At 32.5% G+C, this 72089-nt stretch overlaps 7 protein-coding genes across 7 annotated transcripts; all 7 read left to right on the top strand.

The window, feature by feature from the left end:
* Positions 1-26827: 26827 nt before the first annotated feature.
* Positions 26828-29131, top strand: LOC146537005 (uncharacterized). Its single transcript, XM_085189653.1, has one exon. It carries the CDS (start codon positions 26828-26830, stop codon positions 29129-29131), a length of 2304 nt encoding a protein of 767 aa, XP_085045779.1.
* Positions 29132-30985: 1854 nt separating this feature from the next.
* On the top strand, positions 30986-33691 carry LOC146537004 (zinc carboxypeptidase-like). Its single transcript, XM_085189337.1, has 6 exons — positions 30986-31320; positions 31527-31932; positions 32017-32137; positions 32327-32547; positions 32912-32996; positions 33381-33691. Exons 1-6 carry the CDS (start codon positions 31034-31036, stop codon positions 33644-33646), a joined length of 1386 nt encoding a protein of 461 aa, XP_085045463.1. The 5' UTR covers positions 30986-31033; the 3' UTR covers positions 33647-33691.
* A 1246-nt stretch (positions 33692-34937) lies between these two features.
* On the top strand, positions 34938-37348 carry LOC146537003 (zinc carboxypeptidase-like). Its single transcript, XM_085189335.1, has 6 exons — positions 34938-35229; positions 35542-35953; positions 36084-36195; positions 36504-36724; positions 36859-36943; positions 37071-37348. Exons 1-6 carry the CDS (start codon positions 34952-34954, stop codon positions 37331-37333), a joined length of 1371 nt encoding a protein of 456 aa, XP_085045461.1. The 5' UTR covers positions 34938-34951; the 3' UTR covers positions 37334-37348.
* A 384-nt stretch (positions 37349-37732) lies between these two features.
* LOC146537002 (zinc carboxypeptidase-like) lies at positions 37733-41592 on the top strand. Its single transcript, XM_085189336.1, has 7 exons — positions 37733-37918; positions 38028-38150; positions 38185-38464; positions 39166-39277; positions 39868-40088; positions 40205-40289; positions 41321-41592. Exons 1-7 carry the CDS (start codon positions 37830-37832, stop codon positions 41581-41583), a joined length of 1173 nt encoding a protein of 390 aa, XP_085045462.1. The 5' UTR covers positions 37733-37829; the 3' UTR covers positions 41584-41592.
* A 3099-nt stretch (positions 41593-44691) lies between these two features.
* LOC146537001 (zinc carboxypeptidase-like) lies at positions 44692-47703 on the top strand. The gene is made up of 6 exons (XM_085189391.1): positions 44692-45020; positions 45125-45536; positions 45651-45765; positions 46065-46285; positions 47077-47161; positions 47330-47703. Exons 1-6 carry the CDS (start codon positions 44740-44742, stop codon positions 47596-47598), a joined length of 1383 nt encoding a protein of 460 aa, XP_085045517.1. The 5' UTR covers positions 44692-44739; the 3' UTR covers positions 47599-47703.
* A 199-nt stretch (positions 47704-47902) lies between these two features.
* On the top strand, positions 47903-50561 carry LOC146537000 (zinc carboxypeptidase-like). Its single transcript, XM_085189390.1, has 6 exons — positions 47903-48392; positions 48476-48887; positions 48986-49103; positions 49215-49435; positions 50025-50109; positions 50277-50561. Exons 1-6 carry the CDS (start codon positions 48112-48114, stop codon positions 50543-50545), a joined length of 1386 nt encoding a protein of 461 aa, XP_085045516.1. The 5' UTR covers positions 47903-48111; the 3' UTR covers positions 50546-50561.
* Positions 50562-51133: 572 nt separating this feature from the next.
* Positions 51134-54213, top strand: LOC146536999 (zinc carboxypeptidase-like). The gene is made up of 6 exons (XM_085189392.1): positions 51134-51467; positions 51970-52381; positions 52704-52815; positions 53120-53340; positions 53492-53576; positions 53930-54213. The coding sequence occupies exons 1-6, from the start codon at positions 51184-51186 to the stop codon at positions 54193-54195; spliced, it is 1380 nt and encodes a 459-aa protein (XP_085045518.1). The 5' UTR covers positions 51134-51183; the 3' UTR covers positions 54196-54213.
* Positions 54214-72089: the final 17876 nt, after the last annotated feature.

Genomic DNA, 72089 nt, shown 5'->3' with positions numbered 1-72089 from the left:
GAGAATACGGTTCTTCTGAACGATCGCTTTTACGTCATACATATAAAATAGTTTATTTTATATTAATAGTTTTTTATTTGTTCTATAACAAAAAACTTTTCTCGTAACCTATTCGGGAGTCAAATATTACTAACAATAGTTCTATATCCTTGTATATCATGCTTTTTACCCGACTACGCGACGTTTTTTTTTTAATATATTGAATTTTATTATTCCAATTATTTGTTTTTAGTCATTCTTAAGTCATCATCATCATCATCAGCCTGTTCTCGTCCACTGCTGGACATAGGCCTCTCCATTCTTAAGTAATATATGATAACTGTTAAGATGAAAAGAGAGGCCACGTGGTGCAGTGGCTCTCCGACTGATGGACTGATGATGGTAAACACGAAGGCTGTGGCTGTGATGTCCTCGAATTATTCTAATTATTTTCATTTTATCGCCTTAGTGAAAAGATAAAGGTAAATTGAATCACTGTCTATTAGTGAAAACCACATTAAAATTTATTCCATAGTTTTAAATGTTGAACGTTCATTGATAGAAAGTGACTCTTTTAAACTTAGTAAAGACTATACTAAACTCCATGGGGTAAAGTAAAAATGTATCATAAATTATTTTTACGATACAATATAAAACATATTTTTTTACGAAATTAAAAAAATAAACAAGAAAAAATCTATGTAAAATTTTCAATTTTTTTTAAAACAGTAATAGTACTGATTATTACTATTTTAATATAAATATACCGTAAATGCATCTGTATTGAGGTAAAATGTAAATTCAAGACATATTTTAAAACAAATATCTTTGATAGCTCTATAAGCTCCAATAGATTAACGAAATTATGAAGTCGTTTAATGATTTATGTTCGAACAATATATAAGTTGAAAGCGATTTTGTAGTTTTTAATGTAACTAGAATATAAACGTGAAAACATCTTTATTTCTCTTTTTTTTTAATAGTTAAAATACTCTATTACAATATACTTTGAATGAATTACCATTACCAACTGGGTCCAATTATATTTTCACACTATCCTGAACTTCATTAAACAAAAATATATACAAGTCGGTCCAGCCATTTTAGAATAATCATATTAGTGTTATATAACTCGTAGATAGCTTTATGCTAAGAACACTTATCTTTTCTGAAAATAAATAAAGAGAACAGAGTGCCAGGCTTAAACAAATTAATCCAAAATCGCTTCCTCTTGTAACTCAAATACCTTACTCTATAAAGGCACGTGATAATTTTGTATCTGGTATACACGAATATACGATTATCCAAGGATTTAAGCTCGGTGTCGGGCGTAATCTGAAAATATGAGAATGAAGGCTTAATTGACCACGAAATAGGGACAATGGCTATAAATACGAGACGATTATATGAGATTCTGTATATAAATTATTATTTTAATATAGCTTGTTTGATATATTAAATCTTGTTTTTTTTATCTTATAGAGAGAGAGAGAGATAGAGGTGTTTAGTGTTTAGACACTCTATTTTTTTCTATTGGATCTTGCTGTGCCTTTATCCAGTAAAGAAGATCGACGATGTCATGAAGTAATTTTAAAGTATGTTACTGAACTGTTGTGTTCGAAATCTTTTTTTTTATTTTTTTTATTTGAATTTTTATATTAAACACTACACAATAAAAGTGGCAATGAGTTATTTATAATAATTAATGATAATAATTTCATATATTACGAACTAAAATAAAAAAAAAAAATATTTTAGTTTTTTTGTCGTCCTTTTTATTGTCTCTAATTACAATTAAGACCAGTTTCGATTTAATAAAATAAACACAACATAAAAAATTCTCCACCATCCAACCATCAGGTCCATACAACTTCTATAACCCCATAAAGTATACCATAAATTCTTTTATTATCCCCAAACATAATACTTCAATTAAAATTTCCCTGCAGTGATTAATATCGTTATCTAATTTGGATCTAAGTCGATATTTCACATTTGTAATTAGCAGCTACGTTTTATTGAACTGGTTATATACGGGTTTAGTTTTAATTTTGTTTGGCCCATAGATAAGAAATGAATGAATGGATATGTTCAAAATATATTATTTTTTTATTATCTTTATTCATTTCTTGAATTTAAGCGCGTAGAGTTTTGCCACTCGACACCTAATGGCTTCAGAATTCGGTAGAAAGTGGAGTGTCTTAACACTAGGTTCCCTTTGCAAACCCTGTTGTGTGCGGGATACAGCGTGAAGCTGATCTCTTGAATGCGCGACGCTTGTGAAAAATCTAGGAATATAAAAAAATATACCAATAACAAAGCCCCAAAATATGGATTTCATCCATAAAAATTGGGTGTGCAAGGAAGCATGTATCAACGGTGCTGCAATTACGTTAGGAAAAAAAACCTTACAACAAATTCACAGAATATTAAGAATAATATGTAAAACAGAAATAAAGGAACCAAGCAAATAAATTTAACTAGAAAAACAATTAAATTAAACAATTAAAATTATACGCCTTAGTAAATCTTAGTGCACATCCATTCGGTGCAGCAAACGCCGCCTATTCCGTGTCACACCCAAATATGCAAAGTAATAGCTATATAAATCAAGTGACAGACGAAATGGCTAATAAAAGAGGGTAGTACTTATAGAAGACCTGCTTTCTGTACGAGATGCTATTAAACATTTTTATTATTGGCTCTAATGATCTAGTTTTATAATTCAAGATGCAGTTACGTCATACAAACGAATGATGTGTCCAAAATAGTAAATTGAGAACGGTTTTAATAAAAATATATCTTTACTTTGTATCTATTAGGTATACCAGATTAGGTATACCAGAGTAGATAGAGCAGAGAAGAACTCGTGTTAAGACCTTCTGTTGCTGTTTTCACTCAATTTTCGACGACATTATGTATGGTATATTGAGTGGAGAAACTCAACGCCATTTTTTGTTTTGTCAGGGCAGAAGGATCCAGCATGGAGCTAAAAAAAGGCAGAAGGAACCTGGGAACTTCATATTTAAACACTACGTTCCCACTGAGATATTTCCTTTCTCTACTTTTCGCCGACTATTAGAGCCTTTGCGTGTTGAGCATTATTCCTTAGTACCAAAGCGATACACATAAACTAATTCATTCTTTCGAGTGGGAATCGATCCCATAACGAATACGTTTACAACCACAGCCACTGTACCACAATGACCTATTATTATACAATTTAATCATTCATAATATCAACAATAATTCATACGAAAACAATAAATATTAAATGTAATTTTAATCAAAGTTAAATTTTAAATTTTACATTAAAATTTTAAAAGCGAATTATTATTAAAAGCTACATGTCATATGTCGCTTCGCATTTTATACACAATCAATGTCGGTTGTATCATTAAAATTTTATGTTTCGTCGAGATTTATTTACGTTAGTACTACAAGTTTTATTTTATTTTCTGATATAAGTACTTGTTAACGTTAACGTTAGCGAGTGTAGTTTAGAATGGTTATGATACTTTTGTTTGCAGTATCTAGTACTAGTTACAAGTAAGTTATAATGGAGCTAAAAAAAATATATTAATAGATAAAGTTTGTCGTTTACTAGAAAAACCCGTCATCCTTTATTTTTTTTAGCTTCAGGCGGTATTTGCATATAGCTGGGTAGTGTATAGATACTCCTCATTTTCCTGTCAATGTTCAAGATGTAAAATAAGAGACAAAAGTCTCCCATTAAATCCCTCAAGTCTGATTTGCACCCATAATTGCTGTGTGGTCGCGTATCAGAGTTTGGGGACAGCTTTCATTTAAATTATAGTATTTGTATTTGAAAAATAAACATTGATTGATTCATGACTTTTAATCTTTATGTTATATGTTTTTTTTTAGAATCACGCTGCACACAATGGGATAGTCAAAGGGAACCTGGGAACCTAGTGTTAAGACCTCTTTCCTATTAAGACATTTCTGTTCCCCATTCTCCTTGATAAATCCTTAACTAATCTATAGTTTCACTGTAAAAGTTAAAATTAGAAACTTATAGTAAGAAACAAGTCTATTTAGAGTGAAAAAAGATAACATTTTTAAACTGTAATTGATTTTTTTACGATCTTTTTTATGGACTTAGCTTTGATCTTCAAAATATTTATTTTAAATTTGATTAATGTAGCTTACGGAATACCGTAAATATAGATAGTAATATAGATAGTATCGTAAAAACTAAATACTACCGTTTTATAAACATTAAAATTTTAGTCAAATTTAATATATACTCGTATATATTTTAGCTAAAATCAAAAATCAGCTTCACGCTGTATCCTGCACACAGCAGAGTAGGCAAAGGGAACTTAGTGCCAAAACACTCCGTTCTCCACTTTTCGCCTAATTTTCAATATAACGCATTGCTTGGTGGAATTCAAGACCACGCTTTGTCGCGTGAAAATGAAAATAATTAATTTCCCCAAACGGAAATAGAATCCGCAACCATCGTTTATATAATAACACCAAAATACAGCGCCAATACAAAATTAAAACATACAAACAGTTTTACCATTCAAACCTACAAAACAAAACAATCACAGGAAAGACACCGCCCACACAATCTTAAATTAACATGTCAAAATTTTATTAATACCATCCATATAATTATGTATTAGAATAGACACCACAATTGTTGGGTAGAGTTAGTGAATAGATAGAATGTAAGCGAGTGGGAGTGATTAGTTGCTTTAGATTACAGCTTTGCTTTGAGATGCTACTGTGCGAGGATAGCCTGTTAATTTATCTATTTATAGTATGAATGCTACAGGTTTCACGCTCTTTCCCGCTTTTTATTATTATTTGTTTGAGCTTCTCGCTGTATCCCGCACAGGCAGGGTGAGCCTAGTGTAAAGAACACTCTGTTCTTCACTTTCCACCGAATTAAGGAGGTATTCCTGTTGAACGGCAGAACTATTGAGTTCTGCCTCTCTTTGCCTCGATTTATTTCATTTCCTCGAGTGGGAATCGAACCCACAACCAGTCGCGTTTACAGTTACACCTAGTGCCACGACTCTCTTTTTATAAAAACTTGGCTTCGCTTTTAAGTATTAGATTTAATTAGCTTTATAATTAATCTTAAAGGCATAAATATTAATAATAAATTGATATCGAAGCCATCGTGAAGGAACTACATATTGTCTAACTGTCGTAATGTTTGTTAGTTAGGGAGGCGAAGCAGCAAACTGTGGAGTCACTCGAGCGTCATGGAGACCTATTGGGTTGCGAAGCTTAGATGATAACAAGAAAAAAATGTCATATAAAAAATTTCGTTTCACCGGTGGGTTGAGGGGTTATAGATTTTCAAAAATGTAAAAAAAACTGTTCCATGGACATACTCGAGCGCGTCAGATATTGATATCATCAATTGCCTACGTCTTCTTAAGCATGAAAATATGTTAATCTGACAGTTTCCGTGGTGGAGGTGGTCGTACGTAAGAGTTAAAAATGGCAAAAAAAAAATATTATCGAGCGCGTCAGATTTTCTAAGGGGGTGTTAAGTGAACCTAAAAAAAAGCTCTTATGTAATAATCTGACGATTTGGATGTGACGCAAGCTCGTAATCGTTGTTTGAAAATGCAAAAAAAAATCGTCATCTTGAAATACTCGAGCGCGTCAGATTAAGATATATATGGTTCATCTTCATGCCCTAGACGTGATATCTCAAAATCAGACGATTATCTGAAGGGACTTGCTTAATCTGACAATTATTAATATTTTTTTAAACCAATACAAGAAACAAGTCAGCTTTACGTTGTATCCCGCACACAGCAGGGTAGGCAGAGGGAACCTAAGGTTAAGACACTCTGTTCCCCACTTTCTGCCAAATTTTGAAGGCATTGAGTGTTGAGTAGCAGCACTTAACGTCACTGTTTTGCCTCGACACCAGAGCGAAGAAATGGAAATATAAATTTTAATAAATATTTCATCTCCTGGAATGGATATTGAACCCACAACCAGTCTGTTTTACTGTCACACTTTGTGCCACTGCGCCACGACTGGCCTCAATTTTTTTATTCATAGAACGCAATCAATAGAAAAGCTCAAGAAATAGAATGTAACTAAAAGAATGTATGTTTGAAATAGAATACTTGTATTTATTAAAAAAAAGTACAAAAAAAAATTTTTTTTTCAAGTATTTTTTTTAATTTATCATCTTCATTGATGAGTTAGGGACCAATAAATAAAAAAAGAGTGCGATAGGAATAGAAATACGGTGAGAGGAATATATGCAATTCTTAGGTATATTAAACTTTATCAGGGTCATAATCAGAAAAAGTGCACATTTTGTGTCTTTTCTTGTCCCGCTACTTTGAATGCGTTTTAAAAATACAATTTTAAAGATAATTTAAATATTTTGCCATTTAAGATAAATTTACTTATTAACTTAAAGATTTTTGTAATATTTTAAATGTATTAAGGCTTTTAATAGTATTTTTTGTTAGTTGCAAAAAACCTTTCAAAATGCTTCCATACAATTTTTCGTGTCCCATTCACCACTTTACTTTTTAAAAATTGATTTGTTACGAATATTTATGGTTTTATTTGATTTCAGGTATGTTTATATTACTTTACTTTATGCATAATATTAAATAGAACTACTTTTATTGATACATTATTTAATAAATAATATATATTAATTAACTAAATTTGTCCCAAAATATTGTCTTTTTGTTACTCAGGGCTAGTAACGTACAATTAAAATATGAACGCAATTATTTTGGATGGTATTTAATATTAGTTTTTATTGTGGCACCATTATTCTAAAAGTCAATGCTGTCGTAGCTACAACAAGTAGTGTTCTCGCTGCAGTTGAGGGGTTCAAATGTTTTAAAGGGAATGCGTAAAATTACATCTCAGGGTTATAAACGGCTTTTATTTTGGTAAGTATTCTATAATTTCGTTTTCTTGTTTATGTTATTTGCTTCTTTTTACAAAATCTCAAAAAAGAACGTCAGTGCTTGCACATGCAACACGTGGCTTATGAGCAAATATTTAAAAAGGTTAGAATTTCTCAGACTTCATTCTCAATTTCGTTATATTTCGTTACGTAACGAAACTGAGAAAATATGAAGCCTAGTTCACAAATACGGTACCAATGTTTTCTTATATATGTTTATAATAAAATTTTATCGAACCGGTGCTTGTATATGGAAGATATGTATATAAGAAAAAAAAAATGCTGGCATATGAAAAAAACTATTAGTGACTTTCATAACGTAAAGTAACCAAAAATAATGATTTTTAAGTTTTTTTGCTTGTTTGCTTGTTTGTCTATGTGTTTGTGCACGCTAATCTCAGAAGCAGCTGAACCGATTTAGTTAAAATTTATTTTTATTCTTTCTGAAATTAGTTGTGATTTTGTGATTATTATTTTTTGATATATATTTTTGTATTTTCAGTAAGCGTAAGCTCCTATGTCAAATGCTGAAACAAATGCTTTTTTTTTTTTAGATATAGAGAACGTCTTAAAAAGACCAATTCTATTAAATATGAAGATATGCGGAATAAACACTTACAAAGAATTAAACTTAATTCCAATGATAACGACTCAAATTTTGATATATTTTAAAGTGAATTTAATTTTATCATTAACTTTGTGATCTCTAACTAGAAATATAAGTTTATTACGTTACGAACTAGCATTATTATATTGTTAATATTCTCACTTTGTTATGTTTTCTTCTTACATTTATAATCTGTTAATTCAACGATTGAACCTTTAAAATTTTGATCTGTGTCTCATTAAATAAAAAAAAACAATAGTTTTATTCATATAATATCGTTATTTTGTTGTGTATAATGCCTTATGTCATCAGTTTCGTAACAAACTTTATCAGTGTTGTTACTTATCAGTTACGTTACGAATTCGAAAATGTCCACTTTTCTGATTATGACCCATCAATCAATTTCTATTACTTCGGTTTGTGGAATTTGTCAGATTATATGTTTTTCGTAATCCTTGAATGATTCCCTTCAAAATAAAAAAAAAATTAGCCGCGCTCGAGAATGTCCAGATAACGTTTTTTTTTTACAACTTTGGAGCCCTCTCCCTCCTTTGCGTCACTCTCAAATTGTCAGATTAGTGGAATATACACGATTTAGCATGTAACTAACTTACCCTACCTTAATCTGACGCGCTCGAGAATGTCCGATGATCAATTTTTTTTTACTAATCTGATCCTTTATCCTAGACGCGCGGCCATACATAGTAAGCTCATATTTGGTGGAAGTACGTAACCGAGTACAAGGAATCCCCAGTATCTTAATCTGATGCGCTCGAATGACTCCACAAAGTCCCCTCTTCGCCGCCCCTACTAGTAGGTTGAATTTCTACTGGGAAGAATAAATTATTTTCATTTTAAAATCGCAAATGTTTAAATTTGACGGAAAGTGAGGACCGAAATCTCTAAGCACTAGTTATTCTCTTCCTAGCACTCTGTACGCGGGTTACAACGGGAAGTTAAAAATTACATTTATTAACCCACGAGCCAGTCCATTTACATAATTAATAGTATAGTTAGATTTCTTTCAAAGCCTTTTTTGCAATGTAAAACTTTAAAATTAATGAGTAAACGGAAAAGCCATTCCGCCTCGGTGTTAAAATGTAAGTAAATTTTAAAAACGACAGTTCCAACTTTGTTAGTGTGGGGCAACTTTGCTCGTAATTTTAATCTTCATGAATTATAATTTGTTACTTTTAAATGGATATTGCAGTTCGACTTTAACTATTCTGTCAATTTTTTCATTTAAATTTTAGGGGTTTTTTTTTAACTAAAATAATAATATAGAAAAAAATTTGTTCACTTTTTTAAATGTAGCTACCTGCAAATTATATGAGAACTAGACTAGTTTAATACTAGACTCTGCTTACCTCTTTCGAAGCGTGTAACTAAAAAAATATTCTTATATCTATCATAATATGGTTTTTTTTTTAATTCTCCACATCTTCTATACATTCTCCATAAATAAAAAGCTTAAAATACAATTAATATCTTAAAGAAAATAAAATTTTAACCATTTCTAATACCTTAAAACGGAATACAATACAAATAAATAATAGTTGATAGAGGACAATAAAGTGAATGGAACGGTAGTGGAGCGGAAGTTGCATCGGGCTTGCATTCTTTGCTCAAAGCTTATTGCTGTAATTAACTGCTTAGAAGTAAAACGTTTAATACTCGTATATTATGGCGCAGGAGTTCAAGAACTGTAAGCGTGACAGGTAGTGGGTACGATTCCCAGTCGAGGTAATTAAATATTTATTATTTTAATTTTTTTGCTTGTTAATTCCAGAATCCAGCGGAAAGTGGGAGACAGAAGTGCCTTAATAGGAACGATATGTCTTAATAGGTTCCCAGGTTCCCTCTGCATACTCAAGATACAACTTGAAGCTATAAAAAAAGAAAAGTAAGGTAATGTATCACCTTAATTTGAAATTTAATATGTGATTCGGTATTCCAAACACTAAATCTAGAAAGGTTGAATTTTCGAAATTCAGATTTTCCCTCTTCTACGTTTATTTCATTATTATTGTAAAATAAACTTTAAAAGATTACAGGTAAGGTATGAGTTGGCACATCAAAGACTCTCCAAGGCGGTGGAATCGGCGCAAATTCGATATATGACTGAAATAGGTTTCTCTTTACAACTCCATTTTGATTTTACAAATGTAAACACTGTTAGAAAGTAATGTCTTATGAATGTGTTTTGAAGCTATAGCAGGTATTTGAATTTAATTTAAAGTTTTATTTTATCGTTTACTTATATTTTTTATGATTCTTGTATTTTCCGTTAAGCGTGTTAAGAGGAAAACGGATTGTGTGTACCTAACACGCTTAACGGAAATGATGAATTTCGCTAATTAATGCCAAAAATCATTAATTAGCGAAATTCATCAATTTTTATCACCCAATAAGGTTACATTAGGGGATATTAGGGAGAGATTATGTATGGAAAATAATTTAAAAGAACACACAATCATGTTCAAAGTTAGACGCCTTCTTTGCGTCACGTCGAGTTCAGATGAGATAAGATGATGATTTAAATTGGTAAGGCTCTAATTTCAGGAAATAATGTTGGAATTGAAAATATTTTTTTGTGTTCTTTTTTACAGCTTTACGCTGTATCCCTCTTTAGCAGGGTAGGCAGATGGAACCAAGTGATAAGACACTTTGTTTTCCACTTTCAGTGCGGTGCGGTGTATTGAAAATGTCAGAGCATTTCAACTACACTAGACACTTGCGCATAAAGTGTCACGATAAATTTTCTGATTAAAGACACTCGTGTTCATACAGAGACACTGGATGTATATACTGAGTTCATCATGTTAATGTCGTAATCTGTTCGTACCTTGAAGTATTAGTTAGAGTAGTAAACGGGCGAAGCCGCAGGGGAAAGTCGTCCACATATAATTTAAAAAGCGTTCATCTCGACCAAGGCAAAGTAGTAGAATCAAATTTCCTGCGAACCCCAGAAGCGTATAAATAACTTAAACCTCTGAATTTTACATCCGTTTGAATATGCCCAACAAGATTTTTCCATATTTCCCAACTTGAATTTTTTATACCGTACTTACTGGAACACGTGAATGAGGAATAAGATTTTGCTTGTCTAGTCTCATCCCTTAGGCCTAATGTTAAAGTGCTGTTCTCAAAATAAAAATACACTAAATAATAAAAGCTAAAAGATAGCGTTTGAACATTTAAAACCATTTAGCTTGGGTTCGTTTTATTAACGTGACATCGATTGAGAGCGGGTTGCTGGTATTTTAAACGTGTTCTCACTTTTTAGACTAATAACTTTTATTATGCATCCCATAATGATTCCTCCAAGAAAATATTAAATTTCTTTTAACAGCCAATGTCTCTTTAAAAGTTAAATTTTATTTATGAAACTCTTAGCTTATTGACAGACAAAGGAAAGCCGAAAACTTGTCATGTACCCTATAAGAGGTGAGTATAGGATAAGAGTAACTGGATCTCTTTTTGACATGCATTCTCCTATTGTGTAATATAATCTCTTTTTTTCCGTACAACCTCCTTTGTGTGTTCTCCATACAACGTGACATTGGCGAAGTGATTATTGCTCAACTGGCACGCTCGAAGCCCCATAAATAAAGAACCGAACCGAACCGTAGGATAAGAGAGAAGACTTTCCTAAATTCCAACATCTACGCTATACATGCAGACAATTAGTTATAAATAAAATAATTTAATCACGTTGTCTCCTTTAATATTAGTTGAAAACTTCCATTCGTATTTTCTCATCAGAATTTACATTCAAAAGCAGTAGAAGGGATTTGTTTTCTAATACGCAACGTTTTAAACTATTTATATGTTATTAAATATGTTTTGTGGACAATTTATTCTGAACATCTGTGGCTTGTCTCTGCACAATCAGTGATGTGACATCTGAAATATAACAAATATCGATAATATATAAAGGCATTTATTTTTATCACTTTCACGCTATGTCTCGCTTTGACGTATATAGCCACATAGGCATAGGCAGTGGCCACCAATTGCGTGTCATTTAGCGGATCTTAACGCCACTGTTTACCTTATTACCAGGGTGAGGAAATATTCCATTCCACACAATTGTCACACATACGATTGCCTAAATCTTACTTTCTAAATAAATATGAAATTAATTTGAATTTTATTAATATTTCACATTGGTATAAGCTATGCATAACTTAACCCTTAACTGCTCGCACGAAGAAAATCACTTAACTGCTCGCACGGGGTCCGTGGTGACCCCAATTTGTATGGATAAAATTTGATGATTCCTTTTTTTTAATGAAACAAGCGAATAGTAATTATGAAAGTACTTTATTTAATCTATAAGACATAAAAACCACAACTTAAAATAAAATCTTCTAAGGCATAAAAATAACTAAAATATAAACTTCTACAATAAGGAACATTTTTGGCACAACATGAGATCATGCATTAAAATTTCATGAATATTTAGGAACTATGGCAATCATCGTTATTGCAGTTTTAGCAGTAAACAATGAAGTGCTCATTACACAAAAACTGTTTGCCTTAACTGCATTTTGTGGATACTTGTCGGTCACTCTTTTTCATGCACCGCACCGCCCACGCCCACGCCCAGCACCGCCCACGTTTAGTGGTAGGTGGAGCAGGTGGAGTTTCCAAACCATGTACTTCCAATAGCCGCGTGGTTCGACGTTTTTGATGACTTTCAACAAGTTCCGTTGCAAGTTGTCGCAAGAATGTTTGATAACTGAGGAATAAAAAAAGACCTATGTAAATAACATATTTGTACGAAAAATACAAAAAAAAAAATTCTAAACCAGTAAAACGTTAGAAATTATCATTCACTATAATATTTCATTCAAAGTTATATCAATATCTAATTAAAAACAATAGAATATAAAAAGCTTACCTTTCTCAAAAAAGTTACGTAAGTGCTCGCACGGGGTCACGGCTCAAGAGAGCAGAGGCTTAGCCTTCACCTGCAGCTGCCTAAACGGTACTAATGTATGTTCTTTAGCGCATATTAAGAGGCTAGCGGGCGCGCGGGGAGGTTCCAACCGTTGCAAGTGCATTTTTTCGATATGCGAAAGTGCTTTGACCCCATGCGAGCAGTTAAGGGTTAATAAGATAAAATATTAAAATATTTTGGTGTAACCTACAAAGTCAACCAAAACCCATTCCAGTTAAACTTCATATGGACATAAAAACTAAAGCACTCATGAGTCATGATTACTTCACAACCGTATATCAATTACATAAGATATTTTACAGCGCAATAAAGCACCAGCTCAAGGGAAATTTGAAGTAACTTTACTGCCCTATTCGAAGTTCGTTGCATTTAAAGCTTGTCTACTATGTAAGGAATTATTTGAATTTTCCATGGAAAAGTAATAATTGGAAAAGTGTGAGTGGAAAAGTGAGTTTTTATGATGCCTGTTTCTTTGTTTTATTGTAATGAGTGTTTTTGGATAGTTGGCTAGGTAATTTTTTTAGAGATAAATAAATGATTACTTTTATAAAAAGATCTGAGAACAATGTAATATTAATGGTATTTACATTAATATTTTACATTATTATTGAGGTCCGATTCCCAATCGAGAAAATTGAATATTTAATAATTTTATTTCCTCGCTCTAGTAACGAGGCAAAGCTTCGTGTTAAGTTTCGCCACACAATTTGCAATCCCTCCGGAATTTGGCGGAAAGTGGAGAACGAAGTATGTTAATACTAGATTTCCTCTGCTTACCCTGCTGTGTGCAAAATATAGCGTGAAACTGACTTTTTTTAATAAAATAAAAGAAATAAGGAAAAAATAGCAACTAAAAAAAGAAAAGACATAAATGTAACTAGTTCACAGCAATTCAAAAGAACTGCGATGTGAACTTTTAAAAAGATAAATGTATATTAATCATGATAAGATTATCTTTCGCTCAAGAGTAAACAACTGTACTTTAGCTTGAAAAGCTTGAAAGATACTTGCTATTTTTTTGTTTACATTTTTTTCGAATGTCGGTAAGTATGTACTAATTGAGACATCGTCTTTTTATGAAAAAGAGACAATATGTTGCGAAACGAAATAAATAATAAATAAATAGCTTAGTCAAAAAAAGACAAACTAGTATGAATTCAATTCCCTTATCAGAGGAACGTTTGTTATCTTCGGCAACATAATTTTCCAAAAATGATTGAGTAGAGAGCGAAATATAAAATTAATAAGTTAAATATTTTTGAATTATTTTTTCACAGCTTGTCACGGGTTCAAATCTCGCTACGTTCACATGTTTTTACGCTTTCTAAGACAAAAAATTAAAATGGTCGATTGATTTCTATCGATACATCACAGCGCCAGGCCTACCTTCATCGTCTGTGGTTTACGACGCTACGTGAGCTGTGCCGACAATACTCGCGTACACACGCCGCCGCCGGTGCCTTCATATCTTTACCGGTAAAATATTTATATTTCATCTATGAAATCTCTTAGTATTACAATTTTTTTTAAATGCATAAACATTTAAAGTAGGATTAAATAATATAATACAAATTCAAATTCAAAATATTCTTTATTCAAATAGGCAATTATTATAAGCATTTTTGAATCGTCGAATGAACATATGAACAAAAAGCTACCACCGGTTCGGAAGGCAGTTCTGCTGAGAAGAGCCGGCAAGAAACTCAACAGTTGCTCTTTTCAAAATCAATGGTACAATCTATTACATTAGTTGGCAGCTGTCCTGCCTGACATTCAATAGACATTAATTCCATACATGCTTATCCTCTAAATATTCTTGAACAATGTAATAAAATAGGTTATTACTAGCTAAATACCTTCCAGATTACATTTAGGATATATCTGACTTTTAGACTTATCGCTTATTATTATTAAGACGTTCCCATTAAGGCACTTCCGTTCACCACTTTTCCCCCAATTCTGCAGAATTGCATGGTGAGTGGCAGAACTCAAAGCTGCGCTTTACCTTGTTGCTAGAGCTAGGAAAATATTCCTCGAGTGAGAATCCACCTCATAATCAAAGGCATTGTCACTCGACTGGCCTCAAATAATTATTTAATATTTATTTAATGTCACTAACATAATAATTAAACATATATTACTCATATATTTAATGATACATTTGGTATCGTAGCACGGCCGATACGAATATTACCCCCAAGAAATTGAAATTTTCATTTGCAAATGCCTAAAACCTTGTATAAACAGAGAGGTGGAGATAGGATTCGTCCTATCGGGCCTACAGTGATTTCGTCTAGAATGAATTCAATGTTCGTTAGAAATAAAAAAGACAGGAGACTTTTTCAGAAAAAACTGCCTCCGAAAATGAACATTCCCTTTGGAAACCGTACGAGATAACCAATTTCGACTGAATCGTTGAAATATTTGAATCTCGTGTTTTTCATTGTCTTGTCGTTTTGTCACCTTGCCTATAATTTAAACCGGACAGAAGACCGGAGGGATTGTTCGCTTCGTTCTTTAAAACTTTGGTATTTTTCACACGTCTGTAACAAAAAATTACAATATTTTCTGGATACTTATCTGGTTTTGATGAAATTCGGACCGGCGCTTAAGTTAACATATACACATTTAAATCAGAAGCAGAGGGAACCTACTGTTAAGACAATCCGTTTCCCACTTTCAGCCGAATTCCGGGGGGATTGTCTGTTGAGTGGCGGAAGATAACGCCGCGCTTTGCCTCGGCACCAGAGCAAACAAATTAAAATATAAATTTAAATAAATATTTTATTTTCTCGAGTGGGGGTCGATCTGTCACACACTTGCCCATGCGTTACTACTGGCATCAACTTGAAATATAAGCACAACATTTTAATCAAAAAGGATCTTCTAAAAATGACTTTACCTAAAATCTAGTACACGCGCTTGAGATACTAAATAGATCATCATATTTAAATATATTAAATACTACACCAATTATTTTTAATATTTTTAAAGTATTCTGGGAATACATAATATTATACACTAAGGAAAGAAAAATAATTTAGAAAATGTTTAAAAAAATATTATCAACGTAAATAAATTGTAACATTCGTATAAAAATTTTGACGTAACTTTAGAACAACGTATTGCTTGGTGTAAAAGCCCTTGAGTGGTTTCCAAACTGATGAGTGACTTCGGGTTCAACTACATTCAAATTTTAATGCACAAGGGCAGAGCACAAGTATGTAACTGTGAACACAACACTCGAGGAAATTAAATATTCTTTATTTTTATTTCCTAGCTTTGGTAATAAGGCAAGAGCACATATTGATCTACGCCACTTAAAACATAAGGCACACACATAAGTTGTGGTTTCAGAGGAAACCTGCTACATGAGGGATACAGCGTGAAAGTAAAAGATAAAAAAAAACAATATTTTACATCACATACACACGTCTAATTGATAATATATATTTTTTGGAATCACATAAAAATTTTAACTTAAATTAAACTAACATTTTTAACACATTATAAAGGAGCTGAGGATCAAGTGTAGTGGCGTTGGAGAAGGCCTATGTCCAGCAGTGCACAAAAGATGGCTGGTGATGATGATGATGATGATAAAGAATAAGCGTGAAGAACATATAATGGAGATATAAAAAGACCACCAAGCGCGGCACTTAACTTTTAATATTATAGTTTTTGTATAAAATGATAGAATCATTATTAACTTAGTAGTTTTGAAGATGTGAGATATCACGACGTTATCTTAGATTGGAAGATTATTATTTTAAACACCTTACGATATGAGGCCACTAGAACTATGTTGTTATTTATAAATAAATAAAAAAGATTATAAAAATATATATTTTATGATTTTTTATTATAAAAAGTTTGATTGATAGAAAAACGAGATTGGTTTTTTAAATATATATAGTTGCGTTTTTTTAATATTGAATTTTAACTTAAAATTGTGAATGAATCTGAATCTACCTATCCTTGGTGTATGAAAAACAATAGTATGAAATACTAGAATGGACTTGTTTTATATGTTTATAATTTCGTTTTATTTTAAGTTATAACAATATTGTTATTGTAAATAAAAAAAAAAAACAAAATAATTCTTTATATTAAACAAATATAATTGTGGAAATTGGGGGTTCGACTCCCTCTCGAGGAAATGAAATATTCAAGATTTTTGTTTTCTCGCTCTGGTAACGAGATAAATTCAGAATTCACTGAAAAGTGGAACACAGAGAAAAAAAAATAACGCGTAATTAAAACAATATTAAATTAAATTTAAATAACGAAGTGTCCAAACACTAAAATTTTCCATCGACCCCACTTAACACGAACAAAAAAAAAACAAATAAAATATAAAAAAATAAAAAATAAAATAAACATTAAATACAAATCGTTTATTCCACAGCCTAAACAACTACCTACTTGATAGATGCGTACAGTAATCTAACACGAGCAGAGATAGCGGCGCGTCACACTAAATTAGAAATGCAATTGTCGGCCACAAGAGTGACAGACAGACGGACGGATCATCCGGGCTGCTGCCTCCATATCTTTTGATTATCAAAATTTAGTTTTTTTTTGTATTAGATTCAGATTTGAGTGTATTATAGTGCAGTGAGAAAGCTTCTGATTGTTAAAGCAGTGGATGTGTGTTCGATCCTTGCTTGGTGAAAAGATTATATTTAAATTACTAGCGACTCAAAACGGCTTCGCCCGTTTAAGCTTATTGTTATATCAATTATACAAAGACTAATCTTAGTGTAATTTTGGTTTTAATTTAGTTGTAAGTGTGGCCCACGCGAATATACGTAACGTAGCAATAAATAAATCGAATTTAAAATTAATTCTTTTATCCAAAAAATAATGAGGGGGCCTCATTATTTTTTGGGGCCCACCCACACCTAAATCCGGCCCTGTGCGGGATACCGCGTGAAACTAATAAAAAATACGATTCATATTTATTAAGCTTCAAACGCTTTTATTAGTAAATAAGGTTTATTAAATGAAATAAATATTTGACGTAGTCTGTGCACGAACCTAACATAATGCGAAAAGGTTGTTAGCAATAAATAGAAAAGGTATATTATTGGGTTGATATTTACAACTGGTGTGTACTTGCGTGTGTTTATTATTTCTTCATGCCTTGAATAAATAAATTGGGATATTTTAACCGACTTCGCTAAAGGAGGTTATCACCACCACTGTAAATTTCTAAATTGTATGATGGTCATTAGATATTAATGCTGTTAATTAAAGGAAGTGTAATACAGCAACTTTCTTTTTATGTTTTTTTTTAGTTTCAAACTATATCCTACACAAAACAGAGTAGGAAAAACCTGGGAAATTAGTGTTAAAACACTCTGTTCTCATTAAGGCACACTAAAATATGAGCATTTATGCATCGATCTTGCTGCATTTTTAAATATTTGTAAGTATATATATACAAAATTAGTGAATACGTCCGCAAAGTAAAATTTTATTTAACCTACAATTCTAAAATTGATAAGAAAGCCTAGTTGGGGAAGTACGACTCGCACTTGACCGGTTTTTACTGTAAATTCTACTTCGTGTCAAATATCATAACCGTAGTTCCACGGAAGTAAGTTTTGATTACGTGGCTTATTTTATACAAAATGTACCATGGGAATAGAACCCGCAACCCAGACTTCGTTCCCCATTGATATTACACATTTTACTTAAAAAATATCTTACAAACTGTATGTATATAAACTTATTCAGTTTTACAAAATAAAGAAGAAGACAGTATTTTGCAAGATTCTATACAATTTACAGTCAAAAAGTTTGAAAGCCGCTAGAGCCTTTAAGCAATAGGCGATCTAATGCAGATAAAGTTGAGGTAAACGGCAATAACTTGGAAGCGAAGCTATCGACAGCTCTAGTTTATACGACATACGAGTATAAAGTGTAACAATAAAAATAAACCAATGTAAAACTGCAAAATACTCGCAGGAAAGAAGCTATATGGGAGGATGGTGTGCCTTTTTGTGTAAACTGGGTAAGATTCTAAAGTTGAATAGTGTGTTCGGTTCGGTGCTTGGTTGTTACATTTTTTTGGAATTATTAATGATTTTTTTAATAGTAACGCAATGTGGGAATTAAACAAATTAGTAACAATCTTGCTATAACATTTACTCGTAGGTAACAGTATAAATAGAATATATGTACATATGTGTTTATTATTTTTCTTTTTTCTTATAGCTTACGCAGAGGGAACATAGTATTGAGACACTCCGTTCCTTACTTACCGCCTAATTTAAGAGACATCGCGGTTTTGTTACCAGAGCGAAGGAATGAAAATAATTCAATTTCTCGAGTAAGAGGTAATCGAATCCACAACCTTCACGTTTACAGCCAGACGATATCCCACAGAAATCTCTCTATATAATAATAATTAACATATAACTATTTCGTCATATAACACCACTTTTATAACCCTAAGTTATTACAAACAGCCATTTCATGCGAATATGAGTTCTGAATGCAAGTGCAAAGGAAATGAACGTATCTGATACTGATCTGATGGAGCCTCGACTTCCGGTCGGTTCGCGCCTTTATGGCTTCCAATTTTAAACCCGCGTCACTCGAACGGTCTTTCCGGTGACGCCATTTTTAAAATGGCGTCTGCTGTATGCAGTTTTGAATTTGATATTTCTTTAATATTTTATATTATTATAAAGTTTTGGGTGATCGAAATTTGAGAAGTGTTATAAGTTTATATTAAGGAGATATTTTTTCACTTTTTGCTTACAAGACAATACGATTATGACTAAGAAAAAGAGAGATATGGAGAGAGAATACGTAGATAGTAATGTTATAAAGAAAATAATTAAAAAAGCGAAATCAAACAAAGGATATTTTGTAATTACACACACTGTCTCTAGAAACATAAAGATGGAAAGACTATGGTGTTTTTTAAATTTTAAATTTAGCTGGGTAGGTGGAAAGAGCTAGTGCTAAGACCACCCCACCACTTTCCGCCTAAATTTAAGCATTGCTTGTTGATAGGCGGAACTCTACGCCGCGAGACTACTGGTGAGGGAGAAAACCGCGGCGTTTAGCCTTGCTATTTGCGGGATGCAGCGTGAACATAAAAAATACAATTTATACCTAATTAAAAATAACGGCAGAACACTAAAGATAGCTTTATAAAACATTGTTTTAGTATTGATATCATTTTCTTTTGTGAAAAATCCTTGTCTCTTACTACAATGGCACAGTCAAAGCGAAATATTGGAAATTATAATTGAATTTCTTAGTGCCTTCACATTGTTAAAGAAACAGAAATAGACAATATGTATAGTACTTATATACGTTTTAAATTTACTTTTAGTTTAATAACATTTGTACTGAAGCTAGGAGTTTTATAGAAAATATATGTCGTATATAGATTAAATTCAGCTTCACGCTGTATCCCGCTCACAGCGGGGTAGGTAAGTGGAGAACGGAGTGTTTTAACATTACGTTTACTCTACCTACCCTTCTTTGTATAGGATATAGAGTGAAGCTGATTTGATCTTCAATTACTCTAAGAGTGAAGAAGACGTTATGCTCTCATAACCACATTATCTCAGTCTACTTCGAACATACTCAAAAAATAAAATATTACTAGCAATACTAAACATGAACAAAAGAACTCGACGAGAAGCTATACCCGAGTTTATTATAAAGTAGACCCCGACGCTGGCAAAACTAAAGGAAGTATTGGAAACAGTAATGAAAATTTCATTCTTTGACTTATTGCCCGCTCTATTACAGAAACGACATGAAAGAAACTTTCTTTACTTCTTTTTAAACTTATTTTCCATTGAAATTAAGAGCACTTACATACTTACATATGAATAAAAGTAATATTGTTATTTTAAATAGCATTGATTTTATAATTTACTTTTTCTAGAAGGTAGACAGACGGTGAAGGTATGGTTAAGTATAATATATATCTACTAAAGCAACGGTTATTTTGCATATACAGATAAGGCAGAGACATCCTAGTGTTGAATCACTCCCTTCCACAGTTTCCGCCAAATTTTCAGCTTTGCGTCTTGAGAGGCGGAACTCAACGCCGCGCTTAGGACGTACCTACCGACTTAGTACTATATAAATCGAAAACCAAGAACCCCTTATCTAAATAACTTAACAATCATCAATATTAATATAATAAACAAGTAAACCAATATCGTAGACTGATAAAATCGTTTCAAAAAACGAGCACCGCCACGCCAGCCCCAACACAGAACAATACACTGCTCGCCGTGATTTACGCCGCTCGCGCTCGCCCGTTGAAATTCGCGTCGATAACGCTTTTGTTTCACCGTCTACCTTCTTATCGGTCCGTAGGGATGCCCCTATATTCATATTGATATTTTAAATTTTATAAAGCTACTAGCGGCCCGCCCGCGGCTTCGCCTGCGTAAACTACGTTATTATTAATTTCTGTCTCCATGAGTACCTACGTCCTATAAGTGACGTCCATGCAAAATTTGAGACTCCTAGCATTTGTAGTAACGAAGTTTCATACAAACTTTCAACCCCAAAAACAACCCCTTGGAAGTCGAATATTGCAAATTCCAGTCTTAGCGAGCACCTACGTCCTATAAGTAACTCCTATGCAAAATTTGAGATTCGTAGCACATGTAGTTTCTGAGATTTCGTGATGAGTGAGTGACCTTCGATTTTATATATACAGATAAAAATGTATCCTGCATGAAGCAGGGTAGACAGAGTGAACCAGGGGTAAGACAGTTCGTTCTTTAGTTTCAATATTTTTCAAGGCTTTGCGTGTTGGGAGGTGGAATTCAACGCCGCGCTTTGGCTGACACCAGAGCGAAGAAATTAAAATGTAAATTTAAATAAATATATCTAATATTGAATTTAATTTGAAGTTGCTGTAAAATATTTTTAATTGTTGTTATTAAAAACAATAATTAATAGTACATTTAATAAACTCCACACATAAAGATTATAGAATTTAAAAATAATAGGTTTAGTTTTACGCTTTTTCTCATTAACAGGATAAACAAAGAGGTCTTATTGTACACTTAACTTCGCGCTTGATACCTACCTATTTCACGCGATGGTTGTGTATTCGACTCCCACTCAGATAAAATTATTAAATCGAATAAAATATTTCATCTTCACTAAACCCTAAAAATAATATACAATTATTTAGTTCACACAAAGATTATATTTACAAAAAAAAAAACATTCGATACAATAAAATCTAAACAACACTATCTCGATGCTAATTCTTTTACTTTTTATTACTATCGATATAAAAAAACACGGGTACATCACTATTCAAAAACAAAATGCCCATACTCGTTATATCGTAGATTTGCTGTACAGGTATTGTAGAAACGCGTTCTACACTAACGTTATTTATTAGTTTTAGGTCTTCTAATCTTTGATCTATAAAGCTCTTATGAAGTAAAAACATTTGTAATATATTGTATAAATCGTAATAATATGCCATCATGGTCCAGTAGAACAGTACCTGACTAACAATGGTTGTGGGTTCGATTCCCATTTGAAGAAACGAACTATTTTCATTACTTCCCTGTGGTAACAAACAGAGCAGCTGTGATTTCCACCTCTCAACATGTAATATCTTAAAAAAACGAAAATGCACAACGAGAGTTTCTTAACACTAAATATTCTTTATCTATCCTGCTATTTGCGGGATTTAGCGTGAAGCTAAAAAGCGTGACGTAGGTTTGATACTCTTGGAAATAGCCGATTTGACAAGATAAGCTGCCGCGTTTGATTGTGCCATACATGCACCTGCATGCAGTGTCTGTATAGTGGGCTAATATGGAGAAAAAGGTTAAGTTGTGATTTCAATTATATCTACGACAGTTTGAGATTTAAAATGGATAATCCCATTTTCCCCATTTCCTTAAGACATTACGTTCCCGTTCCCGTTACTAATATAAAGGATTGAGTGACGGAACTCAAGGACTTTTTTTCTCCATTTGCCTCGTTACCTAAACGAAGCCTATATATTGATATTACATAACTATCACCTCTTGGCTAACTAGAATGTTATTATAAGCATTTTTATAAATTACATTTGAATTCCGTATAAAACAAGAGACTAAGATTTTTTTCTTTTTTTAAACATTCTTATTAGGAAGAACTGAAGGCAATGTTATATGGCTCGAGGCACACTACATTGCCAATAAGCCGCCTGATCTCTTGCCTATACGAGATATTGCACTTTTTTATTAATATAACAAGAAGCAATGCTTCTTGATAGTTTGGTCGCTATAATAAAGAAAAATATATTTAAAAGAAACAATGTATTCTTTGGTCTATAAAAACACTTAAATAATTTTTACATAATAGAAAGAAAGATAAAATATAAACTTACGGTAATAATCATCGCAGACAAATTTGCATGGATTTTAAGACTTAAATCATATTTACTCCAGTTTCCAGAAGATATTGGACAAAATTATCTCCTAGTCACTCTCTACTCTTCCAAACCAAATTTTAACTTTCTACATCCAGTAGAGTTGCAATTGTTGAATGTTGAAATTGTTCATTTAAATAAATTAAAAAATATATAACAAAACGAGAATAAACACGTTCCTTTCATATCTCCAACACTAATAGCTACAATAAGATGCTACGCAATCATCATTTAGCTAACTGGGCTATTTGCAAATTCTTTCATTTATTATACAAACGTTCTTTTTACTCTCTCTCTGAGATTTTTTAAAGAAAACATTTTTTAAATTGTATAATACAAACTTGTAAAGATTAGGGTTAAATTAAAGATATTCTTGTGCAATTTATATGATTTTTTTTTATATTTGCAATCGAACTCATCTTAGTTTAAAATTAAAATAAAAAACTGTCCCTTGATTTGTTAGATTAAATAAAAATTGAATAAAAATTCTTAAGTAAAAATATCCTAGTTAGTAGATTTTTTCATATTTTTTGATTTATGCAAAAACCCGTTTACAGGTGAAAGGCTCCTCCAGCCATCCATTAAGTTGGAAACAATTAGCTACCTTAGATCTAATTAGCTTGCATGAATTTGGGGGCATTGATCACCATGTCTGCCTGGGTCAAATGGCGGGAGGTCACTGGCGTTGATTGTGACTGCAGAGTATCGCCCAACCTTAAGGGGCTGATATACCAGAGCATCATCCGACCGATTTTTTATAAGCTATCGGATGTTGGCCAGCGCTTTCTCAGCACTCTCAGGAGCTTCATGTCACAGAAATAACGGTGTTGATATGCGGTGTAACGCTGACTAACCACCTACGCAACATTTTCATTCGAAGGAGTCTTGCACTTCGTGGTGTAGGGGATAGGCTCCAAGTCTGAATCCACCTGAAATGATATGGGTACAGTGCACGCTAGCTTTGGAACTATTTTGGATGGGAGTGCTTTGCTATATCTTTCCCTGGAGTCAGAACGGCCGGCTGCCTGAGCAATTTCTCTGCGCAAAGAAATAACTAAGACTATATGACACATTCTACGTGCCCGAATCTCTGATGACAAGGTTACATCAAAATATTTACTGTGATGTATACAACCTACATATATCTACCTTCTCCATATATGGACTATCTAATACAAAAATATTTTTGCAATTCGAACCAGCAGTTTTTAATATTAGCTCGTTCATCAAAAATTCCCCCACTAAAATCAAAACCTAGGACCACCACGTGCAGTTGAAAATACGAGTACTGCAACTGTGCCACATGCCCCGTGGTCATTCAAACACATAAATATTTATATAATAATTAAAATATTATGACTAATTTACTTCAACAAAATCTGACAGTGGTCTACTGATTAAATTAATGACGCAGCAACCAAAATTAATTCGCTATTTTAACACCCAATTTGTCAAATAAATATAGTGTATTGAATATTTAAATAAATTATGCAATAATTTATTTTCATTATTTATAAATGAAGCTGTCATGGGCATTGCGGAATAGTGGTAAGTAGTGTGTGGCTAAAAAAATTGAGTTAATATACTCAATTTTTTTAGCTACAAATAGTTAGTTAAAATTAAATAAAAAAATAAAAAAATATATATATGAAACATTTATCTATATATATAAAAGATAGAGAGATCTACGCGCCGACCACCGCCGCGTGAGGTCGTGTGCTGGACCGCGCCGCCGCGCCGCTATTGTAGTGACGACAAATACTTACTTTTATTATGATATACACGAGAAAGTAATTTTACAGTTGTACAAAAATATGAGTAACTTTTACACAGTCGTGGTAGTTGAGTAAACATTGAAGTGCCGACCGCCGCAGTTCGTGTGAAAATTACATACTTCGAAGTGATAAGTGTTAAATGCGGGTATTACTAGAAATTTTTGCGACCATATGTTTTCACTTATTCTTGTACCTTGGACTTTTGATTATTATAATACGCAAGAATGAACTCCACGAACCAAAAATGTTCCAGCTGCACAAAAAAAATATTAAAAAAAGAATTTCTGAAATGCATAACATGTAAGGAAGTATATGATTTGGAATGTGCGAATGTTAGCCAAAAAAATTTTGGCTTAATGGATCATAAAGAACAATGGAAGTGTCCAGACTGCTCAAATAGAGGGCTTAAAGTAGGAAACATAAGTACGCCGACATTTACTACAGAAAGTAGGAATGTAACTCATCGAGCAAGAACTACTCGGGTAAATAGCCCAAGTACAAGCCAGAAGGACCCTGACCATAACATGATGGAAGAGTTAAAATTTTATATGGCAAACTTAATTCGAAACAGCATGGACAGCGTCACAGAGGCCATAAATGGTCTCACAAACACCATACGGGATCAGAATATTCGTATCGAGCAATTAGAGGCAAGAGTTTGTTTACTCGAAAATAAAAAGGAGCAATCGTGTGATATCACTGCTCTCGAAAGTATCATAGAACAACTTAAAGGAGATATTTCTGATCGGGATCAGCGTATGTTATCTAATGACGTCGAAGTAGCAGGATGCCCGGAAACGCCCGCGGAGAACTGTGTTCACCTCATCCTCTCCGTTGCAAAAAAAATAGGCGTAGATCTAGATGAAAAAGATATTGTTAGTGCTCATCGGGCTGGTCCGGAGAGGTCGACCAGTGCAAATTCAGCAAACAGCGGCGGGCGCGCGCGGCCACGCCCTCTAGTCGTGTGTCTCGCTCGCAGAGCTCTGCGCGATGCAATGCTGCGCGCAGCTCGCGTGAGACGCAATCTTACGACGGAGGGCCTAAACCTACCTGGACAGACAAACTCCATATATGTTAACGAACGGCTTACAAAACACAATCGGCTCATATTTTATAAAGCGCGCTCTTTGGCTCGCGAGCATCAATACAAATATGTGTGGACTAGAGATGGAAAGATTTTTGTATGTCAGGCTCAGGGGAAGTTAAGACATCGCTTGCGCACAGAAGAGGATATTCTTAGGGTTTTTGATAAAAATTGTGTTGGATCATAAACTTAGCCAAAATTATTTAATTGTTATATGTTTAAACTTTTTTATTCATTATGTTTACATGTTTAAGTTAATTGTTTTTAAGTTAAGTTTTCCGTTCATTATATCATCAAATTCATATCAAGTATACTTTCTATTCACACACAATACCACACACCACATTCATAACTACACAATAAAATTTTCTAAATATGTGCATATATACACTGTTCTACTTTGCCTACTGACGTTTTATTTTTTCCTTTGTTTCTGGACAATTTTAATTATATTTTGGAAATATTTTTGCAATGACTAGTGGCAGAAAATATCTTTTGCGACTAGGGCTGCTAAATGCAAGATCTCTCAATACTGGTACTGATGAACTATTTGTAACTGTACAAAAATACACCCCTGACATTTTAGCTATCAATGAGACCTGGCTGAAAGCTGATGAAGAGAGTCTGGCACCAGTGTTGCCCGACTACAAGTTTCTACATAAAGCTCGTCAAGGTAAGAAAGGTGGAGGTGTAGGTTTCTATATTAGACAAGGCATAAATTTTCATACACATCCTCATCCGGATTCAATACTTGAACAATTTTGGCTAGAAGTTCGACTGTCAGGAGTCGTTTTGGCAATTGGCACTGCATACAGACCCGAAACTGTGAAAGTCAGTGATGCATTGGATGGTATAAGTGAATCGTTAAACGTCATGGCCCACTGTGACCATACTTGTATTCTAGGCGATCTGAATATCGACATCAATCGAACAGAGACTAGCATTGCATGAGAATTAGGGGATTTTTGTAAGCAACATAACCTAGGGCAGCTAGTTAAAGAACCAACGAGAATAACTGAAACATCAAGAACCATCTTAGACGTAGTAATGACAGATATCATATCAAGATGTCGTGGGGTTCAAGTTGTACATAATCCATGTCTTAGTGACCATGCTATGATATTAGTCGATCTTGATATAAAAAAGCCGAATCTAATTAGACAAATTAAATTTAAACGTAAACTTAGCGACATAAACTTGGAACAGTTGAAATACGATTTAAAATCTATTCCTTGGCATTTAATTACCGCATCTAATAATGTCGATATTATGGTGGAAATGTTCAATAATTACTTGTTATGCTTATTTGACATCCACGCACCAATGCAAAAAGTTATATGTAAAAATACACCAAAACCATGGATCACAAACATGATTAAATTTATGATGACTCTACGTGACAAAGCTCTAGTGAAAGCACACGCGAAGAAAAATGATTCATCGATAAAATACTATCGCGACTTAAAAAATCTTGTTACCTCTGCAACAGATAGGGAAAAGAGAGCCTTTATTAATAGTTATATAAATGACACATTGCATCAGCCAATGATAATGTGGCACAACTTAAAAAATACAGTGATGCCTAACAAAAATGCAATAATTAATATTCCTGATCACATTAATGACCCGGATAAAATCAATGCTCATTTTCTCGATCTTCCACCTATTAATGACTGTGATATAGAAGGGGCAGGTGTTCCTGCAATTAATTCCAGCGCACTGTTCAATATAAAAACAACAACACAATCAGAGGTACTTAAAATAATAAATAACATTAAAACTAAGGCAATAGGTCATGATGATTTAAATATAGAAATGATAAAACTCACCTTAGATGTCACTTTGCCTATTATCACTGATATCATCAACAAATCGATAGAAACTCTAGCGTACCCAACATCTTGGAAACGTGCTCTGATCAGGCCTATTCCTAAAAAGCACTGTGTTGAACAGCTTAAAGACCTTCGCCCAATATCAATCCTACCTGTTTTGTCAAAGGTTCTAGAAAGAACAATACTGAATCAAATGTTAACCTTTTTAGATGCCAACAATATTATACCTAAATTTCAATCCGGATTTCGCAGATGCCATGGCACCGAAACAGCCCTTCTAAATATTACTGACGATATAAGCGAAGCTTCAGACAAGGGTCTGAGTACAATTATGATCCTGCTGGACTATTCACGCGCTTTTGACTGCCTCCTCCCAGAGCTACTCTTAGGCAAGTTGGAATGCTATGGTTTTTCAAAGGAAACCTGCCAGTGGTTTAGGACATTTTTATTAAATAGAGAACAAATGGTCGTTACTGATGGTAATGACGGGCAAAGAAGATATTCTGCTTTGACAACAGTTCAGCGTGGGGTACCCCAAGGGTCCTTATTAAGCCCTATACTATTTTCGTTATTCACAGCAGATCTACCAAACCACATACATTTCTGCAAACACCATCTGTATGCTGACGATACCCAACTATATTACTCTTTTAAAGTTGAAGATACCAAGAATGCCATCCAGAACATAAATGAGGATTTGAAGCGCATATCCAATTGGTCAACAAAAAATTCACTATTTCTAAATCCATCTAAGTCACAATTGCTACTATTGGGCACTAAGAAGCAAGTGGAAAGGCTTACAACAGTTAGAGGAAAGATAAAAATTAACGACACGGCGATTGAACTCGTGAAAACCGCTCGCAACCTTGGCTTAATAATAGATCCTCAACAGAAGTACATCGAGCACATCAACACCAAGATTAGCAATGCATTTTTTAAACTTAAAACCTTGTATAAAATCAGATCCTATATAAGAGAGGACCTTCGACTCAAACTTGTGGATTCACTTGTCCTTTCCCTCTTTAATTACTGCAGTTCTGACTTCAGTACTAGAATAAACTCGTACACGCTAAAGGCTATTCAACGGGTTCAAAACGCTTGTATCAGATTTTGCTATAACGTGCCACGAAGAGAACACATAACACCCTATCTAAACCGCAAGGGTATACTAAATATGAGTGCAAGAATGGAGGTGCAATACGCGTCTCTTATTCAAAGGGTTCTGTGGAATAAAAAGCCACAGTACTTATTTGAAAAGCTCACCTGGGCTAGTGATGGTAACAGAAGCCTTCGGCCAGTTAACCGGAACCTATTGAATATACCCCCACACTACACATCCCGCTATCGCGGATGTTTTAAGTTTTCTGCAGCAAGAATTTGGAATGACCTACCGCCTCCCCTAAGAGTTAAAATTAGTGCAGCTAATTTTAAGAATAAATACAAAAGCGCACTACTAAAACGGCAACTTGATGCAGAAAATCATAACACGGATAAAAAGAGCTTAAAATATTATTTCTAGGCCTGAAATTTCAAACTAGTATACTAGTATTATTGATGTATGATTTATTCTCCTTATTAAAACTTATTTATTTATTCCAAACCGGATGTAAAGGTGTATATAGGCACAAATAAGAACACACACACACACACACGCACGCACACACACACACACACACAAACACACACAAACACACACACACACTCACGCACATACACACACGCGCACACCCATGAACGGATACCTTAATTCTATTCTTATTATTTTTCTTTTTTGTGAGAGTCTGTTTGTCCGTGATCCAAGGTGTAACTGAAAAACAGCGATGCTTGAGAGTAAAAACTCAAGCATCATTTAGCTGAGTTATACCTTTTGCCATAATGTTCTTTTGTAAAATTGTTAATTTGTTTGTTAAATGTGTATATGTTGTTTATGGCAATAAATGTTTTTATTATTATTATTATTATTATTAAAAGGACTTGTCCTCACTGACTGAGGTAAGACGCACGCACAGCCGTAACCGCTAATGGTAGAAACGTGAAATTTGGACAGATGTTTACTTTCATAATCTGGACATCCACTAAGAAGGGATTTTAAAAAACTTTAACCGTAAAGGGGTGAAATAGGGGTTTAAAGTTTGTATAGAATTTTTTTTAAATCGGCAACGATTTTTATAAAATTTTAAATTTAGATTTTTAAAAGTATTTAATTGAACACGTGTTTCATCGTTTTCTAGAATTCTCCCCCTAAGGGTGCAAATAAGGGGTTGAAAGTTTGTATGGAAAAATCTTTAAATGGCCACCGATTTGAAATTCAGACTCTTAAAAGTATTTAATTGAACACATGTTTCATGGTTTTCTAGAATTCTCCCCCTAAGGGTGCAAATAAGGGGTTAAAAGTTTGTATGGTTAAATCTTTAAATCGCCACCGATTTTTATAAAATTTGAAATTGAGACTCTTAAAAATATTTCATTGAACACGTGTTTCATGGTTTATTATAATTCACCCCTAAATAAGTAAGCGAAGCTGCGCGCGTCCGCTAGTTATAGATAAAAAAAAATTATGTGTCTTAACACATAGAGTGTCTTACTTCAGAGACTTCAGTTTCCCACTCTCTGTTGAATTCTGGAGGCATGCTGAGAGGCGAAACTCAATGCCGCTTTCTTATTAACATTAAGAAAAAAAATTTTTTTTTTTTCTAGTGGGAATCGAACCCACAACCTGTCGCGTTTACAGTCGCACGCTTGTGCTCCTACGCCACGACTGGCCTCAATGCAACTGATATTATTTTATTATTCAAAATTGTTTCTTTAATAGAAAGTGAAAACAGAGTGCTTTGACACTAATTTTTCTAAACATACCCTGCTATTTTTAATTACGCGAGTCACCGAAAAAAAAGGAAAAAATATATTTCAGCTCGTATTTTTGGATAAAGGCTTATCTTCCCTCAAAGTTACACCCTCAGATAGTAAAGCTTCCAAAAGACTTTAATTATAAGAAGAAGATCCTCTATTTTCATAACTGAAAATACTTAAGGATCAACGTGTAATGGCCTCTAAAAATTCATGCAAAAGTTTATTATTGTTTAGTGTTATGAGAATTTTCGTATAATAATATTATTATTATAATGGAAATTGTTAGTGCATTCTATTTGCAGCTTAGTGTAAAAACTATAAACGCAAAATCTGGTTTGTGTTTTCTAGAATTTCTTTTTAAATAATAAATAAGACTTTAAGAATTATTACTACCATTTTTGTTTGTTTTACATATATTATCATAATCGATCAAAAAGTTATTAATTGAATTAATGATAGCATCAGATTATAATTAATGATTAGATAAGCAGGCGTCTAAAGAATTTAAAAATCATTAATTTATTATAGCTTTAGGTATCGAGTATGCTGCTTATAAAATATTATTAAAAAAATGAAGTTCCAAATATTTATATTTATTAGCATATGCGTAATATCAGCATTTGCTGAAAAGAAGAGCTATGAAGGTTTCAGTGTATATAAAGTGACACCAAAATCTGAAAATGATTTAGTAGTACTTAATGACTTACATAACAATGGACTTGGTGAATTTTGGGAAGATCAATTTTATATCAATTATGAAGTTAGAGTAATGGTATCTGAAGATAATAAAGTGAAATTCGAACATATGCTTAATCAAGCTGGAATGGAAGCAAAGTTGTCAATAAAGGATGTTAAGAGGTAGTGTATAAATAAATAATATGCCTGTAATTGTAAGTAAACAGTGTTCGGATTCGGCTAAAAGTTGGGAACGGAGTGTCTTAACACTAGGTTCCCTTTGCGTACCTTATTGGGTGCGGGATACAGCGTGAAGCTGATTTGATTTTACACTTAAAAATCGTAATTACAATATACTAAATAATATATAAATATGTTTAAACTTGTAGTGCAATAGAAGCTCAATTAAAGCCAGCCCAGAGAAACTCTCAAGAATCATTTCTTTCAATGAATTGGAATCAATATTATTCCCTTGAACAAATATATAATTGGCTTGACGAGGTCGCCAGAAATTATCCAAATGTAGTAACAATAGTTAATATGGGACAATCAGTACAAAACAGATCTATAAAGGGAATCAAAATTAATTATCGACCAAATAGAAACAATACGGTGATAGGAATGTTGCAAGGTACTCTACATGCTAGAGAATGGATTACTACTAGTACTTTGACTTGGATTATTAAGGAATTTTTGACTAGCAACAACCCTGAAATTAGGGCATTTGCGGAAAATATTGAATGGCATCTATTTCCTGTTGTAAATCCTGATGGATACCATTACACTTTTACCACTGTAAGTATAAAAGGAACTAAATAAGACTACATGGAGAAAATTAATGAATTATTAAAATTTAATTAAAAACCTATTTACTTTTAGAACAGAATGTGGAGAAAAAATAGAAGCACACAAAATTTCACTTCTTGTGCTTCATTGAATGTTTCGAATGATATGAGTAATGGAGTAGATTTAAATAGAAATTTCGATTACAAATGGATGAGTAAGTAATGAATGTATAATATTATACAACACATTATATCGTGCCCTTTTGTGATCAATAGTTGGGGTCCATTCCCATCCTATAGAATTAAAATGGGCTATTAATCCTTTAAATAATTTTGCAAAAATAGTATGATTTGTTTCGTTGTTTATGAGAAATTAGAGAAATAAAGACTGTTTATAATTTCAGCCATTGGAGCATCTAGCAACCCATGTACCGTTACCTTTGCTGGACCATCAGCATTATCTGAACCGGAATCTATAGCAATCGCTGAATACGTACTGAATTTAAACCAACAAGGCCGTCTTATATATTTCATAGATTTTCATTCTTATACTCAACTAGTTGTTATTCCATACAGCCATGTTAATAGCACTGATATATTAAAGCCAAGTAATTATGATGATATGGTAAGTAGATTTGGTTCTTTAAAATTTTAGTAAAATATGAAAGTTCTTTAAAAAAAGAAGGTAAAGACATATTTTTTGATACTGGATTTTCTTTGTCTACTAAAAAAACGTGACGTTAAAGTATAAAAATCCATTTATTAAAATTAATTTTGTTAATTAAAGAAAACTATATAACGTCTATAATAGGTTTCTTATCTCTCTCTCTCTCTCTCTCTTTTCATCTATAAATGGACTGTGTAACACAAAAAGATTTTCCTATTTGAACCAGTCGTTCCTGAGATTAACGAGTTCAACCAAACAGACATTTCAGCTTTATTATATTAGTTTTGATTTATCAAACATCCCAAAATATTATAATTTTCAGCTTAAAATAGCATCAAACGGAGCTAAAAAACTTGAAGAAAGAAATGGAACTGTTTATAGAGTTGGAATATCTGCCGACATTTTATGTAAGATTTTTAAACATTAGTTAATTTGTTCAAATTATTAATTTATATTTTAAGCATTTCTATGTTCTTTACCTTATACTTAAATTTGTATTATGGAAAGATAAAAAAGCATAGAATTGATAAAATTTATATTATAGCGCCTACTTGTTAACGCGACGCGACGGTTGAATCTCCTATTCTTATTCAACCGATCATCTCACCATATTACGAAAATTGGGCAGTGTCGGAACAGAGTGTTTTAACACTAGGTTACTCTCTGCCAATTCCGCTATACATGAGATACACTGTGAGCCCATAAATAAATGAATATATAATGCAATCTTTCAAAATAAACCAATATATTGACGTTTTAGCTTAAACTAACAAATAGGCAATCCATTTCAGATCCTATGAGTGGTACTACCTTTGACTGGGTAAAGAATGCAACAGACATCCCGGTATCCTTTTTAATCGAACTAAGAGATCTCGGGGAATATGGCTTTCTGTTACCCCCTGAACAGATTATTCCTAACAATCTAGAAATTATGGACGCATTACTAGAAATGGATAGGACCACTAGAGAACTTGGGTATTACGATTCTGGTACAAAAACAAGTGTTTATTCAATTAGTATTTTGGTATTAGGTGTTCTGTTAGCTTTATTGAATTGATAAAATATTAAAATTTATCTATTATATTATATTTTTGTTTAAAGTGTAATAAATAGTTGTAATAAGTAAATAAATTTTATTATAAAGTTATAAGATTTTTTATTGTAATTCCTTATCAGAATTCCGATAGGTAATATTATTGCTTTTTGATTTCTTCAACAAGTTCATAGCGGATCATTTACCAATGAGTTTCCTCTGTGTGGTGGCGATCCAAGAATGCCTAAATGTATGGACTATTGAACAAAGCGCTCAACCATTATTTCCAACATTACAGCTACCACTATACGCGAATGCCACTATACTTACCCTGGTCATAAATACTATTACAATTAAAAATAAAATAAATATTACTTTTGAATTTCCAATTAGTCATTTTTATATGATTCTTTGCTTTTTTTTATTTTTGTGCCAATAAATTGTAAAATATTTTATAACATAAAGTAGGTAAGGAGACATATATATTTTTTTAAATCCACACACATATAATGTCTGTAGATAATTACAAAGAAACCTCTGTTTTTGAAAGTAAAATATCTGCTTGTGAATACATTGTATTCATTGTATTTATTTATTTTTTATAAATCACTTAAATATAAATAGCATTTATATTTTTTTTACTAATAGAAAACGGAGTGTCTTAACACTAGGTTCCTACCTACCCTGCTGTATGTACAGCGGGGTAAATTAAATTATTCTATACTTCGGATATCAACCGAAACTTGTCAGTTGTCAGTCTGTATTGATGTTGATCTCGTGCCTATTGTTCTGACCCAATCAGGACAGTGAGTACGATAATGAAGCGATTCTGCCACACCAATCTGTATTCTTGGCCGTATTGCCGATCACTCATCAAAGAAGTTAGAAGAAACATAAAATGAATCTTAGTTATTTTGACCCAGTCTTTGACATCCATGACTAGGTCAAAATTAACACAATTACGCCTAGAGATTTACATTTGTTTATTACATTTAGATAAATATTGCGTTTAGGTGGTTGTAGTCTCTTATACATAACAATCATTAATTTTTATGAAAACTTATAAAAAGTTATATTATATTCTAAGATTATATTATAAGTATAGATTATAAGTATAATAAGATATTAACTAAAGCAAGAAGAATATCGAAATAGGCCAGGCCATGTATATATATATATATACATTATCAATATAATAAATTTATTACAGAAGATAAAGCTATAATTAATTAAATCCATAGAAGATAAATAGAGAAATATATGGATTGTCATCATCATTACAATTTAACATTTCATAGTTGCACGTGAAAAATGAATGATTTTGCTAAAATGCTTTTTAATTTAAGTCTGATAATATTAATAATAGTTTCTATAGTAGAATGTTATGTCAGTTATGATAATTTTAAAGTTTACAAAGTTTTGCCACACACAAAAGAACATGCGCATATATTAAGTGAGTTAAATAAAGAATATGACTTCTGGTCTGCGAGGATTGACATTGGAAAAGAAGCTAGGATAATGGTTCCACCAAGTAAAGAAGAAGAATTTAAAAAATATATCTCTGACCTTGGTATTAAACCAATTTTGAGTATATCAAACGTGCAAGAGTGAGTACAACTTAGTTTTTATGTTTAAGTTTTGAGTATTATATATAAGTTTTTTTTATAATTATTCAATATAGTTTTTCTTACATTATAATTAAATTATTTTAAAATAATTAAATACGCATACGCGGCGTTCACTTAACAAAACAGAACTGTTTGATCTAATTGATATAAACTTAATATAATATATCAACATTAAGTTAAACATATTTAAATTATGCTAATTCGGCAATATACTAAATATACTAATGATAATTGATAATTTATATAAAATTGATAAATTTACATAATAAAATTGAACATGTCGTGTTTTAGCTTAATTGACACACAAAACGCACATGGAAACGTTACAAGAAATACTCAATTTGGTTCTTTAAATTGGAATCAGTATCATAATTTACAACAAATTCAAGCTTGGCTTGATGAACTTCAAGATTTGTATCCTGGAATTGTCACTACCCTTACCATAGGAAGATCGAATGAGGGAAGAGAAATTAAAGGTGTCATAATAGATTTTAGATCTGGAAATAGAGGTTCCAATCCCCTAGTAGCTATGATAGAAGGTGGTATTCATAGTGCCGAATGGATTTCACCAGCTACAGTAACTTGGATTATAAAGGAATTTCTTTCTAGTAATGACACTGATATCAGACATATGGCAGAGGCATTCGTTTGGCACATTTTCCCGATTATAAATCCTGATGGCTACGCGTACACTTTTTCAACAGTAAGTTTCTCATTTTCAACATCCTTATTAAACAAGTTGTTCAATATGTGTTTTTGTTTTAAATTGTGCTTTGATGCAATAAATTATGTTTTAAAAACTAAATGAACAATAATTTTAATTCATATTATAGAACCGCCTTTGGAGAAAAAATCGAAATACTTTACATACTACTAATTGTGAAGCAGGAAATGACTGGAGTAACGGTGTTGACTTAAACAGAAATTTTGATTTTTTATGGATGAGTAAGTAAATGTTTTGCAAAAAGTGAAATATAAACTCCATTGGAGCTTATAATCTATAGTTAAACCTAGAAAGACTCTTGATAGCATTAAGATTTTCACCTTTAATTAAGGTGAGAATTTTAATTTAATAGGGGAGATCCAGAAAATTTTACATGATACATATGGACTTTCTGAATTCTTTAGTTTAATACGAGGCCATGAGGTCAAAAGTCGCCTCCTGTATGAAGTAGTAGTAGTTTTAATATCATTTTTTTATTGTCTACACAATCAAAGCCTTTCATTCACACATGATATCTATGATATTTCAGAAACTGGTGCATCTTTAGATCCATGTTCGCAGAATTTTGCAGGACCTCATCCTGCTTCAGAACCTGAGACAAGAGCGATATCAAATTATGTCCTCAATTTGAAGAGCAGTGGAAATATGATTTACTATTTTGCAGTGCATTCTTATTCTCAAATGACTCTTATACCACACAGTCATATAACTGGAACAGATGTGCTACAAGTTTCAAATTTTGGAGATCTTGTAAATCCTTTTTAATAGTATATGGCTTCTTATTTTCCAAAAACAAACAGAATAAAATTTAAAGATAAAATTATGTGAAAAAGATTATTGCATTTTACACAGATTTTTTTTTCTCACTTTTATTTATGTTTTAGTTTGAGATAGCAATCAGAGGAGCGGAGAAACTAACGGAGGTACATGGAACGGTCTATCAAGTCGGAACGTCACCAGATTTATTATGTTAGTATTAAAGTTTAGAATTGGGCCTCAAATAGATAAGTAGTTACTTTTAATATGTATATTATGGCTTATTAAAAAATCCTATAATAATAAAACACAGAATATATTTGGAAAACTGATATTTTAGATGAAATGTCAGGTACGAGCTTCGACTGGGTAAAGGGACTAGTAAATGTGCCAATTGTTTACTTATTTGAGCTTCGAGATGTTGGCGAGTATGGATGTCTATTGCCTGCTGAACAAATCATACCAAATAATGCGGAGATCATGGCTTGTTTAATTGAAACAGATCGTGCTACAAGAGAATTGGGCTATTATTCAGGAGCTACATCATTGTCTACTTCTATAATTACTTTTTTATGTATTTCAGTCATACTTATTATTAATTAAATTTCTAAACAAGGATCTGAATATTTTTATTTTTATAAATTATTTAATTTAAATTTACTCGATATCATGTTCAAAAGAAAATAGGTGTACAGAAAAAGCTTTAGCGCTAAGAAATTAGCTTTTCATTTTATTTTATTCCAGCAGATTACACAACATCAGCATTATCAATATTATACCTTTGTTACTTTAGATAGTGCTATAAGTAATTACGTTTAGAGAAGATAAATAGAGAAATATATGAATTGTCATCATCATTTTACTTTTAGATTTCATAGTTGAACGTGGGAAAGTTACTGACTTTGGTAAAATGATTTTTAATTTAAGTTTATTAATATTGATAACAACCACTATAGTAGAATGTAATATAAGGTATGATAATTTCAAAGTGTACAAAGTTTTACCAAAAATAGAAGAACATGTGCAAATCTTAAATGACTTAAATAAAGAATATGATTTTTGGACTGATAGAATTGATATTGGAAAATATGTTAGGATAATGGTCCCTCCAAGTCAAGATGAAGAATTTAGAGAATATATGTCTAGTGTTGGTATAGAACTAGTTTTGGGTATATCAAATGTACAAGAGTAAGTATTATGATTATTAATTTTAACAACAAAACAACAAATATAACAATAATACAATACAAAAATATACATATTTTCTCAATATTAAGGCTACTTTATATTTTTTCAGTTTAATTCAAGCGCAAGTAACTCCTGCAAACATTACTAGAAATACTCAATTTGGTTCTTTAAATTGGAGTCAGTATCATAATTTAGAAGCAATTCATTCTTGGCTTGATGAACTTCAAGATTTGTATCTCCAGGATACGGATTTTCGGAATTCGAAGGATTGTCACTACGCTCACTATAGGAAGGTCAAATGAGGGAAGAGAAATTAAAGGTGTTATAATAGATTTTAGATCAGGAAATAGGGGTTCCAATCCCCTAGTAGCTATGATAGAAGGCGGTATTCATGGTGCAGAATGGATCTCACCAGCTACAGTAACTTGGATTATAAAGGAATTTTTATCCAGTAATGATCTAGAAGTTAGGCATATGGCAGAAGCATTTACTTGGCACATTTTCCCGATTGTTAATCCTGATGGCTATGCATACACTTTTTCTACAGTAAGTTTTGAAACATTATATTTATAAATATTATCAAACTCCACGTTATTAAATAAAATAATGTTATATTCGACTTAATGTATGGTCTTACTTGTGATAAAAATTTTACTAGATCATTACATAGGAGTTATAACAAGGTATTTTCCTTGAATTTGATGATAAGCAAATTATATTATAACATTGTAATGTAACAAAAAGGGATTACTCATAATTTTATCATTTATCTCAATCCTATTTAATGTTATATATATTGATTAAAATAATAAAGAAATGAAATACATATATACGACTAAGTACAGCTATCATCTTCCCCTTTTACGTTCATGTTTCCGTACCTCAAAAGGAAGAAACGGAACCCTTAATGAGATCGCGTGAAGGTATCATCTGAATATGGACTCAGATCTATGGTTCAAAAATTAAAATAGACAAAAGCTAGAAAGATTTACAAATTATTTTTGATGCATTTTACAGCGTAATCAAAACTTTTAGTTTTTTAACTTTTTCTTTTACAAAACGTTACTTACCGTGGGCCTATAACAAGAAAATTATTTCAAAAATAATACTAATTGTAGCTCAATTCATATAAAATAAGTGCATATTACCGTATTGACCGCAAAATTAGTTGACGTACAAGCCTTTGTAGGCGAATCTGGCTCACACTTTGCACTTTGAATCTGACCGATTTATTGTTTATATTACAGAATCGTCTTTGGAGAAAAAACCGTAACACTTTATACACCACTAACTGTACAGCAGGAAACGATTGGAGTAACGGAATCGATTTAAACAGAAATTTTGATTTTTTATGGATGAGTAAGTATATTCTGATATAATTACTCTTTTATACATATCCTGCATTTTGTTGAGCTCTTAAAAAAACTAAGCACCTATAATTGTTCTTAGTTCAGTAATAACATAAGTTTATATATTGACAAGCATTTAGTAACTAATAAGTTACTCACATCAGAATTAGCTATCAATTCGAAATGTGATTCGTCATTACATTGAAATTAAGTAAAAGTAACGATGTATTACAAATCTCTCTTTAATGAATTTACATTTTTTTTAACTTCATGCTGTATTCCGCACGTAGCAAGGTAAGGCATAAGGAACTTAGGCACCTAATGTTAAGACACTCTGTTCCCATTAAAATACTTCCGGTCCCAATTTTTCGTCCAATTCTGAAGACAACGCGTTTTGATTGGCGGAACATAAGGACGCGATTTGCCTTGTAACTGTTGCAAGGAATTTTAAATATAAAACATTTGATTTCCTCGAGTGGGAATCGAACCCACAGCCTGTCGCGGTTTCAGTCAGATTTTGTGTTCCTGAAACGATTGGCATTAAAATACAAAATTTCGACCGCAAAAATATTTATCCTAAACTTTTATTACCTATTTCAGCAACTGGAGCTTCCTTAGATCCATGTTCCCAAAACTTTGCGGGACCTCACGCTGCATCGGAACCTGAAACAAGAGCTATATCAAATTATGTTCTCAATGTGAAGAATAGTGGGAATATGGTGTACTATTTTTCTTTCCACTCATATTCTCAAATGACTCTCATACCCTACAGTCATTTATCTGGGACAGATGTACTGCAAGTTTCGAATTTTGGAGATCTTGTAAGTTTTACAATATTATTATTAATATTAAAGAATAAATAAATATTAATTACACATGCTTTTGACACTTAATAAAATATCGATAAAAATTTACTAAATAATTTTGTTACTTTCAGTATGAAATAGCAATACGAGGAGCGGAGAAACTAACTCAAGTTCACGGCACGGCATTTCTAGTTGGAACATCTCCTGACTTATTATGTAAGTATAAGAGAAATCCCGAGGCCACTTGCTGTGCAGGCGTGTGACTATAAACCTTGATAGGTTAGGTAGGAACTCACAGTTCGATTTCCACTCGAGGAAATGAAATATTCAAGATTTTTATTTCAATTGTATATATTAAGATATAATATTCATATACTAGCTAAGTTCTAGCTTTAAATATTTGCCGATATTTCGAAAGCGTTTTGCATAGTTAAAAAAAAAGCATTATTTATGTATACAGAAAAAATATTTTATTCATTGTAAAGAGGCCGCAAATTCGATCCATATACCACAAATGCTCGTACTGATGTAAATATTGAACTGATTAAAATAAAATATGTGCATACATCATCAATGTCGAAACAAAAGCGTTTCCTGTCATTAAGACTTAACAATTAATTAATTAAGACTAGACAATTAAGATTTTGCTGTCATGATTAAAAGCTGGTAACGGACAACGTGTATTTTTCACAAACCATTTCAAGCTGGCAAATTTTAAGTTAATTAATTCATCATTCTCTACTTCACCGACCAAAGAATGGGAGATCTATATGGATACCAAGTGTTCACTCGGGATAAAATTCAAACTCTAAATTTCATTCAACATTTTTTTATGTATGAGCTTCATTATGTTTATAAGTTAATGTACTTCTAGCTTGTACTAGATTATGAGGTTATAATAGAAATATTATCGCTAAACCCTTCCTATTGTATTTCAATTTTATCTTTCATGATTTTGACTGTACTCAGAGCGCAAAGAAACCATTAATTATAATATGTGATTTACCAATCGTTTAGTAAATAACGAAGAATTTAATAAACGATTGATCTAATTATAACTTAAAATATTCACCCACCCTGTAAAAACGAAGATATCGTTCTATTTTAATTTAGTCATTCTAATTAGAGTAACTAATCTACATAACATTATGTTTCAGTATTTTATGTTTTTAATTTTAAGTTTATTGGTTTTGGCTTATGGTACCCACTATATAAAATATTTATTAAATGTCAAAATTATGTTTCAGATGAAGTCTCAGGATCAAGTTTCGACTGGGTAAAAGGAATCGTGGATGTACCAATTGTTTATTTATTTGAACTTCGGGACGTTGGCGAGTATGGATGCCTATTGCCTGCTGACCAAATTATACCAAATAATGAGGAGATGATGGCATGTTTGATTGAAACAGACCGTGCTACAAGAGAATTGGGCTATTATTCTGGATCGACGTCATTGTATACATCTTTAGTTCTTCTATTCTGTTCTTTATTAATATTTATTATTTATTAAATTTCTGGACGATGGCTGCACTTTCTAATTCATCTTTCTTTGTTTCTAATTCTTCAATTGCTTCTAAATGCTGCTGCATTAAATTGAAGATTTTTTAAAACTTTGCTTTATTTTTCTTATTTTAATAAGCATTATATAAGGATACTTGTTACTTGAATATTATAGTTTAGAAAAATATATAATTTCTTTTAGGAAATATAAAATATATTAAACTAGCGACCCCATTGCGGCTTCGCCCGCTTTAACTACTGGATTATTCATATAATGTACGTTTGTACAAAAAAAATATGAAACTAAATATATCGCCCTGAAATAATACATTCAACTCCAATTATCCAATACGTGCAAACGTATCTAAATCTTCGTTGCTGTAGACAGGTGGGTTTTTTTTTTCGAGCTTGTGGTTAATGCTGAAGAGGGTATTCTGTCCCTGATGAAAAGCAACCACTACGTGGGCGCCTGTGAGGAAAATTAAATAGAATGCATCAGCCGGGAATCGAACCCGGGTCGCCCTCGTGGCAGGCGAGCATTCTACCACTGAACCACCGATGCATGTAAGGCAGGCGGGCGCGGCGGACACATGGCGAGTGGCGAGCCGTTTCGCAGCAAGGATTTTTTGATATTGTAACAACTTCTAAAGTATTTATTAAAATGAAAAACAGTAAAAGACAGTTTCGGTCTACATTAAATGGCCAACGTAACTAATGTACTTATTTATATGCTGAGAATAAGGGATAAGTGAAACTTGAGTAACATACAGCTGATGTGTCAACGGCGGGATGTGTCAACAATTAAATGCGTTTTTCTGTAAAACTATTCGCAATTTCGAAATAGTGTAAAAAGCAAATTTTATCTTTAACGTAGAAATTTAATAAAGTATTTTAAAGGATAAGGATTAATACCATTATGGAAAAATATCGCTCACAATAAAAAATATATATAAATTATTATTTTTAGACAGAAATATGATCACTACACGTTATTCTTAAAAGATATGAATATGCTGTTGCGGACTTTTTTGTAGATCTTATTAAGACGCATAATACTCCAGTACATTATTTCCATGTAGTACTTACCAATAAAGCAGCGCATGCGCGAAAGTGTCTCAACGGGTAGGACTTTATACACATTTATCGTATTTATGTTAATTTACATAAGAATGTACAAATAATAAACTATATATAAACCTTCTACGAAAAATACTCGACCTAATGGTGAAAACCGCATAAAAATCTGTTGGGTGGTTTAGAAGAAGAAGAGTTAGAAACAACAGACAGACACGAAAAGCGACTTTGTTTTATAAGATATAGGATAGGATATTTCCTCGAGTGACAATCGAATTCACAATTCAATAAGAAAAATATCGAAAAGTAAAATGTCATACAAAAATCATGAGCAATTTGTAGTGAAAATAAAGGAAGTAATTCGAAAAATAGAAATTTGCATTAACGTAATATAATACAGATAACATTCATTAGAAACTTATTATTGTAGTTCATTTCATACAAAATGAGTGCACATACCCGCAAACTAATCGCAATTTAAATACATGTACTTGATTTAAAAGAATGAAATATAATTGCGTTCCCCTTTTTCTGTTCGATGTTTTGTATTTCAATTACTTATATCGATATTTATTATCAAATATGGCTTAATCTTTATGGCACATATTAATATATCAGAGACCTAAGTTGCGAGAACAGAACCGCCATCATAGCACAGAGTAACCTAAAAAATAATATGTATTATTGTGAAATAATATAAATAATGGGTTGAATTGAATATATTATTTATTTATTGTGTCATAAAATTCAGCTTTAAATGTTGCATATATAAAAATATGTTGTAGTATAATATGTACATATATAAATATATGTATCTATAAATAATAATAATAATAAAGCGGAAGAGTTTGTTTGTTTGTTTGTTTGTTTGTTTGTTTGAACGCTAAGATCTCTGGATCTACTGGTCAGATTTACTTTGTTTTTGTTTTGTATGAAAGCTACATTCTTCAGAATTGCTGTAGGCTATATAACATTACATTTCACATATATACTAATAAATTAAAATACTTTCTAATTTGACATGCAATTTATTCTGCCATGTTAATAACAACCGTCGTCGCTACGCGACCGCGTTCGTTACCGCGTCATTTTGATATTCATCCTTATGAAAATAAATATAATAGTCACTTTTAGCATTTTATCTAGATTCAAATTATAGTTTACTGTATAACATTCTAATAAATAATTAAGGAGATGTCACTGATTCCAAATGACCTAGCCACCTAGCGGGCGGCATAGTATGAGTATGACCGACGCGAACGGGCAGATGACGTTGACGATTTTTATAAATTTTCATACATTTTCGAACTATTGTTAATTTTTATGTAATTATTTCCTGTTTATAATTAATTTAAACTACATTTTGGTTCTCTTCTTAATATTTGATATTGCCCGCTAAAATTATCCTATTTAATATAGAGAAATGTTTAGTTATTTCATAGAGTCGACATCTACGACATCATTTTCTAATATTAAGAAGAATTCCTATTCTTTAGTTACTTTTAATCCTTTTGTTGGTTCATTTCAATAACTCAGATATTTTTTACTAATAATATGCCTCTACTTATTATTCTTTTTGATTATTTAAGCTTATATTTTCTTACTAATTGTATTGAAAATTGAAAATAATTTCATGAATATATTTAATAAATATTCTTATAGTTGAAGCAGGCGTAGCCGCGTCCGGATCCGCTAGTTATAGTATAATTTCTATTTCTTCGCTCTGATGTTAAGGCAAAAGCGCGACGTCGGGTTCCGCCATTTAACACGCAATGCCTCCAGAATTCGGAGGAGACTACTGCAGGAGGACTACTGCAGCACTACTCTGCTGTGTGCGGGATACAGCGTGAAGTTGATAGTATAATTTTGAACTAATTGCGTAACTCTCGCATTCGTAATCACATAAATAATTTACGAATATAAAAATATTAAATAAATCGTGTAGTTCTATTATACAGACTGATAAATCAACAATCGTAATACATACCTAAATAATATTAAGATTAGATTAAGCATAAGTATAATTACAGAGGTACCTTTTATTATTCATATTGTGTAGAATAAAATTGTACGTCTAAAATAGTAGACGAAAATGATTTTAAAATTAGCTATTTTAGCTTTTATAGCAATTATAAGAAGTGAAGCTTATGTAAGTTATGAAAATTTTAAAGTTTATAAAGTAATACCACAAAATGATGAACACGTGCAGAAAATAGAAGTGCTTCGTGAGCAGTTCTATGAATTTTGGACAGATATCACTAAAAAGGGTGAAGACGTAAGGATAATGGTGTCGCCTGAAAAAAATGACGAATTCGTCAAATATATAAAAAGCGCAGGAATGGAACCCGTTCTGGGTATATCCAACGTGCAAGAGTGAGTTATTTATTTATTGTTTATTGTAAGAAAAAGAAATTTTCAATAAATTTCAAAATATTTGTGTTGTAAATATCAGGACACTTATTTTATAATTATTTTAGATTAATTCGTGCGCAAATGCGACCAGCAAATGTAGAAAGAAGCAATAATCTTGGTTCATTTAGTTGGAATCAATATCACAATTTAGAAGATATCCACGCGTGGCTTGATGAACTTCCAAATTTGTATCCCGGAGTTGTTACAACTATTACCATTGGGCAATCTTTCGAAGGAAGAGCTATTAAAGGTGTTGTTATCGACTTCAAAGCTGGAAATAGAGGATCTAATCCATTGATTGGGATGATTGAAGGAGGTATTCATGCTAGAGAATGGATTTCACCAGCTACCGTCACTTGGGTTATTAAAGAGTTTTTGTCAAGTAATAACAGCGATACGAGGCACATGGCAGAGACTTTCGTTTGGCACATTTTCCCTGTAATTAATCCAGATGGATACGCTTACACATTCAGTAATGTAAGTTTAGAAATTTGTATATTTATTGTTGTTTAACTTGGTAACTTTATTTAAAAAATCTTTGTTTTTATTGATTTTCGCATTTCATTCTTTAACGTAAATGAACTATTACAGAATCGTATGTGGAGAAAAAACCGCAATCCTACATATAACAAGGTGTGTACCGGTGTATCAAACGATTTAAGCAACGGGATCGACCTCAATAGAAATTTCGACTATCTCTGGATGAGTAAGTCTGTTTTGTTACTAAATAGTACCATACTATTCAAGCGACCTTTGGCACGGCACTAGTCGCACGTCGTAAAATATCTATAAGATGTGTTTTGAGATTGAAGTTATCAATTTTATTTATCACGATGAACATTAGGCTTTCAAAGGCTTTAATTCTACTATTTAAATATTTTTATTCCAAATGAATAGTTTTATGCAGGGCAACAATCATTTATTTTATAAAAATGAATATGAGGGGATTTAGTACTCACTTACAAAAACGTAAAAATTTTAAAATATAGTTTTTTTTTGTCTTAGCTGTGGGTGCGTCCAACAATTCTTGTGCAGAAACTTATGCTGGACCTCATGGAGGATCTGAACTTGAAACAATAGCCATTTCCAATCATGTCATCAGCTTAAACCGTGCAGGAAAATTAATATATTACTTTGCCTTCCATTCTTATTCCCAGATGACACTTGTACCTTACAGCCATGTATATAATGAGGGCGTCCTAGAAGTTCCAAACTACGGAGATCTTGTAAGTTTTTCTTACAAAATATATTTTTATTTTCACGCTTCTTTCTAATTAAGTCGGATGTATTGATAAGATAGCATTAAGATAATCTATTCTTCAATAATTTCAAAGTTTTCTTATTAGATATCAGGGACAACCAAATATCTTATCGCTACTAAAGCAAAACAGACGAGGTTATTAGTTATACATATATCGAGCTTAACAATTAATTTGTAGTGAGTTTTATATTCTCTAGCATGCCAAGGCGGAAAAATGAAAATAGTTTATACACTTAGCTCAGTTTTAAACTCACAAACATAGCTTTTACAGTCAGACGTTACTGCCATTGGCCTAAAAAATCACGAGAGCAGACTCAACAATCGGGCTGTATTTGCTAATTTTCTTCAAGAATCCGATTTCTTCCGTAAAATACAAATTCTGCAATATCTTCTGAACCACTGAGAATGACACACATGGAAGTGAAATGGATAGGTACAGAGGCCCTCTACCCATAGATAACCATTGGTCGGTCGATCGCGTTATATTAAACAAAATAAACCAGCTTCACACTGTATCCCGCACATAGCAGGGTATGCAGAATAACATATTTCGGGGGAATAACTTATTTCCCCGCTCTGGTAATGACGCAAAGCGTGGCGTTGAGTTCTGCCACTCAATACGCAACGCGTCGAGAACCGGCAGATAGTGAGTAACGGAAGTGTCTTAATGGGAACGGATTGTCTTAATACGAGGTTTTCCTTTACCTACTCTGCTATGTGAAGGATACAACGTGAAGCAATAACTTTTTTTTTCAGTATGAAATTGCTATTCGCGGAGCTGAAAAACTGACTGAGGTTCACGGCACGCATTACCAAGTGGGAACATCCGCTGATATACTGTGTACGTAAAATTTTCTTTTTATTTTTTGGTAAGAATAAAATTACTAATAATAACAAGTTTATTAAAAAATGTTTTATATAGGCTATATTCTTAAAAGAATTATTAATTTACTTCAGAGTTAATAAATTTTTATAGACATTAAATAATATGTCACACAATAAATTTTAGATGCTGTCTCGGGTTCGAGCTTTGATTGGGTAAAAGGAGTTGCTGAAGTTCCAATAGTATATCTTTTTGAGCTTCGCGACGTCGGCGAGTATGGTTTTCTTGTGCCACCAGAAGATATCGTAAAAAATAATGAAGAAATAATGGCGTGCCTAATAGAAATGGATAAAGCTACTAATGAATTAGGGTATTATTACTCTGGAGCGTCCTCAGCTTATACATCGCTGTTATCATTATTTCTTAGTGCCTTATTTATATTACTTGTGAAGTAAACTAAAATATTATATTTTTATTTTTTAGAACCAGAATATATTTATTTGACAAAAATTATTGATTGCTTACGTGCCATGATTTTAGTTTTGTACCCAACCTCCTTATTTTGGATTGTTTTATTTCAAGTCCTCTCCATAGCTCTCTGACACTGATCTTAAGGTGGTGGCTATTCTTGCTATTAGTGTCTACGTCTAAGCTCAGAACGTAATAATTTGCTATTTACATTGAAGCACTCAGCCGTTACGATTTATGAACGTATTTATTCTGCATGATTAAAAGTTGTTAATATCATTTGTGAATTAAAAGTATCACAGCTACTTATTTTCTAAGATAAACATACAACGAACACAGTAATATATTATCGGAATTATCAATTACCAGACTCCTTAGATAAACATATAATCACTTGCCCAAATTGTGTTCTGATTAGATAAAGCATAACTATATCGACTGTAGTACTTATTAAATTACTTTTGCATACTAAAACTGCACGTGAAAAACAGTAACTGAAAATGATTTTAAAATTAGCTCTAGTAGCTATAATAGCATCTACAGCAAGTGAAGCTTATGTGAGTTATGAAAATTTTAAAGTATATAAAGTAATACCACAAAACGATGAACACGTACAGAAAATTGAAGTTCTTCGTGAGCAGTTATATGAATTTTGGACAGACGTTACTAAAGTTGGAGAAGACGTAAGAGTTATGGTATCACCTGATCAAGATGATGTATTTGTCAATTATGTAAAAAGCGCAGGAATGGAGCCCGTTTTAGGCATATCCAACGTACAAGAGTGAGTTATTTATTTATTTAATATAATTTTTGAAACATCTTTAACAATTAACTATACAATAATGATGCAAAAATATATTTTAGATTAATTCGTGCACAAATGAGGCCTGCAAATGTTGCAAGAAGCAACAATCTTGGTTCATTTAGTTGGAATCAGTATCACACAATAGAAGAAATCCATGCTTGGCTTGATGAGCTTCAAAATTTATATCCCGGTGTCGTTACACCTATTACAATTGGAAAATCTTTAGAAGGACGAGATATTAAGGGCGTTATTATCGATTTCAAAGCTGGAAATAGAGGATCTAGCCCTTTGATCGGAATGATTGAAGGTGGTATTCATGCTAGAGAGTGGATTTCGCCAGCTACGGTCACTTGGATTATTAAGGAATTTTTGTCAAGTAATAACAGTGACACAAGACATATGGCAGAGAATTTCATTTGGCACATCTTCCCCGTAATTAATCCTGATGGATACGCTTATACATTTTCGCACGTAAGTTTAAAAATAGTTTACTAAATAGGTTATAAACATTTGTTCATTTATCTGTATATATTATTACATATTTTAAATAAATAATATTACGCTTACAGAATCGTATGTGGAGAAAAAATCGTAATCCTGCATATTATAAAGAATGTGTTAGCAGTACCTCAAATGATCTAAGCAATGGCATCGATCTTAATAGAAATTTTGACTATCTCTGGATGAGTAAGAGTTCATTTAAAAGTTTTTTCATACATGTTATTAATACATCTATTTGAATATTTTTTAATATTTTTAATAATAATTTCTCTAATGAACTACATTTCTGTATTGCAGCTGTGGGCGCTTCGAGCGATTCTTGTACAAATACTTTCGCTGGGCCTCATGGAGGATCTGAACTTGAAACTATAGCCATTTCCAATCATGTCATCAGCTTAAACCGTGCAGGAAGACTAATATATTATTTTGCTTTCCATTCGTATTCCCAGATGACACTCGTACCTTACAGTCATGTATACAATGAGACTGTTCTAGAAGTTCCAAACTATGGAGATCTCGTGAGTTTCTTATTATTTATAATAAAATCAAATTATAATAAAAAGACACAATTAAGAAAGATGTAAAATTTATGACACAAAATAGTAAAGCAGTGCACCGAATCGAACCCACTATCGTCACGTAGAAAACGTGACGATTGTGGTTTTGATTCTGACCTGGGGGAATGAGTTCCTAAATATTTTCATTTCCTTACTCTAGTAACGAGGGAAGCACGATGATGAATTCATTAAAAAAGTTTATGGAGAACTTAACACTAGGTTCCCAAGTACCGTAGTACTATAACGTGTCTTAACACTAGGTTAACAGGTTCCGTCTGCCTATCCTGTGCTATGTGCGGGATACAGCGTGAAGCTAAAGTAAATATTTATCAAGGTTAATAACTAATTAATTGATATCCACGAGTCTCTAAGGATTATTCATAATCTATGATCATATGCATTAGCTACGTGATAAATATGAAAACATTATTGAAATAAAATTAACAGGCTATAGTAATTTATATTTATTTAAAATTTTAAAAAATACATTAGAATCCCTGATAAAAATTTAAACGTTGTTGCAATTTTTAAAAATATGTTTTATTTTCAGTATGAAATTGCAATTCGTGGAGCAGAAAAATTGACTGCTGTTCACGGCACTCCATACCAAGTCGGAACTTCTGCTGACATATTATGTACGTAAAATGTGTAAAAATTTACAGAATTAAAATAAATCTATTTTTTATTTCAAAAATATTAATTACCATTTATTATATTTTAAGACAGAATGTCATTTATATTTAAAAGAAGATTTAAGTTGATTATTATTGTTATTAATTATTAAAATTGATTAAAATTTCAGACGCTGTATCTGGTTCCAGTTTCGATTGGGTGAAAGGGGTAGTTGAAGTACCAGTTGTATATTTATTTGAACTTCGTGATGTAGGCAACTACGGTTTCCTTTTGCCCCCAGAAGACATAATTCCAAACAATGAAGAAATGATGGCGTGCTTAGTCGAAATGGACATAGCTACCAAAGAGCTGGGTTACTATAATTCTGGATCATTTTCAATTTATGGATCTTTGATATCATTATTTGTTAGTGCCTTATTTTTATTAGTTGTACAATAAAATTCCTTACAAAATACTTCAATCTTTCATTATCGTCATTGTCATTTTTTATCGAAAGCTTAATCTATTGTCTGTACCTGTTATCATACGAAAAATAAACGATTATACACCAAATTCTGTTGCTATAGTAAAGACAACCAATAAATCATCAACATCAATTTTTGTCTTACTGTTCGTACTTATAAATGAAATATATATTATTATTTAATGTTATGACAGTAAATGTATGAAGAAAGTCATCGCTACGGAACATGAAGGAATGGACTGGAATTAAAACCGCCGTAGATTTGATTCATTTGGCCAAGGACAGGACTAAGTATGCGAAGTTGACTGCCAACCTTCACTAGTTGGAGAGGCACATTAAGAAGAAGAAGAAGAAGAAGTAAATGTATATTTAGACAGGGCGACATCTTAGTAAAATCATATATTTTCTATGACTTTACGTAGCTTAAACGATTCAAAATCAATACAAAAATTATGTAGCGAATCCACTGCATATTAACTAAATATCTTAGATAATATTGTGATATTTCTTAAGACGCTTTAATTACGATAAGATAATTAAAATTTACATTACACTACAGGAATATGATTTCATTTTTATGTTAGGCTTCTAGTAGAAAATTAACAAATTAATAATGATTTTAAATTTATTTGCTTTAATTTTGATAACATTGTCAAAATGTGAAGCTTACGAAAGCTATGATAACTACAAAGTGTACAAGGTTAGTCCAGAAACGGAGAGAGAAGTAAAGATTCTAAATAATCTGCATAAAGATCCTCATTATGATTTTTGGACAGATAAAGTTAATATGGGTCAAGATGTTAGAATAATGGTGCCACCTAGTAAGGAAAGTGAATTTATTGAATATCTGAGAAGTGTTTCAATGGTACCAGTAGTAAGCATTACTAATGTCCAGGAGTAAGTATGCCCTTTCTTTAACAACTATTTGATATCGAATTTTAAAATATATTTATGATTTTTGTGAGATTTACTAGGAAAAGTAACATTAATCGGACTATCAGTAAATATGGATAAAAATTGGTGTATCCATGCTTAGCTTGGTTGACGATGTATTGAACTAAATGATATTGTTTTGAAATCAAACATTGCAAACTACTAAGATGACGGACTAGACATTTTTATAAGTTATTGTCATAAAAGACAGTCATATAAAAGAGTTTCCTTAAAAGAACATGTTTTAACGTTTTTGTTAATTTCTATGAAATATAGTTTTTAAAAGAATATTTCTAATAAAATTGTCGACAGCATTGTGGCGCAGTAGTACGGCATTTGACTGCAAATGCGATGGATGTGGGTTCGTTGCCACTCGAGCAAATTAATTATTTTTAATTTCTTGCTCTGGCAATAACATTAAACGCGGTATTAAGTTGTAAGATTGTAATCAGTAACATTTTTTTAGATTAATACATTCCCAATTGCGACCTGCAGACGTTTCAAGAAGTAGCAGTCTTGGTTCGCTTAATTGGAATCAGTTTCACAATTTAGATGAAATTCACGCATGGCTTGATGAGCTTCCAAAATTGTACCCTGACGTAGTCACTACTATCACTATTGGAAAATCCAATGAAGGGCGAGACATCAAAGGAGTTGTTATAGATTTTAAACCTGAGAATAGGGGGTCTACACCACTTTTTGGTATGTTAGAAGGTGGTATTCATGCCAGAGAATGGATTTCACCAGCCACTGTTACCTGGGTAATCAAGGAATTTTTAACAAGCAATGACAACAAAACGAGACGAATGGCTGAAAATTTTGTTTGGCACATTTTTCCAGTTGTAAATCCTGATGGTTATGAATTTACATTTTCTGAGGTAGGTAGATATTTTTTATTCATAACTTTTATTACCACAGATACAATGTCTTAAAAATTGAGTGGAATGTGGGTAATCGAGACTCCAACTTTGAGGTGAGTCACAGGGTCACAAAGTGTGACTTTACTAGCGACAGGTTGTGGGATCTAATTCAACAATCGATTCCAAAACACAGAATTAATATTTAATTTTTCCGTTGAGTTCAGTTACTCAACACGCAATGCCTGGATGGAATGGCGTCTTAACACTAGGCTCCTTCTAACTCATAATAATAACTCAATATATTAGAAAACTAGAATTTAATATTCTTAATGTATCCCAGAATCGTATGTGGAGAAAGAATCGCAATCTTGCTTACAACACTAGCTGTTTCTTTGGAGCTGAGAGGAGTCATGGTGTTGATCTGAATAGAAATTTTGACTACATGTGGAGAAGTAAGTAATTTTTATAAACAGTATATATTTGAGGTAGTTCATCAATTTATTTAAAATTTAGGTCGTCCCCTTAAGATTTACTTTAATTGCTTACTATATATAAATCATTCAAGCTTCACGCTATTTTAGGCACACAGCAGGATAGGCAGAGAGAACCTAGTGTTAAAACACTTTGTTCCGACGAATTCTGGAGACATTGAGTCCGTCGCGTTTACATTGACACACTTGTGGCCTTGCGCCACGACTAGCCTCGATCCTGTAGAAATTTATTATATGCCAAAATTTAGTGTATTTACTTGTTTAGCGGTGGGTGCTGCTTCAAATCCTTGTTTTGATACATTCGCTGGACCACACGCTGCATCAGAGCCTGAAACTCAAGCTATATCCAACCATGTCCTAAGATTGAAACAAAGTGGTCATTTAGTGTATTACTTTGCCTTTCATTCGTACTCACAAATGACGTTGGTGCCATACAGTCACGTGTCTGGTGCAGATGTACTTAGTGCACCAAATTATGGTGATCTGGTAAGTTGTTTTTTTAACTACTTCTGACTGAATCCTTGGTTCCTGAATCCTGGTTCAATGACCACTCATGTCAATATTTGGCGTCTGTGTCACAGATTAAGCGTAAAGTGGAAAACGGAGTGACTTAATAATTTTTCTTATATACAAACAGTTCGAGATAGCAATCCGTGGCGCGGAGAAGTTAACTGAGAAGCACGGAACCGTCTACCAAGTGGGAACGTCAGCTGATATATTGTGTAAGTTATTTATTTATTTTTTCTTTTAGCTTCGCGTTGTATCCCGCACATAGCAGGGTAGGCAGAAGGAACTTGGGAACCTAGTTCCCACTCCGTTCCCATTAAGACACTTCCGTTTGACTTTACACCGAATTATGACGGCGTTTTGTGTTGGATGGTGGAAATCAGCGAGAGAGGAAATGAAAATATTATTCGTCCTCGATTGGGAATTGAACCCACAATCTGTGTTACGCTTGAGCCACTTCGCCACGACTGGTCTCCGTAAAATTAAATAAAATGCAAACAAAAGAAATACATTTAAAATAATATACAAAAAATGTTTAGTTTGTATATAAAATTTTAAAACATTTTAGACGCTGTATCAGGTTCAAGCTTCGATTGGGTAAAAGGATTCGCTGAAGTTCCGATAGTCTACCTATTTGAGCTTAGAGACGTCGGCGAATATGGTTTCCTTTTACCTCCAGAGCAAATTATACCTAATAACGAAGAAATAATGGCATGCCTGGTCGAAATGGATAGAGCTACAAGGAGTTTGGGGTACTATTCCAGTGCTTCTAACAAGATTTATGTGTCCTTAATTTTAGTTATAAGTGCAATGTTTTTAATTTTATTAAAATAAAATTACTAAGGAAATAATTTTCAGGCTTTCTTACTTTTTTATAATATAAAACAGTCTTGTAAGTTGTTTTATTTTCCAACTTGAAGAAAAAATCAAGAATAAAATAAAGAAGTAGCACAGAAGATTTATCTGTGTCCAAAAAGTTATTTTTATCATTAAATTGAGCGAAACTAGTGGAGTTTTGCGAGTGAAGCAACCGAGTGTTAAAGTCCCCTAATTTTTAATGAAATTATTAAGGTTTTTTTGTAAAATAAGATTTGAACTATATAGCTTTTGTAAAAAGTTTACGATAGTTTGTTTGTGAAATATTCAAAAATGTATGCATAACACATTTCAGAAAATAAAAAAAAAAACATAGTAAGAATAATTAAAAAACTTAACAAAACTAACTATTTTCATTCATTACCATAATTAATTATATCTCAGTCACATTACTTTCAGCACATTAACGAAGTCAAAAGTTATAAATCACTGAGACGACAAGAATTTCCAAGGAAAGTATGTTTAAGCAATTAACTAAAGTGATTTAGAACGAAAATGTAGCAAACAACACCCACGGGGTTTAAATCTGAAGGAATTTCAGAATATCGTTAAGTATACCAAAATAGTTCACCAGCTATTTGTGAATGACGATGGGCTTTTTTAATAATTATCAGCTTCACAAATATTATTATTGTCATCGTGGTGGAGCTTGAAATATGTGCCGATTAACGAAATGATAACGTTTCTCCGGTTGGATAAAACGCGGCGTTGAGTACCACCATCCAACATATTGTTTCATTATGTCTCTACAATAGGCAGCAACCGGAGAACGAAGTGCCTTAACATTCTCTCTGCCTATTTGCCTATCCTTGTAAAGAGTGCAATAAATAATCAATTAAATTGGCAAAGGCCTAAATGCGATAGTTGTGCGTTCAATTTCTATTTTTCATTCTGGGGTATGAAATATTTAATATTTTCATTTTCTCGCTCAAGCAAAACGCGGTGTTAAAGTTACGCCATTGAACACGCAATGCCTCAAAAATTTTGCAGAAAGTGGGGAACCTAAAGTTCAGCGGAGAGTCATAACATTTCCTTCCCCAGGTTCCCTTAGCCTATCCTGGATGTGCGGGACTATGGACATAAAAAATGTGTATAATATAACTACTATTCGGAATATTCAATTATAATGTAATCTACAATTCTATTTACTTATTGACTAATCAAAATCATCTATATTGTAAATAATTTATAGAGTTTGAAAAGATAACATAAAAAAAATCAGTTTAAAGTTGACACTTATTTCAACTCATCTCTAAAGTTAATACACTTCAAATATAACTGCCCCATAATGCCCCGGACGATATGAGCGTAATAAATTACCGCGCCCCTGACAAGGTGACGCGTGAGTGAAATCAGACGTCACGACGCGGTCACAAATCATACCGTACACCTATATATGGATTCCTGGATCTGTAGAGTTGTGTAGGTTTTACATTTTTTTTAAATATATTTTTTATATTTACAGAACTCATACTTAGGTAATGATTATATCATTACCCGTTTCCACTTTCTGCTGAATTCTGGAGGTATTGCATGTTGAGTGGCGGATCTCTACGCCGCGTTTTGCGTTTAGAGTAACAGCGCCACGACTGGTCTCAGAAATGGGGAATGAAAGTATTTTAATGGTAACGGAGTGCCTTGAAACTTGGTTCCTTGATTCCCTCTGCCTATGTTGTTATATGCAGTGTAAAGTTAAAAAAAGATCATTCTCAAATGCGGCTCAGGCCCATAGCAGTTTTAAAACTGAAATACATTAAAAAGGCCACATTTAATACTTCTATATTGTAGTGGATATGAAAATAGTATAATTGTAATAGTTATTAGAATAACATTATCATTTAGATAAAGGCAATCTAAGCATCAGGATGTGATTTAAATATATAAAGATAATTATGTCTAGGTCTAAATCTATTTTAAGTAGCTGATAACAAAAAACATATATAGCTAATAATTTTGAATTACTTGACAACAGGTACGGACCACGTGTTTATTGACGTGATTAAAATAATAAAAACTGCTTCCTCTGCCTTCCCTGCTACATGCGGGATAGAGCGTGAAGCTGAAAAAAAAAAGTGTAAATCATATAATTTAAAACAAAACATACTAGCTCCACAGTTTTCCCTAGTCTTACGGTTTTCAATTTATATGATAATATTCCGTAATGATCCTCTTTTTATTGTTTTCTTTTGTAATCTTGCGTAAAATTAACCAATTGAAGGAATATTATTGAACAAGGGTTGGTCCGGGGGTTCGGGGATTCGGGGGTTCCCATTCATTGGGGAGGGAGACAATTAATAATTGACTTCAAAGTTATTAAATTCTACAAAATGCGGATTGCTTATATTAATTGCAGTCAGCATTTGGAATTGAACGTCGTAATTAGTTGAGTTTGAGCGATTTCCATAGCCTTTTTATTATGAAACAGTTTTTTCTTTGTCACATTCAAAATTAAATATTTTCAAGCGAGAATTATTGCAGAACGGAGTGCCTGAACACTAGGTTCCATCTAATTTGCTATGCGAAAAAAGTGTGAAATTAGCTGCATTGTTTTTGCTTTTTTTTAATAGATTTTTGCAAGCTTTTCTAAATCTTCGAATAAAAATAAAGCTACCACCGGTTTAGCAGACAGCAGCCGAGAAGACCCTTTAACAAACTCAAAAGTGCAAAATTCACAGACAATCCTGAACTAAGGAAGTTGAAATTTTAGAAGAAGTCAACTAGCATAACTTTATTTCCTTAGAAAAGTAATAATAGACATCACACATCTCCTCTTATGAACTAATGTTTCGTAAAATTTCATTTAAAACCATTCAACCAATTAATAAAGAGGTGCCCTCATAAATATTTACAGCGTCCCCATATATCTTCCATACACGAAGACCAGTTTAAAATGAACTCTTCCTCAATACATTAATTAAAAATCTAAAGCTCTTGAAATTTGGTTTTAGTTTTTATTTATATAATTTCATTTAAACAATTATAAAAGTTATAAACAAGTGGCAAAGTCGTTTATAATAACTTTAAAATATAATGTTTTTTTATTATATTTTAGAATCTCTACAAGTGGAAGCTTATTTGTATTAATTAGTATCTTCAAAGAGTTAAGTTTATTTTTGTAGTTCCGTTTTTTTTGTTCGACTTATAATCTACTTATGTTTAAATCTTAATTCCCTTCTAGCAATATGTGAATTAGGTTGACGTATCAATTTTTCTGCTTTTTTTTTTCAGTTTCAACCTGTATCCCGTAGGTGGCAAAGGAAGCCTAGTGTCAAGACACTCCGCTCCCCACTTTATGCCGAATCCTGGAGGCATTTCGTGTTGACACCACAGCAAAGAAATGGAAATATAAATTTAAATAAATATTTCATCGCCTCGAGTGGGGATCGAACCCACACAGTCGATTTTAAGGTAGCGCAGGGGCACAAACAACTTTAAAACAACATTCTTCTAGAATTCGAATCTACACTCATCACGTTTAAATATGTAAAATGCATATGTTGTGAATAAGCTAACTAGTCGTTTTTTTTGTAGTTTTTTTGTTCTATTAATAAAAAAAAATTGCCAGAATGAAGATAATGAGGTTTTTTTGTTGGAATTCCAAGATCGTACGGGAACCACTAAACGATGCTATAATTATGTGAAATTTTACGACTTCCTTTACTTTTTGTTGGTGTAGAGTTCTTGTAAAAAATCTTGTAATTAGCTACTGAAAATATTGACACTTTTTTTTGTCTTTATCTTCTTAAGTAAATAAGTTATGCCATTTTTTATGTACTGATCATAAAGACATGGCGTAACTCAACACCGAACCAGACCAATGAAATATTTTATATTTTCATTTATTTACTCTGGTTTCAAGGTAAATAGCGCCGTTAAGTTCGCTACTTAACACGCTATACCTCCAGAATTCGTTGGAAAGTGGAGAACGGCATGTCTTAATACTAGGCACCCTCTACCTACACACTGCTATATGGGGGGGATAGCCTGAAGTAAAAAATATACAGGGTGGAATTGTCAGCACCACTTTAAATGAAACCACAGTTTTAACTACTCTATAAAAGCCTAATATAATTCGGAAAAAAAATAATTCCCAAAAATGAAAAAGTTATTTTTTCAAACAAAATAAATAATAAAATTATCGTTTTAAAATAAAACGCCATTTGTAAAGTATAACATAGGCCCGCACACACTTACCTGTCAAATCGGAAACGTCGCATACGTATGTGTGCGTCACACGAAATACAGGTATGGATAAAAATCGTGAAATGAAAAAAAAATCCTACATCCAAACTGTTGAGGTACCTTAATTAATTTCTTAGGTGTGGGTTTGAAATATATTACCTTATATACGGTTTCAATAAAAGAAGCGTTGCCTCTTCCACCCTGTATATATTATTTTTTACACGAATTTGAGTAAAATTGGTGTAGCGTGAAAATAAAATAAAAATAAATAGCGGGAAAATATAATAAAAATAAATATTTCATTTCCTCGAGTGGGGATCGAACCCACAACCAGTCACGTTTACAGTCACTCTTTGTACTCCTGCGCTACGACTGGCCTTACAAATTCTCCATTCTCTCTCTCTTCTTTATATTATTAATATAGAAGTACAAAACTAAATAAAAGCTTTTAAAATATATTAACAAACATTATATCCAGCTCGTGGTTTAGCTTCATAATATTTTGAGGTAAAATAAAATTTGCAAATTGAATTAATTCCCCTTCTAAGGTTAGTGCTCGCTTTGAAGGCTTAAGTGAATCTTAAATTTATACGTAAAATTATATTTGTAACTTACTCTGACTATGAGATTACTTTGTAATATTAAATTTAAGTTAATTTTTGTGTAATAATAATGTATATACAAATAGTTGGAATTTTAAGTCGTGATATTTGTAAATAAATACTATTTAAAAGTAGAATAATAGTTGGCTATCAATGAGTCCTTTTAATAAATTTTATTGTTTGACTTTTGAACGAAAGTTGTGGATTCGATTTTTATAAAGGAGAGTTCAATTAATTTCATTTTCGTCACTCTGGTAACAAGACAAACCGCGGCGATGAATTTTGCCAATCAACAAGCAATGTCTCGAAACAATGGGCAAAACGTTAGGAACAGGTTACATTGGGGTGCTTCTGCCAAATCTGCTATTTGCAGAATACAGTAAGAAGTTGAAAAAAAAATATGACACGAGCAAGGTATAACCTGGACTGTGTTCTTGATGACCAACATCAAGAAGACAGTGTTGATGATAATTTTTTTCCTAACCCTTTATTATAGATATTATTATATATTTTTGCCTAACTCAAGAATCGAACCCAAACCATTAGATACCAGAAACCACATTAAATACCCCAATGGGCAAACTTGTAAGTAAAATAACTAATCGTCAACTATTCACTCTGTGGCGACAATTAGATTCAGAAGTTTAGTAGGTAGTATCTTTGCTTGGTTTGCAAATAGTTGAAAGCCGCTGGTTCTATTAATTTGAAACTATTTCGGGTATTTCCAGATTAGCTGGACTATTTGATCCTATATACCACTATACTTATATACTAACATGTATGTATCATACATATATAAGGCAAACTTTTGGTTCATCATCATCATCATCATCAACAGCCATCTTTTGTCCACTGTTGGACATAGGCCTTCCCCAATTCTCACCACGACACTCGATCCTCAGTTTTTCGGACCCATCCGCTTCCCGCCAACCTCTTTATGTCGTCGGCTTTAATTTTGGTTTCTTGTCTTTATTTCTTTCGGGAAAGATTATTTCATAAAGCAGTATAATTTTCTCAAAAACTATATTTAAATATTTTTTAATTTAGTACTTAAAAAAATAATTAGGTTCTCTGTGTTAGTAAAGGGAACTTCTTGTCACTGCGTTTTCGTAATGATTAAAAATATTACTTATTCAATATTGAATCCTTAATTTGATTTAATTGCTTCTACAGGTGAAAAAAAGCTGCCTTATTTTAAATCAACTGCAAAAGGAAACAGGTTATAAATTCAATTGTTATTTTCTGGCTTAAATAATTGGAATTGAATTTTAACTAGGAATACCTCCGACATTCTTTGCTCATTGTAATAGTAAACTAAAATAACTTAAAGAATATTAAACATTAACATAGGAACTAAGAGGAAATTATCACCTCCACTCCCGTATTCGAACCGGAAGCCCGTTTGTAACAGTGGTAACAAAACTGGCAAACATGAGATAATTGATGGGGGTGCGACGTCCCATTTCGTCAGCTGTCTTCCGATGATGACATTTGAGATGAACTTATGGTTACGTTTAGATGATGCGACACGATTTCTTTAAAAGTTATTAAAATAATGTTAAAATATTGTTAAAATTACTTTTTGTATTGGATTTCGTTGAGCTGGTCATTTTTTTTCTCTATTTATACAGACAGAATTAATCTAGTGTTAAGGCACTCCATTTGGATTTTTGTTATTAAAATATTATTTTTAATGTACTTACTTAGGTATATTTTGCATTAAAAGGTTAGACACTATTGACTGTATTTTTTTCATGATACAGTATTCTTATTTTGTCATCTATTACTCTATTTTCCACCAGTCTTCTTCTATTTTAGGTACATTTATTTTTCTCTAATAAGATAAAATAGATGTTATAATCAGCAACCCGTTGGTAACCATTGGTTGTCAACGACGTACGACCTAATTACGGGTCGCCAACGACACCGCACACATAATCGTAACGTATAAACAACCCAGTCGATGAAATATGACAGTTGGTATGTTCGTCACCGCTGTTCAAAAAAGCTTTTAAGTCTAAATTAATATTGTATAAATAACTAACACCCGTTCATTCGTGACTATTTTGATTCGAAACGGAAGCAAAATATCCTTTTGAAGATTATACTCAATACATAATGTTTTACAAATCGTTAAAATTAACGAAAAATCTTGGCTTAACTCCAAAATGAGCGCTATAAATATATTTGTTTATAATTTTAATTTTATATGATATAGTAACTGCTGGCTATACGATTCGATTTTTAGATAATATTTATTCACTAAATTATAAGGAGTAAGGAAATCTAACTACTACAAAAACCTATACTTCTGTATCCTATATCTTATAAAACAAAGTCGCTTTTTGTGTCTGAAATTTCTAACTCTTCTTCTTCTAAACCACCCAACGGATTTGGATGCGGTTTTCATCATTAGGTCGAGTATTTCTCAGGGAAGGTTTATATATAGTTTACTATTTGTACATTATTATGTAAATTAACATAAATACGATAAATGTGTATAAAGTCCTACCCGTTGAGACACTTTCGCGCATGCGCTGCTTTAATGGTAAATACTACATGAAAAAAATGTACTGGAGTATTGTCCCTCTTAATAAGATCTACAAAAAAGTCCGCGATGGCATATTCGTATCTTTTAAGAATAACGTGTAGTGATCATATTTCTGTCTAAAAATAGTAATTTCAATATATTTTTTATTGTGAGGGATATTTCTCCATAATGGTATTAATCCTTATCCTTTAAAACACTTTATTAAATTTCTACGTTAAAAGAAGATAAAATTTGCTTTTTAAACTATTTCGAAATTGCGAATAGTTTTAAAGAAAAACGCATTTAATTATTGACACATCACGCCGTTCACACATCAGCTGTATCGAGTCAAGTTTCACTTATCCCTTACTCTGAGCATATAAATAAGTATATTAGTTACGTTGGCCATTTAATGTAGATCAAAACTGTCTTTTCTGTTTTTCATTTAAATAAGTACTTTAGAAGTTGTTACAATATCAAAAAATCCTTGCTGCGAAACGCGCCTCGCGACGTTATGCTTATACAAGCAAGTCCGCCGCGCCCGCCTGCCTTACACACATTGGTGGTTGTATGCTCGCCTGCCACGCGGGCAGCCCGGGTTCAATTCCCGGCCGATGCATTCTATTTAATTTTCGTCACAGGCAGCCACGTAGTGCTTGCTTTTCATCAGGGACAGAATACCCACTTCAGCATTAACCACAAGCTCGAAAAAAAAAACCCGCCTGCCTTTATAGCAACGAAGATTTAGATGCGTTTGCACGTATTGGATAATTCGAGTTGAATGTATTATTAAATGTCATTTAACTATCTAAAAATAGTAATTTAAATATATTTTAATAAGTACTTGAAAAGATTAGTATCACAGATATAAAATTACGGTACCTACTAAAAAATCCTTGCTGTGTAAAACAATTGGAAAATCCTTATTGAAACGGAATGCGGGTTGCATTAGGGTTTAATTAATATTCACATTATCTTAAGTGCTTTGCAAACATACATTATATGAATAATCCAGTAGTAAAAGCGGGCGAAGCCGCAATAGGGTCGCTAGTGTATATTATAAAAGTCAATATTTTATTTGGCTGAACGAAATAATCCTCAAAATTGTTGAAATGAAATGAAAAACAGAAAATATACAAAATATTTTGTCAATGTGCATATTTTATAACGAATTTGTTTATGGATATAATTAAGAGCTTAGAAGTCGCCGTGGCGCAGGAGCACAAGCTTGTGACTGTAACATGCTTCGGTTGCCAGTTCCATTCTCACACATCCCAGAAACCTCCAGAATTTGGTGAAAATTGGAGAACGGAAATGTCGAAAATAGGAGCGTCTTATCAAGGTTCCCATAGTCTCTCTGCCTACTCTGCTTACAAAGCAGATATAGCAGATACAGGATACAGCGAGAAGCGGAAAAAATTAATTAAAAGATTAAAAGTCCACTAAATAGGTATTTTTAAATTTTCAATACACTTCTTGCGTCTGCTTTAAATGTATAATAATATGGGTAGTCTAACTTCTAGACATAGATTTTCGATTCTTTGCTTATTGCCACCTTACACAAAATATATGCACTTCACTAAAATGAATGGAAAACGGAGAAACTACACTATATTCTTACTAAGCAACATTTTTATCCATTTTCGCTTCCATTACCTACAAATGGAATTATTTTTTTCTAAATATTTCTTATAATTTTTAAGTACATAAATCGACATTATAAGCATAAAAATCTCTCTATAAAATATTGTTATCAGCAGTAATTATAAGTTTGACTTGATTTCTCCACGTTCTCAATTCATTCAGAGAATGCTGCAAGTGAAATCTTTTGTCTGAATTATCTTTAGTTCTTCACATACTGTTTGAGGTAACTTTGGTGTGGTTATGACACCGCTATCAAAGTTGCTATGCGAATATAACTACGAGAGTATTTTATTTATTAGTTGTGTTCGCCTTTAACAGATAAAATATTAAAATATTTTTTTTTTTTTAGGGTACTTTGAGAAATAAGGATATTTTTTAGCTTTGCGTTATATCCTATGGATAGGCATGTTAGTTATTTTAGCTACGCGCTGTCTTCCTCATGTAGAAGGGTAGGCAGAGGAAACTGTAACGCGAAGGTTGTTAAGAACGGAGTGTGTTAACACTATATTCCCTCTGTATATTCTATTTAGCTTGATAATATCACTATAAAAGTATTGATTGGTTCTAGTAGTAAGCTCATATTATATTGACATTTCTCGCACTGTAACAACAAAAACAACAAACTTCTAACAATATTTGGAAAAGTGTGTTATTCAACAATCGGATGCCACTCCATTAGCCAGTCATGTCAAGTCACCAGGCTATTGACAGATGATGGCATTTCTGTTGGGAATCAAACCCAACACCGATGGGGGAACGTGCCTAACGATCCGTATGATTTATTACTGTCATTACCCTACTTTAGTATCGAAATGGCAAATATGCCATTTGGTGGTTTTTATTATCAACCTTATTTTTAGATCATTAAGGCTTAAATTTATTTTTCTACAGCTTATGTATACAAAGTGTCGGTTATTAAGTTATGGAAAGAAAAGGACTTTATATGAAACCCATAATTGTGTTTTTGTACGATTTCCCCTGCCGTTGAACTACTGTGTATTTCTATAGTTCTGTGGGCAATTATTATCAAGTTGCTGATTTTTTTTCAAATCTATTATATTAATAGTAAGAGAGTTTTATTGAAACTAGATTTTATAGTTCCTTTTTGAGATGTTGGTGAAATTAGATTTGTTTCATCCCATATATTGCTGGGTAGGTAGAAGGAAGTTAGTGTTGAGACATGTCGTCCTTTACTTATTTTTCAAGACATTGCAAGTGAATGGTGGAACTCACCGCCTCGCTCTGTCTTGATACAAAAGTGAGGAAATAGTACATTCGTCTGAGCGGAAATAGAACTCATAACTGCCACATTTACAATCGACATTGCGCTACAAAGGCCTCGCCACTTCGGCAGTGGAAAATAAATAAATAAATAGCAAAAAGCACCACATCACTACACTCTCCACAAACATAGTGAAATTAGGTAGTTAAGTGAGTACAATGTTAACTTTTCGTAAAAAAATATATGAAATTAAATATTAAACCAATTAAGGTTCTATTAACATCATTCAAACTCATAAAAAAAATTAAAATCCAAATTTTCTAATATCTTCCAAATTTACACAAACGTACCTAGTATTAGTTAGACTTACAAACATACATTGTTATTTAATTGTCTAGTTAGTTAACGACTGTTTCAACAGTAAAAGCAAGTTAATAAAATGTTCCTAGTACTAAACTTTATGTAGCGGTTTTAATTTTATAATTTACTCCACTTATATTTACAATGTGGTTAAAACTTTTGTTGTTATCTGAGTAGCATCACCTGTACGTGTGATGGTTGAGGGTTCAACTTCCATTTATTTTATCTGTTTTAAGCCTCATACATTCATCTTCATACAATCGCTCTGAAGGGGCCTTATGTTCTTAACGTTACCTTGTTCCAGTATAGATACTGTATTTTCGAATATCAACTGTGTATTACCGCTCATTTTTTCTTCTTATACCTTCTTTCAAGCTCGCAAACCAGCTCGCATAAAACCGTGCAAAGTGGAGTAGGTTGAGTAGGAAGGCAGACCCTGGCAATAGCCGGGATTAATGCCAGGAGGAAGAAGAAGACCTTCTTTGCCATTCTTTCATCCTCATTAGGTCAACATGCCCAAATTACCTCAGCATATTCTTCTTTAATTTCACTGTAACATCCCCACTAGTACTAGAATACTAGAGGTAGAAAAAGTTATCATTGATATCAGGTTAAGAAAGAAATTATTTATCGTAATTCAAATCGTATAGACGATTTTTCGTATTATATCTAATACAAAAAAACTAATGCTAAAATATTATTTTCTAACCTACATTACATGCTATTTAAAGGTATTACAAAATTAGAGACGAGTCTGTAGCGTATATAAATGTGATCATGGTCAGGTTCCAAGGCAAATAATTGATATATTAAAGAGACAATTCTCTTAATTGTAATAGCTTTAATTAATTTTAATAAATGTAATCGAACCCACAATCGTCCCCTTTATAGGGCCTTTGCCGCTGCGCTATGACTTAAAATAAAAATGAAATATTATTCTTATATAAAACCATTTTAGTTTGTATTACTTAACCTCGATATAATCATGATTGCATACCTTTAGTGATTAAAGAATACGATAACATTTTTTACCAGTCTGGAGATTACATAGAATCCATACCTATATTATAAATTCGAAAGTAACTCTGTCTGTCTGTCTTTTACGCAATCAGGCCCAAACTGCTAATTTAATTGTGATAAAATACTCATATAGAGATACTTGAGGGTCCCGGGATGAACATAGGATACTTTTTTTTCTCATATTTGTAATATTTTCGATATATACCAATATATTAAAATAATTAATTTGACAAGCAACTTATTCCGCCATGTTAATAACAATCGTCGCTACGCGTTGCTAAGCAACGGCTTGCAAAGTTTGCTGTTTTAAGAAAACGTCACCCAAAGTGAGTTTGCTTAATGCATACATGGCGCGCGCCGATATAGATTTGTATACATTAACAAAAATTAGATGATTTATATAATTTGATATTCATCCTTATGAAAATAAATATAATAGTCACTTTTAGCATTTCATCTAGATGGAAATTATAGTTTACTGTACAACATTCTAATAATTAAGATGTCACTGATTCCAAATGACCTAGCCTACGAGTGGTATAGTATGACCGACGCGAACGGGCAAGATGACTTTGATGATTTTGTACATTTTTATATATTTTCGAATTACTATTATTTTTTATGTAATTATTTGCTGCTTATAATTAATTTATCTCAGTTCTGTTGTCTATACCGATGTTATACACTTAAAATATCGTAATTTTAATCATTTGGGATTTTATTTAATATTGTTCGCAAAAATTAATAACTATTTAATATAGAAAAATGTTTAGTACGCGCGCATGGCAAACTTTAGGTACTTTTTCTAATATTAAGAATTTCCTTTAGTTACTTTTACTTCTTTTGGTTGTTCATTTCAGTTACTCAGATATTTTTTCTAATAATAAATCTCCACTTATTATTTTTTAACTTATTTTAATTATTTAGGCTTATATTTTCGCGGGCGTAGCCGCGTCCGGGCCCACTAGTCTACAATAAATTATCATCTATTTCTTTAGGTGGTTTTCATTGCGGCGCAGGGGGTTGTGGGTTCGATTACCCTGAAGGGAATAATTTTTTTTTCTCATTCTGGTGACGAGGCGTAGCATTGAATTCCATCACTCAAGTGAGAAAGTGTTTTAATGGGAAAGGATTGTTTTAATACTAGGTTCCAAGGTTCCCTCTGCGTACCCTGCTATGTACAGGATACAGCATGAAAACAATAAACTATTTTATAACCATGAATAAATGCATATGGGGCATGCAGGTGTTCCCCATGCCCCATATTCATAACTGAACTATTACTATTAACTGCAGAAATATTATTTTTTTATGATTATAAAATAATTAATTACACTAAATAATTCGGAGAGAGCGGAGTGATTTACCACCAGCTCTGGAAAGTACCTAATATGCATGAATATGAGAAGAAATATGATAAAATCACTATATTGTTTTGGTCTGTCCCAAAAAACATATGTAAATTTTAATAAGGAATTAGGCAATATTTTGCATACAATCGTCCAACGACAGGCTCCACCAAAAGACGACTAAGTTTGTTCAAAATAATAATAATATTAATAATCTTGGGGAGAATTAATTATGGTACAAAAAGATACTTGAGGTTTTATCTTCAATGTCTTTGTATAAATTGTTGACAGAGTTCCGAAACTTTCTTCCAAGTAATTCCAATTAATTGTCCCACACAAAGGGAACCGATAAGGCGATGAAATATTAGGCTATTTTATTTTATGCAATCTGTCAATAATTATAAAAAACACGAGGCCAGAATGCGTGTATATAAACACGATAGAATATAGGTTCGATTCCCACACGTGAAAATGAAATAGTTCATATTTTCATTTCTTCGCGCTTGTGTTGAGGTAAAGTGCAGCGTTCAGTTCCGCCACTCAATAGCCAATGCCTCCATAATTCAGTGCAAAGTGAGGAGCGGAGTGTCTTAACACTACACCTCCCTCTGTCTATTCCCTACAGGGGTGAATGCAAGTATTGTATATGAAATAACGTTTAATAGTAAAATTTAGTTTTTTAACTTTTATTACTGTTGTATTAATAACTTACTGAACGACACCATCGACAACCATAATTATTTATCATTGTTAAAATACTTTCAACGCAAATTGAACTCCAGTACCTACCATATTTATAAAACCCATTATTACTTTTATTATATAACATATTTTAAACAATACATTTTATATTTTAATCTCGTTCAAACAAAAAAGTATTGAATACACCCAAAAATGCCGTACAAAAATCCATTTGCTGACTTCATAAAAATAAATTCCGTACCGTTGAGGTTAATAACTCAAATGAACGAATCGCTGCGAAGCTGTGAAACGCGTTTTTTAATTACACCACTGTTTACTTTTTAATTGGCACGAGAATTGTATTTTTGCTTGGAAAATTTTCATTTTCATTGTTTTCGTACGGATTTCGGGTATGGCGAGCGGGGGCCATTATCACGTTGTGAGATTTACATGTATTAATGATATTTTTATATCAGATGCGCTGGTGAAAAAGCCAAGTAATGCATTATATTAATTAAGAACAAATGAATGGATGTTCGTAATAAATCCTGAATATATTTATTGTAAATGTATGTATTTTATATATAGTACTAGCGGCCCGCCCGCGGCTTCGCCTGCGTAAAGTACGTTATTATAAATTTCTGTCTCCATGAGTACCTACGTCCTATAAGTGACGTCCATGCAAAATTTGAGACTCCTAGCATTTGTAGTAACGTAGTTTCATACAAACTTTCAACCCCAAAAATAACCCCTTAAAAGTCGAATATTGCAAATTCCCGTCTTAGTGAGCACCTACGTCCTATAAATAACTCCTATGCAAAATTTGAGATTCCTAGCACATGTACTTTCTGAGATTTCGTGATGAGTGAGTGACCTTTCGATTTTATATATATAGATAAAACTTTTTCTTATTGAGCGACTGACGAAAAACAAACAGACGAAGCGACTAGACTTAGAAAATTTAACATATAGTTGAGAGATTTTTTTGAAAATCCTACAGGAACGGTAAAAATGAGATTTTCCATTTACTTCTTTATTTTCGTCTGTCGTAGCGTAGTAGAAGGCCGAACTAACGCGATGGTTGAAGGGCTCGATTCCCAATCAGGGAATGATTGTATTTAATTTATTTTTAGCTAGCGATCCAAAAACGGCTTCGCCTGCTAAAGTTATTGTTATATTGTAACTAAATTATACAATTATTTTAGACACATTGTAGCTTGTATCATTTTCATATATAAGCTGTAGGGTATAATTATAAAATTGCATCTAATTCCGTTCAGTAGTCTTTACGTAAAAGTGAAAGAAATATCCATATTCAGAAACTTTCACATTTATAATATTAACAGGATTAATAAGGTTCCCCGCTCTCCGCTCGACGAAATGCGGTGTTGAAATCCGCCAATCAGTCCATCTAGACATTAGGTTATCTCTGCCTAACGTGCTGTATGGGTTAAGAGCGTGAACCTGCGTATTTCAAATTTCTTTTCTCTTTTCCAAAATTTAAAGAACAATTAAATGTACCAAAACTTCTTTAACAAGCTCGTTGTTAACAGTGCTATCGTGAGACTCGAACACTTGAAAATCTCTTTTTCACTTACAGAACACATTTCGGAATTACTTCGACGTTTAAACTTTGTTATTTATTATTTTAACAAGAAAATAACAAGAAAATAACTTTAGTGCCAATACATGTTTTTGTAAAATTAGTAATTAATTACAGTTATATCATTAGACATCAGTAATTTCATGACTTTCTTCATTAAAAAGGCAATAGTTATTAGCTATTTTTTATACGCTGTATATCGCACATAGCAGGACAGGACAGCAGACAGAAGGAACGCGGGAACCTAGTGCTAAGACATTCCGTTACAATTAAGCATTCTGGTGGCAATATTTAATTTCCTCGAGTAAGAATCAAACCCTGAACCTGCCGCCATTACAACCTCATGCTTGTCCTTAAACGCCACAACTGGTCTCTATATGTGGAATACGACGTAAAGCCAAAAAATATTATATAAGGATGAATATGATTAGGCTAAATATTAATATTATTTTATATACTTTTAGTGCAGGGCAAGACCGTGACATGACACATTACAACCATCCGTCACGTTTATAGACCAGGGGGCTGCCTTGTTTTAGTTGATTACACAACACGCCCATATAAATAATTTATGAGATACGATTAATATTCCATACTTACATGCACATTTGTCTATAAAACTCATAGCGGAAATAAAAATTATTCTTTTAATAAACATTCATCAAGAGGAATCGGGAATCAAATCTGTAACCAATGATTTACATTCTGAACATTTGCTAGTTGTCTACAGTCTATATATTGACTAATATTATAGGGGTTATATAGTTTGTTTCACTAAAAGCTCTAACCTCAGAAACTTATAATACGAATCGAAACATATTTTCGTGTTAAAAGCTATAATAGGCTACATTACATCACGTTATTCATTTTGATTTACCATGTTTTAGATAAGAATTCTTATATGTTCAATATGATCTTAGTTATTTTAACTTAATTTAGAGGATGAAGTCGCAAAAAAAAGCTAGTGACACTATAAAATAAAACTGAAATGACCAAACAGATGACGACCCAAAGTTTTCCTATTAGCAGAAGTGAGGTTTTTTATTCAACGTAATCTCAAGTCTTTGTTAAGTGACAGCTGCTTAAATGGGATCACAAACTTTGGCTGTTCAACAGGCAATTTAAGGAAATTAAAAGACCATCGCTTCCTTCCAGTATCTGATAATGTCTCTCAGACTATACAACGCAGATAGCTTTGTCAGGAAAATGAATTCTAGTCAGATAAACTTTATTTTGATGGGATTCAGATATCTTTGTTTGAGCTTGGAATTATACTGTCATAGTGTAGACGTTTAATAATTGAGATAGTATTTTTTTGAACGAAAAATGGAAAATTTTAATTTTGTAGGCTATCACATTTTTTATATAAATTTATAACAATAATAAAAGAATTGGGATTATATATCAGACTGTAACGTTAAGAATTTAAGTTCGATTCTCACTCGAGGATACCAAGTATTTTCATGTCTTCGCTCTGGTAACATGACGAAGCTTGGCGTTGTGTTCAATTTCTCTACATGCAACAAAAAGTCGAGAAACGAAGTGTTTATCTACTATCTTCACTACGATTTTCATAACTTTAGCCATAAAATGATAGTAAGCTAGAAAAAAATACTTAAAAACTTATTATTAAATAACCCGATAATCGATTAACCCTTACAAAATAGTTATATACAACTTCACCCCCATCACTCCGCCTGAGTTCGATCAGTTTTTGATGTAGTTTCATAAACCAGTATGTTTTAAGTTCGAGCACATCCCGATATTAAACGTTACACGCAAAGTTTTGAGAGCTTTCAGGAACACTTACGAGTACCGATGGTTATAGTATCTTGGAAAATCCAATATAGTTTAATAGTAAGTAGGTAATATATTTTTTTATGAAGTTTTTATATGGCTAGGTTGAAGTTACCGTTTGAGGCCAACCGTAGCTCAGAGGCGCTCACGCGGCGTTGAGTTCCGTAACTTAACACGCAGTGCTTCTAGAATTCAGCAAAAAATGAAGAACGAAAGTGTGTTAATGGGTTCCCTAACACTAGGTTCCCTAGAGAGGAAAAAAGGACATATATCCTGGCTACTTTGCTACCATGTTAAAATATAACTATAACTAGAAAATATAACGTAAAACTGTTGACACGCAGTTGCGATTTGAAGCTCATTAAAAGTTTATTTCCATGAAAGTAAAGGAAGGAATTCCAGTGTCTAGAGTAATAAGTTTTTGTGAATAATGTGCTAAGTTGGGAACGAGTGCTGGTTAAAATTTGTTCAAATTCTTATTGCAATGCAAAAATTATAATTTAAAATGTAAATATGTGTTGTGGGTTCGATTCCGACTTCATCGAGGAAGTGAAATATTTATTTACGTCTATATTTCTATTTCTTCGCTCTGGTGTTGAGACAGGTGGTGCTGGTTGAGTTCTGCCACTCAACACGCAATGCCTCCAGAGTTTTAACACTAGGTTCCCTCTGCCTACCCTGCTGTGTGCGGGATACAGCGTGAAGCTGATTTAATTTTTTTTTTAATGTAAATATAAGATCACGTTATAGTGGCTCGTTGGCCTGTTTGTATTGACATTTCGTGAAGTGTTGAGTTCGATTTCTGATCAAGAAAATGTTTAGATCTACATAGTTTATAGATTCCCAGTCGGTAGAATGAAAT

This window comes from Heliconius melpomene, chromosome 8 (assembly GCF_056956725.1).
Source record: "Heliconius melpomene rosina isolate 202511_hmr_F chromosome 8, ASM5695672v1, whole genome shotgun sequence".
NCBI lineage: Eukaryota > Metazoa > Arthropoda > Insecta > Lepidoptera > Nymphalidae > Heliconius > Heliconius melpomene.
This window is presented reverse-complemented; position numbering and strand designations above follow the sequence as displayed.

Excerpts from the sequence above, each read along its gene's own strand:
- LOC146537005 (XM_085189653.1), top strand. The coding sequence starts at position 26,828 with ATGACAGATATCATATCAAGATGTCGTGGGGTTCAAGTTGTACATAAT.
- LOC146537004 (XM_085189337.1), top strand. The coding sequence starts at position 31,034 with ATGAAGTTCCAAATATTTATATTTATTAGCATATGCGTAATATCAGCA. Across the intron at positions 32,548-32,911 it reads CAAGTAATTATGATGATATG|CTTAAAATAGCATCAAACGG; the intron begins GTAAGTAGATTT and ends TATAATTTTCAG. Across the intron at positions 32,997-33,380 it reads AATATCTGCCGACATTTTAT|ATCCTATGAGTGGTACTACC; the intron begins GTAAGATTTTTA and ends AATCCATTTCAG.
- LOC146537003 (XM_085189335.1), top strand. The coding sequence starts at position 34,952 with ATGCTTTTTAATTTAAGTCTGATAATATTAATAATAGTTTCTATAGTA. Across the intron at positions 36,725-36,858 it reads TTTCAAATTTTGGAGATCTT|TTTGAGATAGCAATCAGAGG; the intron begins GTAAATCCTTTT and ends TTTATGTTTTAG. Across the intron at positions 36,944-37,070 it reads AACGTCACCAGATTTATTAT|ATGAAATGTCAGGTACGAGC; the intron begins GTTAGTATTAAA and ends CTGATATTTTAG.
- LOC146537002 (XM_085189336.1), top strand. The coding sequence starts at position 37,830 with ATGGTCCCTCCAAGTCAAGATGAAGAATTTAGAGAATATATGTCTAGT. Across the intron at positions 38,151-38,184 it reads CTTGATGAACTTCAAGATTT|GATTGTCACTACGCTCACTA; the intron begins GTATCTCCAGGA and ends CGGAATTCGAAG. Across the intron at positions 40,089-40,204 it reads TTTCGAATTTTGGAGATCTT|TATGAAATAGCAATACGAGG; the intron begins GTAAGTTTTACA and ends TGTTACTTTCAG.
- LOC146537001 (XM_085189391.1), top strand. The coding sequence starts at position 44,740 with ATGATTTTAAAATTAGCTATTTTAGCTTTTATAGCAATTATAAGAAGT. Across the intron at positions 45,766-46,064 it reads TTTCGACTATCTCTGGATGA|CTGTGGGTGCGTCCAACAAT; the intron begins GTAAGTCTGTTT and ends TTTTTGTCTTAG. Across the intron at positions 47,162-47,329 it reads AACATCCGCTGATATACTGT|ATGCTGTCTCGGGTTCGAGC; the intron begins GTACGTAAAATT and ends AATAAATTTTAG.
- LOC146537000 (XM_085189390.1), top strand. The coding sequence starts at position 48,112 with ATGATTTTAAAATTAGCTCTAGTAGCTATAATAGCATCTACAGCAAGT. Across the intron at positions 49,104-49,214 it reads TTTTGACTATCTCTGGATGA|CTGTGGGCGCTTCGAGCGAT; the intron begins GTAAGAGTTCAT and ends TCTGTATTGCAG. Across the intron at positions 49,436-50,024 it reads TTCCAAACTATGGAGATCTC|TATGAAATTGCAATTCGTGG; the intron begins GTGAGTTTCTTA and ends TTTTATTTTCAG.
- LOC146536999 (XM_085189392.1), top strand. The coding sequence starts at position 51,184 with ATGATTTTAAATTTATTTGCTTTAATTTTGATAACATTGTCAAAATGT. Across the intron at positions 52,382-52,703 it reads ATGAATTTACATTTTCTGAG|AATCGTATGTGGAGAAAGAA; the intron begins GTAGGTAGATAT and ends AATGTATCCCAG. Across the intron at positions 53,577-53,929 it reads AACGTCAGCTGATATATTGT|ACGCTGTATCAGGTTCAAGC; the intron begins GTAAGTTATTTA and ends AAAACATTTTAG.